General features: G+C 36.2%; 1 long non-coding RNA gene and 2 pseudogenes across 1 annotated transcript; 2 read left to right on the top strand and 1 right to left on the bottom strand.

The window, feature by feature from the left end:
• Nucleotides 1-13,117: 13,117 nt before the first annotated feature.
• Nucleotides 13,118-14,887, bottom strand: LOC100788835 (ankyrin repeat-containing protein BDA1-like; annotated as a pseudogene).
• Nucleotides 14,888-15,845: 958 nt separating this feature from the next.
• On the top strand, nt 15,846-18,118 carry LOC102659404 (uncharacterized). The gene is made up of 3 exons (XR_417191.4): nt 15,846-16,084; nt 17,624-17,698; nt 17,877-18,118. It is a non-coding gene; the product is annotated as an uncharacterized lncRNA (long non-coding RNA).
• A 26,584-nt stretch (nt 18,119-44,702) lies between these two features.
• On the top strand, nt 44,703-45,840 carry LOC100787240 (7-deoxyloganetin glucosyltransferase-like; annotated as a pseudogene).
• The last annotated feature ends 26,249 nt before the right edge of the window (nt 45,841-72,089 follow it).

The raw sequence follows: 72,089 nt of genomic DNA, 5'->3' as shown, positions 1-72,089 counted from the left end.
GAATATACAGTTGAAAAGATAATAATTGGCTGAACTTAAAGTATACTACCTCATTTGATACTAGTTTTACCAAAGGCAATGGCCATGCAATGAATGTGTTAACGGCATCTCTCACATACTTAACTTCTGATGTCGGTAATGGAACTTCAGCTTCACCATCAATTACTAGTTTGACGCTAACCCTTACGACATCATCCGCATACGCTACGCAATGTATGGTGGATGGTCCATCATGAATTTGCCAACGCCACGAGCTTTGTACAATTTTGACTTTGGACGTACAACCCCATAGGCGGTGTTACACGACCAACATGCACTTCCCCAGACGGGTTCACAGCAATTTCAGTATTGCTCTCCTTAGTGCTCACGCGTGCACCTAACACATTTAAGTCAAAATTATAAGGTGCTGAGTCCTTGTCTCCATTAAATATGTCAGTAATGATGGTATCCTTCAGCTCTTTTTTCCAAGCCTGTAGGCTTTGCTTCTTTTCTTCTTCAAGCTCTTTCATGACTTGTTCCCTAACGGTTACTACTATTTCAGCCAACTGTTCTTTGGTAAATGTTATAGATGAGCTACTCGAGGCACGTGATATCCTCCCATAGTATTGACTGATTGTGACCCCAGACCTAGCTGCACGAACACGACCTCTATGATCTGGTCTTCCTATGGCCGTGTTAAGTATATCATGACGACCCTGGGGGATAAACTCACCCTGTGTCAGTTGTTCTTCCAACAAGTCCTACATGTAGAACAAATTTCACATCGTTAGACTTCCCTGTCATTGTAAACAACATAACAAGTAGTAATTATATGTCAAACACCATGTCACATTTAATCCAAAATTGAAATTGTTGTAATCAAAATTGAAGTTGGAACTGACAATTTTATCAGCAATTTGTCTTGCGGTCTCAGATGTCATCTTCCCATATCGATTCGTGCGGGCCATCTTCCACTTGACATGTCTTTGAATGGGAGATGGGGGGGTCCTCAATGAGTGCTGGATTTTCAGTCATCAATGTGTCATGTTGCCTTTTCTTCATTTTCTCGTCTAACAGCTTCTTTTCTAGCAATTCATATCCCCCGCGAGAAAGCAAATAGGGACAGTCATTATTCTTTTGGATTTCCTGCATCTTCTTCCTAATTCCCTGTGGTTTAACATATAGTGTTAGAAGGACTTCAAATTATTTAGTCTTTACAATGATATAACTCAAATTTTTTTGTAGACATCACATCTAACCTGCCAACTAGGGGTTTTGCGGGTTGCCGCAAATTCCTCCCATATCTGTGCATCAAAGCCATATTTGACAGAAGGATCTTCTTTATGTTGGTCCTCAGAAATACTAAACACAAATTTACTTGTCAGGGATGATTTAAACTGCCTCCATCTAGTGGCCACAGTTGACATCACCTTTTTCTTTGCATCTAGGGCTTCTGAGATATCAAACTTGGCCTGCAAGACAAATTGTTTACTACTATATGCACCACAATAATCATTTAAAAAATTTTAAACTTTATACGTCACCAACACTGCACTTACCAAAATCTCATTCCATACTAGCTCCTTTAGTGTGTCCGGTACATCCTTCCAACTGTTATGTACAATTGGAACTTTTTCTCTAGCTACAACACCTAAATAACTGTGGAATTTCTCTTTATGGGGGCCCGATCCTCGCCCAGTTGCAGCATCAACGGTGACAATAGGTTGCGGCTGATCCAAGGTTCTTCTAGTCAACATCCTAAGCTGTGTCGATCGTCTAGTATTCCTAGACATCGCCTCTGACTGTTGATTGGACTGCGGAGGGGATGCTGGTGGTGTTGCCATGATTCTGTCCAAATAAAACAAATAACAGTTAACACTGACAAACAAATAGCATTTGTAATATAGATGGAAATATGAACATGTATAAATTACTTAAATTGAAGGGAAATAGGTATTTACATTAGTATCCTAGGGTACAGTTAACTGGCATTCATTTCCCATAGTCCTTCATCATGATCATTGCGATTTGCTTGCACCTCATCAACGTGTAATGAGTCATTGGTAGAAGGAATTTTAGTGGAAAAAGGTGTAGTTTCACAAATGTCAAGTGTGGAACCATCATGTGTGTCATTTAAACCACTTGGTCTGCCTTGAAGAACCACTGAATATCTTGAATCGCAAGGATCCTGGATGTAAAACACCTGTCTTGCTTGTTGTGCCATAATGAAAGGTTTGTCAATATAACCCACCTTATTTAGGTCTACTAAGGTAAATCCAAAGTCGTCTTTATGGACACCAGTATTGGCATTGACCCACTTACACTTAAACACAACAACTCTAAATTCAGTATAGTCAAGCTCCCATATTTCATGAATAACTCCAAAGTAAGGCATCGATGCTCGAATTGGATTGTTGTCTGATGCACTACAAAAGTGATCGGAGTCGGCATCAACAGTCACACCACTGTTTTGCATTGTGCTTTTGTCATCTGCTGACTTCGTGTAGAATGAATAATTGTTTATATCATACCCTTTCCAAGTAGGTACATTTAGATTTGGCCCAACAGCTAACAATCTTAAAGTCACCGAGGCACCGTCGTCAGCAAATATAGTTTCCCTGAACCAGTTAATGAAAGCTTTATTATGCTGTTGCAAAATCCTCCTCATGTTCATTTTTGGGTTCATTTCAGTGAGTTTTTTTTGTGAGCATCAATGTATGGAATCACCTCTGCTGTATTGTTTAATACACATAGATGCGCTTGTGAGACTTCATGTCGAGTCATTGTGATAACGTTGAATCCTCATGTACCCTTACCCCCCAGTGTCCGACCATGGCGACTTTCGGGAACCTCGACGGGTTGAGCACATTGAATGTACTGGGAGCAAAACTCAATACACTCTTCAGCAACATACCTTTCGACAATCGAAGCTTCGGGTCGGTGTAGATTCTTCGTGTACCCCTTTAACACTTTCATGTAGCGTTCAATTGGATACATCCAACGTAGGAAAACAGGCCCACACATTCTGATCTCCCCCACTAGATGAACAATTAAATGCATCATTATGTCAAAAAATGATGGAGGAAAATACATCTCCATTTGACAAAGGACAATGGCAGCCTCCTCCTCCAACTCATCCAATGTTGTTGGGTCAATTACTTTGCTACAAATAGCATTAAAAACAAAACACAACCGTGTTATGGCAACCCGAACTTTCACAGGCAAGATTCCTCGAATGGCTACAGGTAATAGATGTTGCATTAGTACATGACAATCATGAGATTTCAACCCAACCAATTTCAAATCATTCACCGAAACAAGGCTCTTTATATTTGAAGAGTATCCTTGTGGAACTTTAAGCATATGCAAACAATGACAAAAACTCATCTTCTCGTTTGTTGACATCGTGTGACATGCTGGGGGTAGATATGTTCGCGAACCTTGTGATATTGGGTGCAACTGTTCTCTTATACCCATTTCAACCAAGTCCTAACGACACTTCAAACCATCCTTTGTTTTTCCTTTAATGTTAAGAAGGGTTCCAATTAAACTGTCACAAACATTTTTCTCCACGTGCATCACGTCTATACAGTGTCTAACATGAAGATCAGACCAATATGGAAGATCAAAGAAAATGGATCTTTTCTTCCATATGTTTTTGTCAGTTGGAGGTTTTTTTTTTGTGTCTTGCCAAAGATATTTATGATGTCCTTCACGCGATCATAAACTTCTTTGCCCTGTAATGGTTGCGGCGCAGTTTCATGTTCTTGAGATCCATTAAAAGCTTTTTTCAAACGTCGATACGGATGATACTGTTTTAGAAATCTTCGATGCCTTGTGTATACAGTCTTCTTTCCATGTTGTAGTTGGACGAAGGCAGTACCTTTCTCACATACAGGACATGCGTAATGGCCTTTGACACTGTATCCACTTAAGTTGCCATATGCTGGATAGTCATTTATGGTGCAAAATACCATTGCACGCAACGTAAAAGTCTCCTGCAAATAACCATCCTAGACATCAACCCCATCTTCCCATAATATCCTCAGGTCTTCGATCAATGGAGCAAGATACACGTCAATATCATTCCCCGGCTGTCTTGGACCCGCTATCATCATGCTGAGCATTATGTATTTTCGCTTCATGCACAACCAAGGAGGGAGGTTGTAAATCATGAGCAAAATAGGCCATGAACTGTGATTGGTACTTAAGTTACCAAACGGATTCATTCCATCTGAAGCAAGAGCAACCCTTAGATTTCTAGGCTCATTCCCAAAATCAGGATACAAGGAATCAATCTGTTTCCATTGCGGACTATCAGCCGGATGTCGGAGCAATCCATCACTTTTCCTCCCGCCTGCATGCCACGTCAAGTTTTTAGCATCATCTCCATTAGCAAACAAGCGCTTAAACCTTGGTATTATTGGAAGATACCAACAAACCTTTGTTGGACGAGTGTTATTAGGGGAAATATCATCAACGAAGTTGTCAGTGTTGGCCTTGTAGCGTGATACACCACAAGTAGGGCAATTACGCATCTCTGCAAACTCATTTATGTACAAAATGCAATCATTTGGACATGCGTGGATTTTCTGGTACGACATTCCCACTGGACATAAAATCTTCTTTGCCTCATATTGACTCTTTGGCAACATGTTTTGTTCAGGAAGCAATTTTTTTAGCAAGACCAGCAATTCGGTGAAGCTTTTATCACTCCAGCCAAATCGTGCCTTCAAGTTTACCAGAGCTAATACCACTGACAACCTTGTGAAAGCTGCGCACCCTGGATACAAAGGCATCTTTGAATCATTTTCTATTTTGTCATACAAAGGAGCATGTGCTTGTTGAAATCCGTCTTGTCCCAAATCGCGAATCATGTCTTCTATACGGTTTCCCATGTCCACATCAACTGGGTTAGTCTGAGAGCTTGATGGGTTCTCTAGCAATTCACCATGCCATATCCACCTTGTGTAAGTTGGAGTGATCCCGTGACATATAAGATGTGTTCTTATCTCAGCTATTACGTGGTGTCTCCCATTCCCACATTTCACACATGGACAAAAATATTTACCCCGCAAACATGGTGCATTCAATTCAGTAAATTGGAGGAATTGTTCAACTCCATTCTCATATTCATCACTGATGCGTGATGCTTGCATCCAACTTCGATCCATGATTTCCCTTTGCTGTCATACATTATCATCTTATGTAACATGCATGTAAACCTCACTTGTTTCATTAGAGGTGTGGCCCTATCCCATTCAAGAAGACGTCTTTTATTAGTAGACTAATATGTATATGTTATTTGCCTTTTCTAAATTTGTTGAAATTTCGGCAGCATTTCAGCTATGTCTCCAAGTACACGAGATGAAAGCAGGTGCATGTATTCATCCAACGCATTCAAGTATGCACTCGGAGAACAAAGTGAAATGTAGTATACCAAAATTTCAACAAATTTAAGAAAAGGCAAACAACATATAAGTATTAATCTACTATAAAAGACTGTCCTCTCAAACTGTCCAAACGGACAATTCAAGATTCCATACAACGATTAATCCAAACTATCCGTATTAATCGTTGTATAAAATCTCAAACGGGAATCTAGGATCACTCAAAATGCATATAATTGTTTATGTAACACAAAATTTATATATAAATAACCATGAAATTATCATTGTTGAGTCAAACAAATACATACCACAGAAGTTCGGTCAACAACAACAAGTATGGGTGGGATCACAGCAGTGGCAAACCAAAAGACAACTCCAAAACTCCGATGCTCGTGAAACAATAATTAACTTCGTAACTTTTTGCTCGAACTTGGCCTACAACAAACGAAATTTGTAGCATATTCAAAGTCATTGTTAGTAATTGAAGTTGGATTGTAGTTGTTTTCAAAACCAACATAAAATGGGAACCACAACCAGCAAATTCATTGTTAGCTTTGACTAAAATTTATTGTTTCCAACTGTGTCTAAATCTTCAACGGGTTCAAAGTATAATTCACATGCTTATCAAGGGGCCACAACTAGCAAATTCATTTGTGTTACATAATAATAATATATTCATTTCAAAATGTAGCTCAAATGATGGGTTTTTCGGTCAAAATTGCAAATGAGAGAATTATAATATATTCATTTCTAGATATAAGACTCTTTTTATATTTATTTGTCTCATTTTTATAAGATTTTTTTAAAGTTATCTTTTATATTACTTAGCTTTTAATTAGAATACCCTTAATTACTTTACGATAATTAAATATTATGAATTGTTCTTTATTTTTCTTTTTACTTTTTAGTGTGTTTTTGATAAATATTAAAAGAAAAAAAGAAAATTCTTATGAACACGAAATAAGATATTGAGCCATTCAATATATAGAGACTCCCCTAATTAGTGTGCTTTTGCGCCTTAATTAGTCCTCTGAATCTTTTAGAGACTCCCCTACATAAACACCATTCATGAATCACACTCTCACTATCTGGCTTTGGTTTGATTTCTAGAAAATGGGTGCACTAGATTACCTCTCCAACTTTTGCACTGTAACCAGCACTAGGACCAAGCAGAAAGCAATGTAGGTAAGAATGAAGTATATATAGAGAGTGAGGCAATAGTGAATTCTATAATTAATTGTATGATTCCTTCAGATATATATTATGTTGCAGACAACAGAGATAAAAGTGAGAATGGACTGAGATGGTTGCGAAAGAAGAGTGAGAAATGCAGTGAGTTCAATAAAAGGAGTGAAATCTATGGAGGTGAACAGAAAGGAGAGCAGGGTGGTAGTGAGAGGATATGTGGATCCAAAGAAGGTGCTGAAGAGGGTAAGAAGAACAGCTAGTTTATTAAGATTACGTTAGTAGTGGGAAGGTTTGAATAGTTTAAATGGTATTTTTAATTCAAATCCTATCGGTCTGTAATCAAATTTTTTAGTTATGATTTATTTCTACAAGACTGACTCTGATTACAGAACATGCAATTATAAATGTGGGGTATATGCAATCCAGAAAATGGATCCATTTCAAAACACGAGTGGTTATAATAATGTAATTGACTATAGAGAACTGAAAGTGCTACTGTCCAAACTAAAATAAAGGAGATCATATCGAATGCAAAATGTAAAAACCGATTTAGCAAAGTTTAGGTAGGTGCAGATTTTTTGTCCAAAAAAAAGCTAGGTACAGATTTTATGTTACTGATCTACATAATTAACAGAATAAAAAGTATACACGTTTATGTTTATATATATATATGGTCACCGCATGAGAAATTAAACTCTAGACTAATATATTATAAATAATAATTACGAAATTCACACCCCATGCATTATGCATACAAAGTACAAAAATGATCATAGGACATTAATTGGACTGCATTTACCACTGTAAAAAGAGAGTAATTAATAACGAGAATGTGAGGGAGTAAATAATGCAATGGGAGTAACAGATAAATAAATTAGGGATAGCATGCATGTAAATATAAAAAAAAATATGGTGTATTATGTAGAAAAATATATGTGAGTATGCAGCTGGGGAATAGGAAAAGTACTTATATTATATTTTATTCTGTTACGTGAAGAAAGTCTCATGTTTTATCTCCCCTTGATGTTTACTTTTCGGCATTGGTCAAAAGATGAGAAATGCATAAATAAGAAGAAAGAAGAAATGTCACAACTCACGACAACTTGAATATAAAGACAGGCGCATGCATTGAATTTCTTTTATAAATGCCATTCCCCTTTGGTGGCAACCCTGTTTGCACTGCTGCAGGGTTGGCTAAATGACGAATTTCCTTCTCTTAAAAGTATGATGCAAAGACAGCTTGAAGCTGAAAATGAGAGCATTGGTTTTATTTATCAAGAACAAAACATAAGTGGAATCAGAATATAGAATCACATTCCGAAATCCCATCTCCCAAACCAGCTGAAGACCTTTGAAAATACCCATTAGTTTAGCTTGAACTACCTCATCTCCATGAAGATGAGGTACAATAGTATTTTGTGTCTAATTAATTATCTCCTCCCTATCTCATCTATACCTAACAAATTTATAATATTATTTTATTTCTATTCTATTTTTCACCCATTTCTCTTAAATCAAACAACAAAACATATCATTTTATTTAAACTTTATTCTGCCCTTTTCAAATTATATCTCCTATTTTTGCCTATTCTATTTTTCTCTTCTAAACCAAATACAACATTAAAGTGATGCAAATCAACTCATCACGCATAGGTGACCACTTTGAAGAAAAAATCAATTGAAAATGTTGGTAATTGGCAGCAAGTTAACCTAGCCGAATTTAGAGTTCTTTACTGCATAAAGGACTAAAAGCATTTTTCAAAATTGAAGACTAAAAATCATTTAAATTTGAGAGACCAAAAACAAAATGACCTAATTTAAAGGACAAAACATATTTAAGCCAAGGATTTATAATCACTTAAATTTTATGTTTGTTATGTCAGTCTGCAGAGTAACAAGTTCACATAACTGAATTACGCCTTTGACTGCAGAGTAACAAGGATGGTATATGCAACGCCATCCATTTCATCCACAAACAAGTTTACATCATTGTTTATCTCTGTGTTGAGTTACGCCTGCCCACCTTAATTTGTTTTATTAATTAATTAAGGTTAAATTAATTGGGAATGAAATGGACTTTGATGTTCAGCCTAAGGACATCGCAAATTCCCAATCATTGGCATGTGTGGCAAATGAACTTTGATGTTCAGCCTTTGACTGTACTAGAGGCATTCTGTTTAAATGTTTAAGAGTACACGTAGAAAAGCAAAAAGGATTGGTATGGGACAAAGAAAAAAAAAAGGATTTAAGAGTATACTTAAACTTGAAATTTTCAAAATCTAATAAAAGTTACTACTGTTGCTAAACAAGATAATCCTGTCCTAAAATGCGCCCGCCATGGTTACCAAATCACACAAGGTGGAAACTTCATACTCTTTTCTTAGCTGTCACTCCCCATCCTCTTTCTAAATCCCCTATTAATTGACCACTTCCTTCGTACTCTCTCCACATCCTCTAACACACACTCTTTCCCAAACCCAATTCAACAGCACCCACCACCTCCTCATATCTACTTAAACTGCATAAATTAAGCAACCACATTCGTATAGATGAAAAATGCTACACATATCTTGGATGAAAAATGCATAAATTATTGAATGCTAATATACACCAATTAAGATAGATATTAGTATTCATGAAATACTGGCAAGCAAACACCACTAAAAAGCATATTCCATAAGTAAGCATATATGGCCAATAAACAAAGCATACATTTACATAAATGTCCTAGAATTTTTCTCAAGGTGAATATTCTGTGGAAAAAATCATATCATCATTAAGCTCAATCTAGTATTGAAACTCCTCCGCATACCAAGATGCAATATTCTCAACTAAAACTGCATCAGAGACATGATAAGGCACCCACCTTGTTCCCAATGACAGGAGAATTGTCAGCAAACCATGTATCCTGCCTCTCAGATTGGCAGTGAGCAAAACATGAATTTATGAACAATCCATTTTGAGGTGATCTTGAGAAGCCTTTAATAGCATTCAGCATTTGATTCCTGAATCCTGCATTAGATACAGGGAAATGACTTGTTACAGTAATTTACTGAAGACATATTTGTACTTCTTGTGCTCCTATAGACTTGATAATTCTTGAAATCACCACATTTTCTTTTGCTTTATAAATGTTTGCTGACCAATACACTTTTCGGATCTTATTGTAGACTCACTTGTGACTTATTAAACGTGATTCACGTTAGGTGAAACCCTGTCTTACCTTACTCGCGAGTAATCCCTTGAAGTTAGTTGTTACACTCTCTTTACCTTTTAGCATATAGGCAGAGTCTATGATTTATATACTTTTTATACATGATAAGGAGAGGAAATGGTGCCTTAGTTTAGTATAGAATCCAAAAGAACACTAATAAAAAACTTACAATTACCTATTAAAGAATACGAGTGAGAAGTTGAAGATATACGACAGCAATAAGAAATTCCATAATTACATTAGTATAATGCCATGTTGGTAGTTTTATTCTCAATTTACAGAAGAAAAAAACAGTAGCGGGTGTATGTTTGTGTCAGCTGAGATTGTTCTGAGTTTCAGATCAAATGTATACTATATACATACATATATTACATGTTTATGCAAAGTAATTAATTGTTTTTGTTAGAAACTACAACTAATCATACTTGAGCCGGATAATGAACGACAAAGTCTCTATCTAAGAATGTAACTAACTGGACATACAGGTCTCAAATTCAAAACTACTTAAGCTAATTCGCACAGTTAGTAATTAATTAGCACCTTTGTTAAATGTAGCACACTAATTCTAAAAAAGAAAGTTGTGTGAGCAACAAAAACCCACTTGCGGCCTGAACGTGGGTTTGAAGTTTCTAAATTCTTATCCTCTTTGGGAAGTATGCCAGTACTAACCAATCCACTTGAGAGACTAAAAAAGAGCAAAAGTGACTCTGCAGCAACAGAAAGTTAAAAACATGACACAACTAGCTGTACTTTAGGAAACACCATCCAGAAGAAAGAAAACCACTTCATAAGATCTCTCTATGCATCACATTTTCCCACCAAAAGGAAACACACGAAGAGACAACAAAAAAATATGTCATCTTCACTCATCTTACCATTAACCATTTTGACAGTACTGTCTTTTCTCTCCTTGGCCATTGGCCACGGTGCTCAACCCTGCAGTGAAGAATTCCTCAAACTAGCCCAACAAAAGAACCTCTCAGACTGCAAGACACTGCGCACTCTGAGGGCAGAGTTTGCTTGGTCCTACCACAGTGTCACGAATAAATCCATAGAACTAGAAATTATGTTCCGTGCCACACTCCCCACCCCAATCAGTTCAAAGGACTAATTATGTTCCTTTCTCTTTCTTCATTCAAGTTCCCTAGCGTCATTAATCTCTTTTTTTTTTCCTTCATTTCAGAACATTAGGTTTAAATTTAACTTCAATCCTTTCTTTTTGACACCTATCTTACAGTGATGCATGTGAGACAGAGAGAGAAGAGATTGAGAGATTTTCGTAATCGCTAGAGAGCTTCATAATAAATTTAAGAACATTAGGTTAAAGCTATTTCTCATATGTCAAACCACCTTGCAAATGTTGGATTTGTCAAGAAGTACATTTACCATGATTTAAGCTTGTTTGGACCTGATGAATAGTGGGGTTCTAATACCGGCAATCAAATTCTGAGGGAAGAAGCACTGAAAGAGGGGTAAAAGATACATCACTAAAAGAAAAACTTAGAGCAAGTAACAACTATGGAGCATCAAATCTTCGCACAACCTTACCTTCAAAACACAACCGTGTTACGACCCCTCCAAAAAGGGGTACTCACTGGCTTCGGCGGTGCCGCCACAAGACGAGACACCGGACGAGGTGACGGGGGTGCGGGCAAACGCCACAGGTCACGGCGAGGTCACAGTACATAGAAATTTCAGACACACAGGGAAGCGGGAGCTCGAGCTGAGTGTTCACGAAATAGCGCGAATTACAACATTATATACATCAACCTTAACGATGGTGGCTTAAGAGCAACGTCTTCGAAATTCAAAATTTCAACGACGGTGTTTTGAAGTGCACCGTCTTAAGTTACCAGCGTGCCACCTACAAAGACGGGCACCCACGGCCAACGTCGTTGAATGTGTCACGCGGCATGCACGTGGCACATAAAATGCTCACTTATTTATGGAATTGCCACCACTACTCCTATTACGACGTTTTTGACAAAAACGATGTGGAACGCGCATCGTAAAATAGATTTTTTTTAGTAGTGTATTAGACACCCGTTTTGAAACTATTAATTTGTAATAGACCAGTTAGCATTGTGAATATAACAAAAGAAACCACTTAAATAAATGTGACTAATTATAAAATTTAATATTCTAAACTGTGGTTGGATGAAGTGAGCCTAGCACTAGAAAACCACTTTTCCTTTCATAATATTATATTTGGAAATTTCCAATGAAATCTGATTAGAAAAACTCTTGCCCTCCCAACCTAAGATTTGTTCGCCCAAATTTTATTGAAAACCTACTCTTTCTGAGATTTTAGACCAGCAATTTTGAATGCAACTAAAGTTTTCAACTGCAGTCTTTCATCACAATCTTTGGCATCGCAGACAAATGCAAGCGACAATAAAGGTCCCAATTGTTGTCGTGTTGCGGTAGCTAAGACTTTAAAAACCTTGACATTACCATTAACTTAAATGTTGTCTGTTTCGCTTTTTGCTGACTTAGAGGGAATTGAATGGTTCAGAATGTTGCGTGCCTGTTTAACTCTTTATTAACTGTATTATAAGCGTTTATGGTGAACTTGAATGCTTCTAGTTTCGCTCTTTATATTGCTTATTATTTTACTGTCTTTTAATAGCTTCTCCCTATTTGGTTGTTGGACTCAAAAAAATAGCTTATCTTTCAAGTATTTGGGAGAATATAGTTAGTAGCTTCACTGTGCTGTTGCATGGTCATTAACAGAACAAGTTTTGGAGTGACAATATGTATCTCATCATTATTGGAAAGTTGTTCTGATTCATAGCTGAAACTTATCAATCTTCTAACATAAAAGGATAAGGCACTGAAGAAATTCATGTCGTCAAGGACTAGGGAATCACACTCACCCGGTGCATGGTAGTTACTATTTGGCACAAAATCACACTCACCCTGAGCAATCCGTTACAAAATGGATTAGCATTTTTTACCCTTAAAAAGGAAACAGACAAGCTACATATGAAGAAAAACATCGATCCTAATAGAATATAAAGCTATTGCAAAGTAGTACCATTCCCACTATTAATTTTCTAAGGTCAAAGCCATCTTGAAAGTCAAACCCGTAGAGGTAGAATGCAAAAAGCCCTCTGATTCAGCTTTGACACATCATGTGGAGTAAACAATTTGCTTTTAAACCAGAATTCTTATTTCTTACCCAAAATTGCAATCAAACAACTTTTCTAAGATGGAAACATAACTATGATTGTAAATTAACAAGTGTACAAGAAAAATAATGTCCAATTGCTGACCTTGGACTGGCCCAGCTATCGTATCTTTTTATTCTACACAACAAACTAGCAAATTTGCAGCAATGCTATTCCTACCATCTATTTCCTGCTATACTATTCCACGTTTTCATTTCCCTATTCTTATCATGATGCTGAAGTCTCTTGTACACTTTGGCCATTGACCAAGATGCTGCCAAGTACAAGATGCTGAATAAGGATGCCGTAATATAATGACCAAATGAGGTAGCATTGTCAGGTGATATCACCTTCATAGAATGAAGATAGCAGGAGACAAACAAAAACATTGGCGCAGACAATATACTACCTACTGTCCCACTTGGAGTTAGAATAAACATTGTCATAATTGACACCAAAAGCGAAAGTGTATTAAAAATTGACAAGGTCAGAAAATCGCCAACAGTCATCACTGATTTCCCAGCATTACCGTGGGTTGCAGTTGTAGCAACTGTAGAATTGAGGGAAGGAGTAGAGTTGGTATTGTTATCGCCGGCGTTAGCCTGATAAACTCCACCAGGGGGGCTCAGTGCTGATTGATAAGTAGCGGTCGCAACAAGAGCAGCAACTATCAGAAACGCGTTGCGTTGGTCTTCTGTTATATCCCTTCTAATGCGAAGTATGAAGATAATTATTTTTTCCATCAATGTGATGTTGGATCTTAGTTTATCAGGAAAGGTGGGAGCATTAGTAATTGATGAACCATGCTTTGCACCAGCCTTAGCTAACACAATCTTTACCTCTGCATTGGCTGCTATGTCTAATGCTGTTAAGTTCTCCCAATTCTTGGCATTTAAATCCACCTTAGTCTTTACCAACAATCGAATTGCCTGTAATATCAAGAATTAACTAATAACATATTTAATGTCTAGACATTAAATGTGAGTTAGCCTGATATGGTAGCTATAAAAATCTAAGGGTGTTGTGACATTAAATAAATGAGTTTGAACACAACCAAAGGAGAGAAAGAGAGAGATATTTTCTTATTAGGTAGTCTGGACAACGATTGGTCCGATCAATCTTTATGTGATACCTATTTAAGTTTTTTAATTTAGAAAAAAACAATTATTAATAATCAGAATCATAGACTAGGTGGTAGTTTAGGATCACTTAATTTCTTGATATCTTAATACCATACCAAAACCATTAAATTTCCCATAATACAATAAAATTTCTTTAAATTTAAATGTAAAACTTGTTATTTAATTCCTATTAAGCTTCAGATACGGATAGAAGGGTACCTTTGAGTCATTCATGAGTGCTGAGACGTGCAAAATGGTGTTGCCTTCTTCATTCCTCCAGTTTAGTATTGTTTTTTCTAATGTAGTTGCACCTCTCTGGCGTGTTCTCTGGAGCCACCCGACTAAGACTCGAAAAGCCTCATACTGTTGAGATCTCAATGCAATATGAAGTGCAGTCTCACATCTAACAGTCACATCTTCAATGGAATCTGGACAAGCCAAGAGAAAGTTAGCTAAAAGGTCAATTTCTCCTTTTTGACTTGCAAAATGAAAAGGAGTTAGGCCCTCCCTTCCTTTGACTCGAACGAGGTCTTTGTTGATGTCTACAAAGCGAAGCACCATTCTCTTTTGGCCATGTTGCATATCGAGGTGAATGGGAGTGAATCCTTGCTGATTTAACTTCGAAGCAAATGATGGTTTCAACCTCATAATCTCAGTGGCAAACTGGAGATGTCCAACACATGCAACAATATGCAAAGGTGTTTCAGCAAATGGTGTCAAATCCATGTGGTCCAAAACGTGTAGATCCTCCTGAATTAGTGTGTAAAGAAGGCTTATGTCACCTTCTTGTGCTGCAACTTTTAACTTGTCATCACTTGTGTTCATTTTTTATGTTACGATTGTTCGGGATGAAGCGTGAAATGTGTTTATCGATCAGCAGCATTGGCTCTAGCTAATAATATAAGCATGTGCACACTGATTCATTATTCATACGTAAGTGATATCTTGTTTGACTTGGTGCATTACATATATATATATTTTTCTAAAATATCTATTCTTATAATATATAATTCCCTAGTTTAGTAAGGTTGGTAAAAGTTTAAAGAAATTTAAAATGAAAATAAATCATGATTAAGAGCTCGCGAACTAAATTTAATCCAATTCTATATAGTGGTCATGACTCATGAATAAGTTATATAAAGTCTGATTTTGTCAACTTTCCCTTTTTCACTCTATTAGTATTTGAAAGATAATATTTGAACGTCTCAAATGTCAATTAGCACCTAATAAAACCAAAACTAAAGAGAAAAACACAGGATATTATAAGTGATATGATGTAATAAGATGAGAAAAATAGAAAGAAACGATAGGTGTTTGAAAAAAATGTGTTCAAATATCATTATCATTTGTGCAAATTGACAATGACGGGAATTTTAACTCTTTTGATACTTAATTTTCCATAAAAGTTGACTTTCTTTTTTTAACTTGTAGTAGGGTGTATAATCTTTCAAAAACCATTATCCCTAGAAATAGTCATGTAGTTAAAAGTGTTATCACCACATGAGGAACTTGTACATTAATGACTAGATTAAATTTCAGTTTCAACATACAAGAAAAATAATAGAATTGAAAGTGACATCACCACATGAGGAACACATGCATTTCTTTAATAATTATTTTTTAAAGTCAAAACCATCCACAAACAACAATTTAGTTTTAGGATCTATTTGGTCGCTAGGATATGTTAGATAACTATCTATTAGTACAAGAAAATCTTAATTTTACAACAATTTTAGCTAGTATTTTAATTAGTAGCTAATTTCAAGCAATTTAACCACATATTTGCTACCATAATTTTTCCTAGCTAAATTTAAAATTATATACGTTAACATTTCATTTCATAATTTGATTAATTTCTCTCTTCACACCCTAAAAAGAAACCAACCCTATTCTCGTGATCCCTCTCTCACTCTGGCGATTCCTCTCATTTTCTTCTCCCATCCCAACCCTAGCGATTCTTCTCTCGTTGTGGCACTTCCACTCTCACGTTCCTCGATATGTCTACCAATTTTGCTTCGTGAGGTTCTCTCAACTTCTTACTCTCGATGATTCATCAACGCTTTTGATTTCACAAACTCTTTGCAATGTTCTAAGCATTGGCAATTTTTCTCAATTTCTCTATTGTTTTTATCAATTGTTCTTATTGTTGCGGTATTTGTTGTTGTGAGGGGATCCAATTGTGTGCACCATGTCGCTCCCTTATATTATAGGGAAACACGATTTCGATAATTGTTGAGTGGTATCTTAAATGCATACTCTGATTTGCACATTATTATGATTTGTTCTTGTTGTTAATTGGCATGAGAATGCTCTGTTAAATGAATAGAGTGGAATTTGTCACTTGCATCAAATTGATGATTGATCTGGTTTATATTGGTTGTGTTAGTGATATTGAAAAATATAGGTCCAAAATCTGGATTGATCAGCTACTAATATGTAGTGGTCATATTTTAGTTTATTTTTTTGTTGGTGACCCTACTTTTATGTGTATTAAGGAAGTTCCCTCACTTACATTTCTGCACAAAACAAGAGGTTTATGTGATTTGCATTTTTACTAAATTTATTATATCCTTCATGCAAATTGCAGGTTCATAATGTAGACAATTTTGTTATATTTTAATTTCGTAATATTTTCTACCATTTTTTTCATGCATGTCAGGCTGCTGCTACTCATTGTAAAGAGAAGGTAAAAAACATTTCAAAGTTAGCATTGCAGTACAACTTGTTAAATAAGGAAACACATAAGTGTTTGTGGGCATGAAATCTGTTGAACATGTTTGCTTTCATACTCTTCCTGAATTGCCATAATTAATTGTATATATCTTTATTGTGAAAATCTATAGAATTTTGTGGATAATGCAAGAAAGTTAATTGCTTTAGATTTTTCGTATGGTTTGGTCTATAAATTAGTCACCTCTCTCTTTGTTTTCATTGAAGCATAAGTGAGAATCTTCCTATGTAAAATATGTATGGCCTTTTTCATTTTCCCTTTTCATACCTACCATTCTACCAACTAAAAAAAAAAAAAAGAAACTAGTCATAAAGGTACATGCTATTGCAATGTTTTTTATCTGATACTGTAATTTAATGGACAAAACAATACCTTGGAAATTGATAATATATAATTATGTAAGTATGATGTGCAGAAGCTGTTGAGTGTTGAAGTTTAGTTACATGAATCAAAAGTTAAAATACAATAAAAATAAGTTTAGTTACATGAATCAAAAGTTAAAATACAATAAAAATAAGTTTAGTTACATGAATTAAAAGTTTTGCTTCGTTCCATTCAATGCTTCATTCTTAATGCTTGGGAAGAAAACTCAACTTTGCTATTATGTAACTGCCAAAGACCATTCTATTGAATGATTTTATATATAAATTATAGCTTTAGTATAACAAAATTGTGCATTGTCTACCAAGAATACATACATCTCAACTGCTGAATTTCATTCTTATTGGATAAATTAAAATGAGGTATTTTTTAACTTTTATCACTACATTATGTTCACGTGTTTACGTGGTTAACTAAGAGGTGTCTTCTTCCTATTGATTTATTTATAGAAACAGAAAACTATCCTAGGAGCCATTGATGGGAGTAGTAGCTGCAAGACACAAAGCAACCTTATAGCCTTCAAAGTACGTTATTCTCTACTTGCTTCTAGTCTCACTCTCACCAGTTAGTTTTGGATTTATCTCAAAGTAATGTTTTTAATTGAGAAGAAAATTAAACTAACGGTGGATTTGTTTAAGGGTATTTCATTGTTTATAGGCTACAATTTCTGGTTTTAATTATCTGATTCATTCCTCTAAGCAGGGGAATGAAGAAGCAGAGGAAAGCAAAGAAGCCAGTGCAAGGAAAATTTGATTCCGGAGCTCTTGCCAATCCATTTCTCTTCCATTTTATTCTCTTTCATCCCACTTTTATATTTGTAAGTCTCTCATGACAATGAGAGACTAAAACAACCAGTTATTGGGAGTTCTGTAAACTAAACTCTCTTTGATGTAATAATTTTAAACTATCTTTTAATATAATATTATTATTTATCTTTGTGCTTATTCACACACTCATGGTTTGATCATGATCATCCATCTTGATGTACTACTTTAGGATATAAACATTAAAAAATGTTTGTATGCTAAGAACTTGAGAAGAATATCTAAAGTGAGTCATATCTAGGGATAAAGTGGTGTTCTTTAGCCTGTTCATGCATATATGCTCTTAATGCAAATCATTTAGTAATCAATCACCAAGGCATATGGAGCAATATTAAGTGATTTTGGTTCTTTGATTTGACGGATCTTGGTTAGAATAGACTAGTAGATGCTGGTAATAATTATATTAATTTCAAAAGAGAAAAGTCTATTAAGATTACATCAAGAGTAATTTCAATTTTTTTAATGAAAACTCCATTAATTTGCTTATGAAAAATGAAAGTAATTTTTTTCTCAATATACATTCACCAAATAGCGCACCATTACATAACTAAATGAATATATATATATATATATATATATATATATATATGGTAACTCACTAGACATCATTCACATAATGGAAAATAAATTTGTGATTTACATCCTCAATTCAACAAAAGAATTTCCGATCACGCCAATGTGACCGGGGTTCAGTGAAGGTCACAAAAATAACATCAATGTTATAAAAAGATAACTTTTACAATGTCTCATTCTCTAGGATTTTTCAAAGGAAGTGTAAAAACACCCTATTTCAGTACCCAGTACACAAGAGACACTAAGAGGAAATCAAACTAACTAGGAGAAGGGCTTAGAAGTCAAGATTACCTCAGAGAAGCTATGAAATGGAGGATTGGGAGAATTTTCTCCACCAAATCCTTGAGGAGGATTCTGAGGATTCCGCTCTGATTAAAGTTTTCCTCTTGGTGTGGGGGTTTAGCAGCAAGCAACGGCGGCTTGCGGCGGCTACCAGTGGTAGTGGGTGGTGGAGAAGGAGGTGTTAGGGTTTGGGTGGCGTTTTGGAGAAGAGAAGAGTGAAAAATCGTATTTTTCACGTTGAGGAACGTATTTATAATCTGCAAATCTTGCTTAGCGAGCTCATCTTGCTAAGCAGGAGTCCACTTTTCTCGCTCAACGCACAAATTCTCATTCAGCGCAACTTCCTCTACACTATGGCTCGCTCAGCAGGCCAATTCTCGCTCAGCACAATTCCCTCTCGGGTTGGAATTGCGCTTAGCGCGCCCTTCGCACTTAACGAGACATCAAAAGTTGTTAGCTTCAAAATCCCAATGATCAGACTATGGAGAAATGTCTTAGGAAGCTCCAGACAAAATTTGAAGACGATCCAACAGTTAACGAATCTAGGATCGCGATTTTACTGGAATAGGTTTAGGTAAAATTTAAAATCTCATAATTTCAACTTAGCTCAACAAAACTCCACATAACTCAACATCCACATGAAGAAATTCACACATGACTAATTCAAGCCATACGTCCACTCATTCAAGTCAACCATATAGTCTAATAACACAATAAATACAATTAAACATCGATTTATAAATAGTAATATTTCAGGGTGTTACAAGTGGAGCCCCCACCACATTCCTTACCTCATCACAACACCATCTCACAACTTCGAGCATTTGTTTTCTTAACCTTCATGCTCCTTGCTTTGTAGTTAATTCCTTTTAGTTTATACTTGTAGCTAATCAATGAACAAGATTCGATTTGAGTCACTAATTTCTTAGTAACTAGATATATATAGCTCTGAGTACAAGCATAGTCTCTGTGGAGCCAACAAGTTTTGATGTCGCTGTTGGGGACTTTGTTCCTTGAACTCGATAGTTAAATATATATGATTTTAAGCAATGATTATTTATTCTTTGATTTTTTGTATTTAATATGTTAATACATATTAGATTCTTTGAATTGATAACCTGTTCTCAAGTTGTTTTCACCTTCTTGTATGCGAGGTAAGGCTTCTGAGGTAAACCTTGCTCCACTAAACTCCAAAATTGAGACAACCTGTAAGAAGAAAAATGCCTTAAGGAGGAGGAGAGAGCAACTAGAAAAGCAGGCTAACCACGTAGATAGAGGAATCTTATCTTCTACAACATCCTCACCATTTCCACTTTATTTGGACGAGCCAACTACATCCGCTCCTTTTTTCCATTTCTGCAGATAACTCAATGGCAGGAAATAAGCCACAGAGAGTTACCTTGGAGGACTATTCTAGCTCCTTAACACCATAGTACTTCATAAGTATTGTACTGCTAGAGGTACAAACGGCTAACATCTCATATCCACATTCTCTCATCACAAGATTTTTTTATGCAACGATCCACTATGCATGCATAGTTAGAAAAAGCCTCAATAAATGCTATTGATGTTCAACTAATGAAGAGGAGAAGGAGGACATTAGAGCTTGTGTGGAGGATTTAGACAAATTGAATGAAATTCCTTTTCAAGGAATTTTCCTTTGAAGATCATAAAAAAGATAATCTTGTAGAAAAATATAAAGTTGAGTTGAAGGTTATACCTCCTCACCTTAAGTATGTCGTCCTAGAATCAGATGATGTTAAACCTTTGATCATCAATAATGCCTTGTCTTCAGATGAGGAAGCGCAGTTGGTAGAGGTGCCTTAGAAGCGCAAGGCAGCAATAAGATGGCACAACTATGATCTTAAAGGGATTAGTCCATCCTATTGCAAGCATAGCATCATGATGAAAGTCGAATTCACACTTGTCAAACAGCCGCAAAGGAGACTCAACCCTTCTATGAAGGAGGAAGTGCGTAAAGAAGTCCTTAAGTTACTTGAAGCAGGACTTATCTATCCAATCTTCGACAATACTTGGGTGAGTGCAGTCTAAGTAGTGCCAAAGAAGGGTAGTATGACGGTGATCCATAACGAGAAGAATGACCTTGTCCCAACACGAACAGTAACCAGATGGAATATGCATATTGATTACCGTAAATTGAATGATGCCACCAGGAAGGACCATTTTCCTTTGCCATTCATGGATCAAATGTTGGAAAGGTTAGTTGGTCAAGATTACTATTGTTTTCTGGATGGTTATTATGGGTATAACCAAATAACGGTGGATCCTAAAGATCAAGAGAAGACCGCTTTCATATGTCCATTGCCCATTTGGTGTCTTCACCTACAAACGGATGTCATTCAGGTTGTGTGATGCCCTTGCCACCTTCCAGAGATGCATGTTGGCCATTTTTGCTGACCTTGTTGAGAAATACATAGAGGTATTCATGGATGATTTCTCTGTGTTTGGCTTTTCCTTTGATCACTACTTCTCCAATCTTGAATTAGTATTGCAGTTGTGTATGGAAACAAATATGGTGCTTAACGAGAAAAAATGTCACTTCATTGTCAAAGAAGGGATTGTCTTAGGCCACAAGATATCTTCCAGAGGAATAGAAGTGGATTAGGCAAAGATTGATGTCATTCAAAAGTTGCCTCCACCTCTGAATGTAAACGACATTCAAAGTTTTCTTGGACACGTTGGGTTTTATCAGAGGTTCGTTAAAGACTTCTCTAAGATTGCCAAACCTTTAAGCAACCTATCGAACAAAGATGTTGTGTTTAAGTTTGATGAAGAATGTATGCTAGCCTTTCACACCCTGAAAGGGAGGCTGGTGTCAGCCCCAGTGATTGTGGCCCCAAATTGGAGCCAAGAGTTTGAAATAATGTGTGGTGCTAGTGACTACGTTGTTGGTGCAGTGCTAGGACAGAGGCAAATAAGATGCTTCACTCAATTTACTATGCCAGTAAAGTCCAAAATGATGCACATATGAACTTTGCTACCACTAAACAAGAGTTACTAGCCATTGCTAACTTCAAGGTAGCTGAGATTATCCCTCATGACCTTAACTGGCATCAACAGAAGAAGTTTTTTCGTGATGCACATTCCTATGTTTAGGATAATCCTCATCTATTCAAGCTTGGAGCAGATAACTTATTGAGAAGATGTGCTACCAGGGAAGAGGTTAGGAGCATACTATGGCACTACCACAATTCTCCCTATGGAGGACATTATAACGGTGACCAGACAACTGCAAAGGTTCTATAATCCGAATTCTTATGGCCCTCAATTATCAAAGATACCCATGAGCATGTGGTGCATTGTGATCAATGTCAAAGAACTGGAGGTATTTCTCAGAGAAACGAGATGCCCCTGCAGAATATCATTGAAGTTGAAATATTTGATTGTCGAGGCATTGACTTTGTAGATCCATTGTCATCTTCATATGATAATGAATATATTCTGGTGGCTGTGGATTATGTTTCAAAATGGGTAAAAGTTGTCACTGCATAGAAGAATGATGCCAAAACTGTCATTAAATATCTCGAGAAGAACATCTTCTCCTAGTTTGGTGTTCGAAGAGTACTGATCAGTGATGGTGGGTCCCACTTCTACAATGTGCAGTTGCGGAAAGTCTTGGGACATTACTATGTCAGACATAAAGTTGCTTCTCCATACCATCCTTAGACAAATGGCCATGCCGAGGTATCAAACAGGGAACTAAAGAGGATCCTTGAGAAGATTGTTACGTCTTCAAGAAACGATTGAGCAATGAAAATGGATGCCCTGTGGGCCTACAGGACTGCTTTTAAGACCCCATTTTGTTTGTCTCCATTCCAGATGGTTTATAGGAAGGCTTATCACCTCCAAGTCGAGATGGAGCACAAGGCCTATTGGGCTGTCAAATTCCATAACTTTGATCAATCCTTATTAGGTGAGAAGCAAAAATTGTAGTTGTTGGAACTAGAAGAGATGAGGCTAAATGCATAGGAGTCTTCAAAAATTTACAAGTAAAAGGTAAAAGCTTATCACGATAGTAAACTTGTGAAAAAAGAAGTTCTAGCCTGGGCAGCAAGTCTTGTTGTTCAATTCCAGGCTCAAACTATTCCCTAGAAGGCTCAGATCCAAGTGGTCTAGCCCCTTTACAATCAAGGACGTAAAGCTCTATGGTGCAATGGAGCTGATGGACCCTTCCTCAGCCGACCTGAAACACAGTTGTATTGTAAATGGTCAAAGAGTAAAGGTTTACAATGGTGGTGATATTAAGAGATTGACCACCATCATAGAACTCCATGAGCCATGTGAGTCCTTTGCATCAAGCTAGTGACGTTAAAAAAGTGCTTACTAGGAGGCAACCCCAGATTTCTAACCTTTTCTTCTTTTCTATTGTTTAAATTATATTGTTTAGATAGTTGCATAGTTTTTGTGTAATATTTTTTTGTGATCTTGTGCTTGCTACGTTATACCCTGATTGTTTGAACTTGTTTCCTTAATAAATGTTATATTGATAATTTGATCAAGTTCAAATTCAAATTGTTGGTATGTTGGTTGTTGTTGAAATAGGCAATGTTGCAATTATGGTGCTGTGCGCTAAGCCCAAATATCTCTCTGTCAAAATTTTTTGCTAGCGCTAGATTACTCGCTAAGTGTGCACTTCTTGTTTTTGTATTCTCGCTAAGCGAGCATGTCTCTCTAAGACCAAAAAATTCTCTGTCTGAAAATATTTTTAAATTGGGCTTAGCAAGGACATGTCGGCTAAGCGCGACACGCCAAGCCTCACTAAGCGCATCCCTTGCACTAAGCCCAAAAACTTCTCTATTTGAAATTCACTCGAATTGGGCTTAGCGCACACACATTTACTCGCTAAGCGCATCATGCACGCTAAGCAGATCTTGTAAGCCATAATAACCTACAACTCACGCTAAGCTGGGTCAACCCGTGTCAAGCCTAAAACTCTCTCGGGTTTGCAATTATCCGAATTGGGCTTAGCACACATGCTCACATTTAGCGTGAGTTTTGTTAAATAATAATAATAATAATCAGTGAGTTAGTTGGGCAGGAATACCAAAGGTCACCATCATTACGTGCTAACTAGGAAAAGCTCTTGCTAAGCATGATAAACAATTACTGCCTGAAGGCGCTAAGCGCGATCATAATTAATGATGGAAGCTTGCTTGAGAAGCTTCTATGGATGCTATATCTTTGAACTTCAATAAGTTCCTTCAATGGTGATTTCCAGCCATGGAGTTGCAGCGAAAGATAAAGGAGAAGAGGTGGGAGGAGGCGTCATCCACTAGAGAATAAGCCAAGGAAGGAGAAGCTTCACCACCAAGAGAGTGTCTTAGATAAGAAGCTTAAAGAGGAAGCTTCAATGGAGGAAGAGAATGAGAGAGAGAGGGGCATGGGAATTGAAGGAGATTAAGGAGAGAAGTTGAACTTTGAAGTGTGTCTTACAAGTTTCTCATTCATCAAAGTTATGACAAGTGTTACACATGTTTCTATTTATAGCCTAGCACATGGGAAGTTTCCTTGAGAAGGAAGGAAGGTAGCTTCCTTGGGAAGCTAGAAGAAGAAAGCTTCGTTGAGAAGCTAGAGGGGGGCTACTCACACCCCTCCAATAGCTAAGCTCACTCCCATGCCAAAATACATGAAAATACAATGGGAAACTTTCTTCAAAAGCAAGGAAGGTGGTAGCTTCTTTGGGAAGCAAGGAAGAAAGCTTCCTTGAGAAGTTAGAGGGAGACTACTCACACCCGTCCAATAGCTAAGCTCACCCCATGCCAAAATACATGAAAATACAAAAAAGTCTCTGCTACAAGGACTACTCAAAATGCTTTGAAATACAAGGCTAAACCCTATACTACTAGGATACCCTTAACTTGTACCCTTAATTTTTAGGGTACCCTACAAACCTAAAATGACAAAAATATAAGGCCCAAAAGAAGGAAAACCTATTCTAATATTTACAAAGAAAAGTAGACCTAACCTTGGTCCATGGGCTCAAAAATCTACCCCAAGGTTCATGAGAACCTTTAGGCCTTCTTCAGTAGCTCTAGCCCAATCCTCTTGGAGCCTCTTGCTCATGGCTCTAGTGACTGGTCCTTTCCTAGGGAGGATTGCATCAATTAAGATGCATAAAATTGTCAGAGTTGTGCGCTAAGCGCGAAGCTTGCGCTAAGCATGCAACTCGTTAATGTTAAAGTCTTTTTCTTTTCCCCTTCTCATTTCTTCCTTCTCACGCATTCGACTCCTCTCATTCTCATTCACTTACCTTTTGAGCATTCAGGTTGCATTGGAATTCATCAAACATATTTCCCGCTTCCATATACATTTCTATAACCTTTATCACTTGAAATTTTAAAATTTGTAATTAGTTGGTTTATTTAGTTTCAGAAATGTTCATTTTTTTATGAATGCATGTTAAGGGATTTTGTTGATGCTTATTGTATATGATAGTTAATGCATGTATCTATCTATCTATCTATCTATCTATATATTGCTATAATGCATGTTGTTGACTAAATTTGTGATTAAATTCGTGAATTTTGTTTCTGGAAATCAAAGAGCTCCTAAGCCAGACCTCTGCGCTTAGCGAGTGTTGAGACTTTTGACAAGCGTACCAATTGTCGTTGTAGGCTTCACATTTATAAAAGAATTCGTCTCCACAAAGGCTTGAGTTTATTTAATTCACTCCAATAAAGGTTATCAGTTCAATAGTTATGTTCAAATTTAACTAAATGTCATTGGTTTTCATTTAATTAACTAAAGATAACTTAAAGTAAAAGAATAGTAAAAATAACAAAATAACGAAAATAACAAAAATAACGAAAATACAAAAATAACAGAATTCAGTGCGTAAGAAATACGTAAATTACAGAAACAACTTAAGTTAATTTAAGAAAACATAGAATTGGATTTCATCGTTCATACCCTTAGTATCCTAATAAGATTAACATATATCAATCATTTTCCAACATTACTGATGCACACATTAAGTTATCCCAAGTCGATCCCTCGCAGTTGGAACCTAAGAATATTTACTAAATATTGATCCCTCGCATATGCAGTAAATACCCCAACATTACAATTATATTCTCGTGTTTTTTGTAATCAAAATGTTACGCTCTATTCCTAGCAACGTAACGTAAATAGTAAAATCATTCAATTCAAAATCTAAGATTACTGTCCAGTCTCACTTAAAATTCAATTTCATGACACTAGTGATAAAATAGAATTAAGCATTACCAATAATGAGTAGAAAATACTCATACATATATAATATTAAAAGGTACATAAGGGTAGAAAGATTACATTCAATCTTTAAGAAAAACTAGCAGATCATTGCGCAGAGCACAAGACTAACAAGAGAAATGACGAAGGATCCACAGTCACAACTTTGCAGTGCCTCGACTCTACTTTTCCTCTTCTCCTTCTTCTTCCTGGCTTTCTCTACTTTTTTTCTCTGTATTTTGGTTCAGTTGGGATGCATTTCTCCTTCAACATGCATGGCTATTTATAGAAAACAGCCTAGGAGAGCAAACAAATTCGCCAGGCGAACTGTAGCTTGCGCAAGGGAATTTGTTGCTTATTCGTGATGGCATCCACTCACCCAGTCGAGCTGCTTGCTTAGGGATGAAGTTAGATCTTTAGCCAAGGCGAGCTGGATGCTAACTTGGGTGAATTTGGGGTCAGAAATTTTTGTGAAAAGATCATTTTGCCCTTTCTTTTGGCTTTGTTTCTTGATCTAACAAACAACCATCAAAACCTACAAAATCATGGATGAATCTTTCATATTTAAACAACAACATTAGTAAATGTACAATATATATAAACCACTATATTTAAGGGTAGTTTATAAGAAAAATTGTTACAATCAAAGGATAAGTGTTAACAATTTAATCCTAAAAATAACTGAAATTCAGTACTTGTCAGCGAGTTTATGCATTTCTTCATGTCTGAAACATGAACTTGCTACGTCAGCATGTTGTGCTAAGCGAGTTCATGAATTATGTATTTATATATGAATTTGTAGAAAATTTTAACGAACTTTCTAAACCAGCATGTCGCCCTAAGCAAGTTCATATGTTTGTTTTGTATGTAACTATTACATATGCATTTATGGGTTTGTGTTCTTGTTTTTGTTGAATGTTCATCAACATTCTTACGGATCTGGGCATACATAGGGAACAACTATTGGAACCCACAAACACTTTTGTAGTATTCCTGTGTACCAAAAAGACTCAAGGGCGAGCCACATAGGAGGTCCCTCCAACACCATAGCCAGTTCCTACTCCTCCTACCGCCACTCCTCCTTCTCAAACCTCCACCCTAGATGATCTTAGACTATAGAGCATCCATCAGGGCTAGCTTCTTATCATGTAGACCCTGCAACAGATAGGGATAACACTTCATCTGCCTATTATGATGCAGGAGAACTTCTTCCAACCAGTGGCATGGCTTGAAGACCGGCCTTCTTCTACTGAGGGCAATGAGCTTGCTGCTACTGCTAAGGTGGAGACTGTTGTTGCTACTACTGCTGAGGTGGAGCCTGTAGCTGATATTGCTACAGAGACTGAGGCAAGACCTTCTATTGCTGTTGATCCTCTTTATTTATTGTTTTCTTTTTGTGATATTACTTACACTACAATACTTTGGTTTACCGCTTAATTAAAATTTTGCATGATAGATAATTATTTGGTATATTTTGGATTCATTTATTTTGCAATTCGTTTTGGAAGCATGCGGAGTTGAACCAATTGCATGACCAAGATAAATTACGCCTGAGTAGTAATGCTTTGAAATTTCCCAATTGTGAGTGAGCATGCATTATTATTGAATGATGGTTTTGTGAATTTAATACGTGTGAGTGAGTTTGTTAGTTTGCATGATAGGAAATTGTGAATTACAAACTTAATGCTTCACAATACCATGTGAGTTGTGTGCACCTTAATGGTGAGAGAAACAACTGATTTTATTTTCTTGATTTTGCATGATTCTTGAATTGCTTGAGTATATGATCAAGGCCTTGTTGTTTTTAGATTTTAGTCACTTGGCCAAATAGCTAACCCTGTAGTAAATGAATAATTGAATCCCTTGCACCCTCTTGAGCCTAAAATGTGAATAATTTGTTAGAGATAAGGGGAGCACCATGAAGACAAAGTCTTGGAACTTGAAGAAGTTTTGTCTTTTTACATGCCCAACTTTCTTGAGTGGTATTTGTATTGCTTGTTGCATTTTAGTCTCTATATTTTCATATGTACGTCATGCATCATCATGTAGGAGTAAAAAGGGTGTTTCTAAAGTTAGAGACTTTCTTCAGTGCACAAAACTCTCAGTTTTAATCGATTACAAGACTAATTGTAATTGATTATGCAAGTATTTGTAGCTAGTAGAGAGATTGTCATATTGATTTAATGATTACAAGGTAATCGTAATCGATTACACAGTTCAATTGAGACAATGATTGGTTTCTCAGGAGTCTCTGCTTTAATTGATTACCAGATAATCGTAGTCGATTACTTTGTTCTTAAATGTGTTCCCAGAAGTGATCAAGAACACTTTAATTGATTACATCAAGAATCTTATCGATTACATTGTTCACTACTAGAAAAATGTAATTTAGCAACCGAAATTAGCGACAAAAAATTTTCAGTCTCTGTTAGCGACCGAAGTAGCGACCACACAGTTAACATTGCAATTCGCGACTGAATTTGCGACCGAAATTGATCATGATGTTTAACTTGGGTCAGCGACTGAATTAACGACCGAAATGAAAGGTCGCTGAAAACTTCGGTAGCTATTCCAGTTGCTGAATATGTTAAAAAACAAAATTACTTTAGCCACCGAAGTTCTGAATATGTTAAAGAACAAAATTACTTTAGCCACCAATGTAGCGACCAATATGTAGTTGAAGATAGCAACCAAAGATGTTGCAGTCACTATATGAAGATTATAGCAACCGAAAATAATTCGGTCGCTATGCGTATTTCTGTTTTGAGATTAGCGACTGAAATATCCTTATTGTATATAAGTGAAGTAAAAAAATGTTATTTATTATAAATTTTAATAAATATATAATATACTTAAATATATTTTACACTAGAAAAATATTGAAATTTGTATATTAGTAATATTTTTCAATTAAGAAAATAATATTTACATTATTTGATTAAGATAAATAAGCTATGCTTATCATTAGTCTTTTAATTTGTGTTTTTTACAAAATAAATATTTAAAAATGATAATAAATACCCTTTATATTCTGAAAATATATGATAATCAAAATTTATAAAATTAGGTAATTCAAAATATAAGGTATAAGTGTAACACAAGAATTATTCAATAAGTTTAAATATGACATAAGTAAAATTTATACATTGATGAAAACCCAATTTAACTTTAGTACAACATGTGCATTGAGCAAGGCCCAATAAGATGCAATGCGTAACATATCCATTCACTAAAATCCCAAATTTACTTTAATTTAAGGCTTAATTGCAAAATATGTCCCCCTATTTTATCTATAATTTCACCAAATTAGTCCTCCTATTTTTTAATTCCCTATTTGACTCATTGATTTTAACTAGGAGTGGGTAAACAGACTCGGGTTCAGGAATCAGATAGCAGGGCCTGTGGTTTGCGGAGGCCACAAACCATTTTTTTTATAAAATCTATGGCCATGCAAGATTTTGGATCCGTCCAACATAATCCGCAAGCAATGTGGGTTTGGACCATTTCAATTATTTTTTGCCCTTATTATGATATTGACCTTTTTTTTAAAAGTATTTATCCAAATCCTGATTTCATTGAATAAAATATATAAAATTGTTAACCATTTTTTACACTCCCTCAATATAAGGAAATTATCATTTGGTTGTATAATGTATCACAAAAAAAGGGCTAAACTTGAAACCAAGGATGATAAAGGCAATGGAACCAAAGTAGTTCCAATTCATGCCCTAATTAAGAAAGTTGTTAGAAAAAGATCTTCGTACATCAAGGCTAATGCAAAGTATGCTGTTGATTTTTTCAATAATTTAAAATTCTGACCTCTCTTTTTTCAATGCACTACATGTCCTTATCTTTGGTACATTTATTCACATTAACTGATTCTTTGGCTATAGTTCTTATGGTATGACACGGGATACTTTTCCACTTGTTAATTTTAGGAAAATCACTGGCTGGTCTTCGTCGACTCTTGGAGGAAGATCTTAAACTTGATAAATTTACTCTGGATCCTTATAAGAGGTTTGCAAGTCAACAGCTTGATGAGGTGAGTGGAAAATCTATCAAGTGTCATTGATGCCCATGAGAAGCACAAACACACACTATCTGATGCTTAGCTTGCCTCTTTTAAATGTGAAGGTATTAGCATCGTCTGAAGTTCCTGAACCTTCAAATAATGTTAAGAAAATTGTTAAGAAAAAACCTAATACCAAAGTAACTAAAAAGGTCAGCAATGAAGAGAACTCTGATACTTCAGATAAGGAGACTGATGAAGAAGAGAGTGAGGAAGATGAAGTTAAACCAAGGAAAAAAATTATTTATTAGTAGTCTGAAATTTTGCTGAGGATTCATGCAACAGTTTTGAAATTAGTGGAAAAATTAGGGGAATCAGTGTGATAGCTGATAGAAGTATGTAGAAGAGAGCTTCAGGATTGAAATCAAATACTTAACTTCTAAATATGTATTTGGAAATAGCAAGGTTTAAAAATATGTTATTGAACTTACAACATTTAGCATTGGTCTATTTACAAAACAAAAGTTGAAAGGAAAGATATTGAGCTGGTAGACGAGGAAGAAGCACAAATTGGTGTTGATCGTTCTAGTGCAACCTCTAATAAATGTGAGATTTATAAGGAAGAAGCACGGAATGCAGCACAGAAGCATAAAACAAAGAGGGTGGAGAGTGTCAATGCTGATGCAGAAGCCTTTGGTGATCACTGGAAAATTCAGATTGCTTTATGCATTCTGAAGTTGAAGCACTAGAACATATGAAGAAAAGAGATACGGGCCATCAAAGTGTGTCATTGGAGAATAAGACAGGAGATTCAACTGTGCTGAAGATAGGAGATTCGGCTAAAGTTCTGATAAAACAAGGCATGAAGGGAAAAAAGAATAAATATGGGTTTAACAAAAATAAGCGTGAGAAGACAGAGAAGAAAATGGTGGTGGATGATGAAACTGGCGACAAACATAAGCTGTATGAAGTCCTAAGGATGCCATGTAAAACAAAATACTGATGCCTCAATCAGAAAAAAATGTAGCTATCACTTACTTGGTTTGGTGACCTCTGTCTCTGCAGAAAATTTCATTAGACGATGTTAATCAATTCTCCTTCATCATGATCATTACGATTAGCATGAACGTCGTCAGCTTCTTCTTCCCCGACAACATTAGGAGTGATTTGAGCGGTCAAAGGACTAACATAGGTGTCCATGTATGAATCAACATCTTCTGCATTAACACCAATTGTTTTGCCCTGCAGAACCACGCACCACCTTTCATCACAAGGGTCTGGCACGTAAAATACTTGTCTAGCTTGTTCTGCCATGATGAAAGGGTCATTGTGGTAACCAAGTTTCTTTAGGTCTACCAACGTAAATCCTGTAGACAAAGGATCAAGCCGATGTTTTGATGATGCCAAAAGATCACATGCGTCTCAAAGCTTTATTCAAGACAAAGCAATTAAAGATATTCAAGATGGATGATCAAGACAGTCTATAGAGTCTTAGAAAGGGTATATTAAATAAGAAGGGAATTCCAATTGAAGTAGCAAAAGGTTTGGCCAAGAAAATTAAGTTAAAAAGTCTTTTTATGTGGTTCTTGAATGGCTATCAAAGGCCTATATATATGTGACTTGAGACACGAATTTGCTAAGAGTTTTTCAGAACAAAAAGGTCTTATCCTCTTATAAAGCAAAATCGTTTTATCCTCTTACAAATTCCTTGGCCAAATTACTTGTGATTCAATAAGGAATTATTTGAGTGCTCAAATTGTTCAATCTATATCTTTCAAGAGAGATTTCTTCTTTTCTTCTTCTTCATTCTGAAAAGGGATTAAGAGACCGAGGGTCTCTTGTTGCGAAAGAATTCTAAACACAAAGGAAGGGTTGTCCTTGTGTGTTTAGAACTTGTAAAAGGAATTTACAAGATAGTGGAACTCTCAAGCGGGTTGCTTGGGGACTGGACGTAGGCACAAGGGTGTGGCCGAACCAGTATAAATCTGAGTTTGCATTTTCTCTTCCCTTAAACTCCTTTATTTATTATTGTTTTAGATTCATATTCAAATTGTTCTATTTGAATCAATATTTAAGAAATTCATTATTAAGGGAATTTAAAACTTGAATAGAAAGTGAAATAGAATTTTAATTGGGGAAATAAGTTGTGATATCTTAATTTAGCCCCCCTCCCCTTCTTAAGATATCTGAGGCCACTTGTCCAACAAGTGGTATCAGAGCTTCATTCTTGTATAAAGTTTAGAAGCTTCAAGAATTATGGCCTTACCAAACTACTTGTTTCCCGAGGGAAATTCTATAAATAGACCTCCTATCTTTAATGGAGTGGGTTACCACTACTGGAAAACCCGCATGCAAATCTTTATAGAGGCAATAGATTTAAATATTTGGGAAGCCAAAGAACAAGGACCTTATGTTCCCTCTATAATAGCCGGAAGTGCAACAATAGAAAAACCTAGAGCAGACTGGACTGAGGAAGAAAGAAGATTAGTACAATATAATTTAAAGGCCAAAAATATTATTACATCTGCCCTAGGAATAGATGAATACTTTAGGGTTTCAAATTGTAAAAGTGCTAAGGATATGTGGGATACACTACAAGTAACACATGAAGGCACAACAGATGTTAAAAGATCTAGGATAAACAATTTAACTCGTGAATATGAACTTTTTAGGATGAATATAAATGAAAGTATACAAGACATGCAAAAGAGATTCACACACATAGTTAATCATCTTGCATCTCTAGGAAAAACTTATCAAAATGAAGATCTAGTAAATAAAGTTTTAAGATGTCTTAATAGAGAATGGCAACCAAAGGTAACAGCCATCACAGAATCTCAAGATTTGTCTAGTATGTCTCTTGCTACGTTATTTGGAAAATTGCAGGAGCATGAAATGGAATTATTGAGATTAAATCAACATGAAGAAACTAATAAGAAGAAGAAGGGAATCGCTCTTAAAGCCTCATCTGCAATCCAAGAAGACAGTGATAAAGAAGATTCAATTGACTTGGATAATGATGAAGATATTAGTCTTTTTGTAAAAAGATTCAACAAGTTCCTGAGAGTAAGAGGAAATCAAAAGCGACCCAATCTTAAACCTAAAAGAAGGACAGAAACTTCATCCTCTACTCTAAAATGCTTTGAGTGTAATCAACCTGGACATCTGAGGGCTGATTGTCCCATCTTCAAGAAAAAGATGGAGAAGTCTGAAAAGAAGAATATCAATGAAAAGAAATTGAAGAAAGCATACATTACATGGGATGAAAACGATATGGAATCTTTTGAAGATTCAGAAAATGAAGAAATAAACCTCTACTTTATGACTAAAAGTTATGAAAGTGATGAAGAGGTAACATCTTCAAACAACCTATCTATTTCTTTTGATGAATTGCAAGATGCATTTGCTGATCTGCATAAAGAGTCAATTAAACTTGCAAAGTTAGTTTCATCTTCAAAGAAAACAATTTCAAATTTAGAAAATGAAATTTCAAAATTAAACAAAGAATTAGATCATCTTAGAAATGAAGTCTCAATTTCTAAACCAAATGAAAAAATTCATATTTCTACTATTTCTGACAAGAAAATGTTAGATTCTTGTAGTTGTTGTGAAAAGTATGAAAAAGAAATCAAAGAGTTGAAAAACTCACTTGCAAAATTTTCTTATAGTAAAAATAATTTAGATGTCATACTAGGAAAACAAAGACATGTCTCTAATAAGGCTGGACTAGGATATAAATATGAAAAACAACAAAAATTTCATAAAAACTTCTCTACTACCACACAAAAATATAATTCTAGTTCTATCACATGTTTTTACTGTGGAAGAAAAGGGCATGGAACATCTACATGCTATTTTAGAAGAAATAGTAACAATATTAAAATGATTTGGGTCCCAAAAGGATCCTTTATTCATACTAACACACAAGGACCCAATAAAGTTTGGGTACCTAAGTCACAACCTTGATTTTGTAGGAACCCTTGAGGAAAAAGTGGTACATAGATAGCGGATGCTCAAAACATATGACGGGAGATACATCAAAATTCACACATATCTCTCCTAAGAAAAGCAGACATGTAACTTATGGTGACAACAACAAAGGTAGAATTCTTGGAGTTGGAAAAATAGGTACAAATTCTTCAACCTCCATTGAAAATGTTCTACTTGTTGAAGGTCTTAAACATAGTCTGCTTAGTGTGAGTCAATTATGTGACAAAGGCTATCTAGTATCATTTGATTCTCAAAAGTGTGTCATTGAACATAAACATGATACGAATATAAAGCATATAGGGTTTAGAGTCAACAATGTTTACATGATAGACTTAAGTCAAAAACTAGATAATAATCAATGTTTTCTTAGTAAAGATGATGATCCATGGTTGTGGCATAAACGGATTGCACATATAAACATGGAACACTTAAATAGATTAATATGAAAAGATTTAGTTGTTGGTTTGCCAAAACTAAGATTTGAAAAAGATAGGCTATGTGATGCATGCCAAAAAGGAAAACAAACTAGAGTTTCTTTCAAATCTAAAAACATTGTTTCAACTACTCAACCCTTACAATTACTTCATGTGGATTTGTTTGGTCCTTCCAGAATCATGAGTTTTGGAGGAAGTTACTATGCTCTTGTTATAGTTGATGATTATTCTAGATACACATGGACTCTTTTTATCACTCATAAGAATGATGCATTTCAAGCATTTAGAAAACTTGCAAAAATCATTCAAAATAAGAAAAATCTAATGATTATATCTATTATGAGTGATCATGGGGGTGAGTTTGAAAATAAAAAATTTGAATTATTTTGTGATAAGCATGGGATTGAGCATAACTTTTCTGCACCAAGAACCCCTCAACAAAATGGTGTTGTTGAAAGGAAAAATAGATCTTTGGAAGAGATTGCTAGAACTTTATTAAATGATACTCCTTTTCCAAAATACTTTTGGGCTGAAGCCATTAACACTGCATGCTACATTTTAAATAGGGCTTTAATAAGACCCATTTTAAAGAAAACTCCATATGAATTGTTCAATGGCAGAAAACCAAACATCTCACATCTTCATATCTTTGGTTGTAAATGTTTTGTATTGAATAATGGAAAAGATAACTTAGGAAAATTTGATGCTAAGTCAGATGAAGGTATTTTCCTTGGATATTCTCTGCATAGTAAAGCTTATAGAATATATAATAAAAGAACAATGACAATTGAAGAGTCTATACATGTTTCCTTTGATGAGTCTAATGCCATTCTTCCAAGGAAGGATTTTTTAGATGATATTTCAGATTCCTTAGAAGATACACATATTCATGGAAATAACTCTAAAGAAAAAGATGAAGGAAGCAATGAGGATTCTCAAGATAATGGGGCTAGAGGAAATAATGAACTTCCAAGAGAATGGAAAGCCTCAAGAGATCATCCCCTCGACAACCTTATTGGTGATATATCAAAAGGGGTAACAACTAGACATTCTCTTAAAGATTTATGCAATAATATGGCTTTTGTATCTATGATTGAACCTAAAAATATAAAAGAAGCCATAGTAGATGAGAACTGGATAATTGCCATGCAAGAAGAACTGAATCAATTTTAAAGAAATAATGTGTGGAAACTAGTAGAAAAACCTGAAAATTATCCTATCATAGGAACAAAATGGGTTTTTAGAAATAAATTAGATGAACATGGCATAATTATTAGAAATAAGGCTAGGTTAGTAGCAAAAGGGTATAATCAAGAAGAGGGAATAGACTATGAAGAAACATATGCTCCAGTTGCAAGAGTAGAAGCCATTAGAATGCTCTTAGCATATGCATCCATAATGAATTTTAAACTCTATCAAATGGATGTTAAAAGTGCTTTTCTAAATGGTTTAATTCAAGAAGAAGTATATGCTGAACAACCCCCAGGCTTTGAAATCCCGGATAAACCAAATCATGTTTATAAATTGCAAAAGGATCTTTATGGTTTGAAACAAGCTCCTAGGGCGTGGTATGAACATTTAAGTAATTTTCTCCTAGAAAAAGAATTTTCTAGAGGAAAAGTGGATACCACATTATTCATAAAGAGAAAGCATAATGATATTTTGTTGGTTCAAATATATGTTGATGATATAATTTTTGGATCCACTAATGATTCATTGTGCAAGGAGTTTTCCCTTGATATGCAAAGTGAATTTGAAATGTCAATGATGGGAGAACTAAAGTACTTCCTGGGATTACAAATCAAGCAAACTCAAGAAGGTATATTCATCAATCAATCCAAGTACTGCAAGGAATTGATCAAAAGATTTGGGATGGAAAGTTCAAAACACATGGCTACACCAATGAGCACTAGTTATTACTTAGATAAAGATGAATTTGGTCAATCTATAGACATGAAACAGTATCGAGGTATGATCGGATCTCTTCTCTATTTATCCGCTAGTAGACCTGATATTATGTTTAGTGTATGCATGTGTGCTAGGTTTCAATCCAACCCCAAACAATCACATTTGAGTGCAGTTAAGAGAATCATGAGATATCTATTAGGTACAATAAATTTAGGATTATGGTATCCTAAGAACTCAACATGTAACTTAATAGGATATTCTGATTCTGACTTTGCCGGATCTAAAACTGATAGAAAAAGCACAAGTGGAACTTGTCAATTCATTGGATCCGCTCTTGTCTCATGGCATAGTAAGAAACAAAACAGTGTTGCTTTATCCACTGCTGAAGCGGAATATATTTCTGCCGGCAGTTGTTGTGCACAGATTTTATGGATGAAGCAACAATTATCTGACTATGGTATCCTTCTTGATCGTATACCTATTAGGTGTGATAATACTAGTGCCATAAATCTATCCAAAAACCCTGTACAACATTTTAGAACAAAACATATAGAAATTAGGCACCATTTTCTAAGAGACCATGTTCTAAAGGGAGATTGTTTGCTAGAGTTTGTTGATACAAAGAATCAGCTTGCTGATATCTTTACAAAACCTCTCCCAAAGGATATTTTCTTTTCAATAAGAAGAGAATTAGGACTTTTAGATCTTAGTGATTTGGATAGGTAAAGTTTTATGATTGATTGATTAATTTACTCTTATGATTGATTGTTTATATGTTACTTTGATTGATTTTGTTTAATTCTTGTTATTATGATAGAATTTATGTATTCCTGTGTGTTTTATAGTTGAATAATTGATTTAAGTGCATTAGTAGTAATGATTAATCATATTAGATGTGTTTAGAATAGACATAGATATTTTTTTTAAGAAACTAGCCTAAGTTATGTTCTGGTAATCGATTACCATCCATTGTAATCGATTACACAAGAACTGACAGCATGTAATCGATTACAACATCCTGTAATCGATTACCAGAAGGCTCATTACTCCTATAATCGATTACCAAGCCTTGTAATCGATTACAATTCGTCCTCATCTATAAATATTCATGAAATCAGAGCTGCTGCGCAGCCACAGCCTCCTTTCACGTCTCCTCCATACCTAAAACTTCAAATCTTCGAATCTCACTCAATTCTTCACCAAATCACGTCCCGTAAAGCCCAATCTTCCTCTTTTTCACTCCTCTTTCACTTCCACCGATTAAAATCCACAAAAACTTCATCAAATGGCAGAGCCATCGAAGAAGAGAAAGGGATCATCCTCCACCGCTGTTGCCGCTGCCCATCGCCGCCACGGACCATCTGAAGCATCCACAACACCTATTCATCCATCTTTATCATCTCCAAGATCATGCACATTGTTTTCTTCCGATGATCAGCGTCTACGGTACCTCTCTCAATTTTCTTCTAGGATCATCTTAGACCCTAAGTACCTAGATGTAGATTTCTTTAATGATGAAACGTTTGATTGCTATCAAGTGTTTCAAAATTCTGGCCTTGTTGATTTCATGTCATTAAAACTGCCACATTATCCTGAACTTGTAAAGGTCTTCTACTGCAATTTGAAAATTCAGGATGGCATTATTTCCTCTGAGGTGCATGGTATTCCGATGATCATTGATCAGTCCTTATTTTTTTCTTTAACTCATTTACCCAGTCAAGGTGCACCTTTTGAGGGCACCATTGTTGATGACTGGAAATTTGATTATTCTAGTCATGATGCTCGCCACATGGTCTGCAATGATCAGGCTGAAATGACCGGTAGATTGCTGGCCGGATCATTAATTTTTGATAATCGCATCATGCACTATATAATTGTTAGAATTTTACTTCCCCAGTCTTCAAATTTAGCACAAGCCTCTGAGGAGGATTTGATTCTGATGTGGGCTTTTCTCACCGGTCATCAGATCGGCTGGGCCCATTTGGTTCGGTACCGCATGCATAAGGCATTACGGGCCAATGCACCTCTACCTTATCCACATTTGATAACTTTATTTCTGCGTCATTTTCAAATTCCGCTTGATGATGAGCCATTTGTTCAAGTCAAGCGTTCCTTTGCTATTGGTGCTGGTGCTTTGACTTCCTTTGGTTACCGTAAGGATCGGAATGGTCAATGGCTGAAGAAAGACGCACTCCCTCCTCACGATGAGCGTACTCCTTCACCTCCTCCTCAGCGTGAAGATTCAGCACTCCTGAATGAAGTCCTTACCGAATTACGAGTTCTTCGTTCTTATGTTGGTGAATTTTTCGACTCATTGGATACACGCTTTGCCGACATGAATATTCGCCTCACACAAGTTGAAGAAGATGTCTCCTTCATCCGTACTTGCTTTGATCCACCACCACCGCCTCCATCATCCTCTTAGATTAATTGTTATTATTATTATGACTGAGTCTTATTAGTAATTAAGTATTCTTAGTACTTTGTTTTATTGCCGTGTATTTGGCTTTTTGTTGCTCTAGTTATCGTACTCTTGCACTATTATTATATTTCAGGACTTTGCTTTGGTTGGTTATAACAATGTGTGGATTTATTTTGGTTTCATGTTTGGCTATGTTTGGATTTTGTTTGTATTGCTTAGTTCTTTTTGATGTTGCCAAAGGGGGAGAGAACTTAAGAGAGCTTGGGTTAGAAATCAATTAGAAATAGAAATTTTTCATTAAGTAAAATTAGGCATACATGCCAAAAGATAGGGGGAGTAAGGATTGTGTGAACGTGCTATCATCTTGTATATAGTTTGTCTTGATTTCAGGGATTGTCATCATCAAAAAGGGGGAGATTGTAGACAAAGGATCAAGCCGATGTTTTGATGATGCCAAAAGATCACATGCGTCTCAAAGCTTTATTCAAGACAAAGCAATTAAAGATATTCAAGATGGATGATCAAGATAGTCTATAGAGTCTTAGAAAGGGTATATTAACTAGGAAGGGAATTCCAATTGAAGTAGCAAAAGGTTTGGCCAAGAAAATTAAGTTAAAAAGTCTTTTACAAGAAATTTACTCTCTGGTAATCGATTACCAGAGGATGTAATCGATTACCAGTGGCCAAAACTGATTTACAACAGCTATTAAAATTTGAATTCAAAATTTGCCCTGTGTAATCGATTACACATAAAGCTTCTGAACATTTTAATTCAAATTTTAAAGCTTGTAATTGATTACACATATACTGTAATCGATTACCAGAGCAGATTTTCAGAAGATATTCTTAACAGTCACATCTTTTTATGTGGTTCTTGAATGGCTATCAAAGGCCTATATATATGTGACTTGAGACACGAATTTGCTAAGAGTTTTTCAGAACAAAAAGGTCTTATCCTCTTATAAAGCAAAATCGTTTTATCCTCTTACAAATTCCTTGGCCAAATTACTTGTGATTCAATAAGGAATTATTTGAGTGCTCAAATTGTTCAATCTATCTCTTTCAAGAGAGATTTCTTCTTTTCTTCTTCTTCATTCTGAAAAGGGATTAAGAGACCGAGGGTTTCTTGTTGTGAAAGAATTCTAAACACAAAGGAAGGGTTGTCCTTGTGTGTTTAGAACTTGTAAAAGGAATTTACAAGATAGTGGAACTCTCAAGCGGGTTGCTTGGGGACTGGACGTAGGCACAAGGGTGTGGCCGAACCAGTATAAATCTGAGTTTGCATTTTCTCTTCCCTTAAACTCCTTTATTTATTATTGTTTTATATTCATATTCAAATTGTTCTATTTGAATCAATATTTAAGAAATTCATTATTAAGGGAATTTATAACTTGAATAGAAAGTGAAATAGAATTTTAATTGGGGAAATAAGTTGTGATATCTTAATTCACCCCCCCCCTTCTTAAGATATCTGAGGCCACTTGTCCAACAAATCCTATATCATCGGTGCGCACACCGGTGTTGTTGTCAACCCATTTACATTTGAAAACACATACCGTAAATTTCACATAGTTAAGCTCCCAAATTTCATCAATGAACCCAAAGTAAGGGATGGAAGCTACACAGGGATTGGCGTCATTGACACTTGCAAAGTGTTGAGATTCAGCCCTTAGGGTAACCCCGCTGTTCTGCATTGTACATTTGTCATCTTGTGCTTTTGTGTAAAATGAATACTTGTTTATGTCGTATCCTTGCCAAGTTATAACATTTCTTTTAGGCCCATCTGCTAGCTTTCTTAATGTTTCTGAAGCATTCTCATCTGCAAAGATTGTATCTTTAAACCAATCACAGAAAGTCTTGTTATGCTTTTTCAACACCCAATTCTTTGACATTTTTGGATTATTCTGTTCAACTAAAGCTTCATGCTTAAGTATGTATGGCAAAACTTCGTTACTGTTGTTCAAGACATACAAGTGAGCTTGTAACAAATGTTCTACACTTGGAGTGATCACATGCAGTCCTCTTGAACCCTTACCACCCACTCTGTCATCATGCCGAGACTCAAGAAGGCCAACAAGTTTAGCCTTCTCTAAGTATTCTGAACAAAATTCAATGGCTTCTTCTGCAATGTACCTCTCAACAATAAATGCTTATAGACGATATACATTCTTTGTATACTCTTTTAAGATCTTCATGTATCGCTCAACCGGGTACATCCACCGTAGATAAACAGGACCACAACATTTGATTTCTCTGACCAGATGCACAATCAAGTGAATCATGATGTCAAAGAAAGCAGGGGGAAAATACATCTCCAACTGGCACAGTATAATTGCGGCCTCATTTTCCAACTCATCAAACTTGACAGGATCAATGACTTTGCTACATATAGCATGGAAGAAAAAGCACAGGCGAGTTATCGTTAACCTGACTTTGTTTAGCAAGATGTCTTGTATAGCCACGACTAACAATTGTTGCATGAGCACGTGACAATCGTGAGACTTTAACCCTACAAGCTTAAGCTCCTTCAACTGCACAAGGCTCTTAATATTTGAAGAGTACCCTTGTGGAACCTTCACCCAATGAAGACACTGACAAAAACTTATCTTCTCCTTCTTGGACAAAGTATGGCAGGCTGGGGGCAAGTAAATTTTCTTCCCATCAGACCTTGGATGCAACTGTGATCGTATGCCCATATCAGCTAGATCTTGACGGGTATTCAAGCCATCCTTCGTCTTCCCTTGAATGTTAAGGAGCGTCCCAATCACACTGTCACAAACATTTTTCTCCACATGCATAACATCAATACAATGTCTAACATCAAGATCAGACCAGTACGGAAGATCAAAGAAAATGGACGTCTTCTTCCATATGCAACTCTTACTTTTATCCTTCTTTTGGGTCTTCCCAAATACAGTATTCAAGTGTTGAACCTGCTGATATACCTGCTCACCAGTCAACGGTATCGGCGCAATATCATGCTCTTGACTTCCATTAAAAGCCTTTTTTAGTCGTCTGTAAGGATGATTGGGCGTTAGAAAGCGATGATGCCTACTGTAGACTATTTTTCTCCCATGTTTAAGTTGTATGTAGCTTGTGTTTTCTTCACAGATGGGACATCCATGATGACCCTTAACACTGTAACCGCTGAGATTCCCATATGCTGGAAAGTCATTAATGGTACAAATAAGCATTGCACACATTTCGAACGTCTCCTTGCGAAATGCATCAAACACTACAACCCTCTCATCCCACAACTTTCTCAAATCTTCAACCAACGGACTTAGATAAACATCAATGTCATTTCCTGGCTGTCTTGGGCCCGATATCATCATAGACAACATCATGTATTTTTGCTTCATGCACAACCAAGGAGGCAAATTGTAAATTACTAGCAGAACTGGCCATGAATTGTGTTGAGTGCTTAAGGTGCCATATGGATTCATTCCATCACTGGCTAGTCCAAGTCTAAGATTTCTTGGCTCTTTCCCGAAATCCGGATACAAACCATCAATCTTCTTTCACTGCGAGCAATCAGCCGGATGATGGACCATTCCATCAGAAATCCTTCCATTTGCATGCCATGTAAGGTCTTTTGCGTCGTCCTCATTTGAAAAAACACGCTTAAACCTTGGAATGATTGGAAGATACCACAAAACCTTCGCTGGGGGCCCTTGTTGGAGTTTTTATCAGAACTGCTTTCCTCTTCATCCTTCACTTTGTACCGTGATGTCCCACAGATAGGGCATTTTGACATTTCTTGGAATTCATGCCTGTACAGTATGCAATCATTGGGGCAAGCATGAATCTTCTGATACTCCATACCCATCGGACACAATATCTTTTTCGCCTTATTGTAACTTTTAGGCAACGTGTTATTGTCCTCTGGAAGCAGATTGTGCACTACCTCAAGTAGTGAGGTGAAACTTTTGTCACTCCACCCATACTTGGCCTTCACATTAACCAGACTTAACACAGCAGACAACAGGGTTAAGGAATTCTTGCACCCTTCATACAAAGGCTTCTTTGAATCACTCTGCAATCCTTCATACACAGGGGCGTGTTCTTGCTAGAAAGACTCTTGTCCAAGGTCACGAATCATGTCCTTTAACCGATCTCCTATTTCTACATCAAACGGTTCAGATTGGGACCCACTCTGCATGTCTGTTACTTCACCATGCCATATCCATGTCGTGTAATTCTTCTTAATCCCATCACACAATAGAGGGTCCCGTATGTCATCGAGTAGTTTTCGTCTTCCATTCAAACAGTTGATGCAAGGACAATAATATTTTCCTTCTTCATTCAGTTGACCTCTTTCTGAAGCAAATTGCAAGAACTGTTCGACGCCATCCTCATATTCTTGGCTCATGCGACTTTCATTCATCCAACTTCGATCCATCTAAGCAATTCCATGCATGAAAATATCAATTTTTTATTTATAGGTGTGGCCCTATCCCATTTAGGAAAACTGTCTTTTATGTTAGCTTCAAACGTCAGGGTTACCATTATTTTAAAAAATTTGACTAAATTTCAGCAACATTTCGCATTGGTCTCCAAGTACACGACATGACATCGGTGAAATGAATTTCCCGATAATCAAGTATGCACTCAGAGAACAACTTGAAATGCATTGAACCGAAATTTAATAAAATTAATGAAAATAATAATAACCTTAACGAATGAATCTAACATAAAAATACCAGTCTCCCCAAACTATCCAAACGGACAATTCAAGACTAAATACAATGACTAATGCAAACTGTCCGCAAGAGTCATTGCATTCAGTCTCAAACGGGAATCTAAGGTTCACTCAGCTTGAACAACAATTGTTTATATAGCAAATTACACTGATCACATACAACAACATACAAAAGGTAAAATTCAATTACAGACAAATATGGACATCAACAGTTGTTTATGTAACTAATTTCAAATGTTGGGTTTCAAGGGTGCTTATGCTTTATTATTGTATTTGGGTATATGTGTGTGTGTGTGTGTGTGTGTGTGTCATGAGGGTCTGTGTGTATCATGAGGATGTGTGTAGTTGTCATGCTAGAATTTGAGGGCAAACTAGTGATCAATGTTGTTTTCTGTGATTACAGATGATGGAAATCTATCCACTATTGCTTTAAGTCTGAAGGACCCTATTACTGTGAAGGAGAGGAGGGAAAGTTTTCTGCAGGGTTTGGGCTTAGCTGATTCTACAAACCAACTATCTTGTGCCTAAAAGCAAGGATGAAATGGATTGATGTGATTGGGAGGACAAATGGATTGATGTGTACTTCGACATAAGTTCAAAGTTGCTAGACATTTGCAATGCATTTAGCTCTGAGCTTTCACGTCTAAACCAGGGAAACCTTTCTCTTAACTGTGCACCGCACAATTTAGACTGCTTTTTTTTGTTTTGCTCAGTGAAAATAGATAATATATGTGGGAGAACCAAAGGGCGGGAAGATGAAGACAATCTCTGGACATTGTGTTCTGGTAAAAGACATATTAGTTTCGAAAGCAGCTCAAATTCTCACAAAGTTTGTCTCTGCTGACAATGGTACTTTTGATGTCATCAATGCATATCTCCACCGAGCTTCTGCATCTTTCAACGAGCTCAAGCACCTCCACAAGGAGCTTGGATCATCTTACTCTCATAAGAAACACAAAAGGCATAGAACAGAGAATGGTAATGACAGTGGGAAGGTAGTGGGAAATTATGTTCAAAGTGTTGATATTAACAAGGAGCTCAGCCTTCGGCATGTGAAATTTGATCAGTTCAAAAGGCAACAAAGTGGCAGTGGGAATGCTGATGGTGATAATTTTAATCAATAAGAAGAAGAAGAAAATGTGGATGGGGGTGAAATGCATAAGAAGAAGAAAAAGAAGAAGCAGGAAGTTGAGTCCTTGCATGACATAGATAGCACTGTTAAATTTGGAGTGAAGGAAGCTGATGGAAAGCATGTTAGTTCTAGAAACCCTAGAATTGAGAAATGTAGTTCTATGTTAGATAATCCTGTGGGCTCACTAGATCTTCCTAAGGTTAATAATTCTGCCAAAGGAAAGGTTTTGATGGGCTCTAGGTTTTAGAAGGTTGTAGAATCTTGTAAATGAGGAAATTAGAGTAAGATTTTCTGGTGGTTAAGTTTTCGCCTGAAAGATCTGCCTAGCTTTATAAGGACAATAGATCCAAATGATTTCATGCTAGAATATTTAATTGAAGTTGCGGCTAGAGTTCCCAGTGCCTCTGCTATTGTGTTTAATACTTTTGATGAACTTGAGAGAGATGCAATGAATGGTCTCTCCTATATGCTCCCTTTTCTTTGTACCATTGGTCCTTTCCCTTTACTTTTAAATCAAAGTCCACAAAACAACTTTGCATCTTTAGGTTCCAATCTTTGGAAGGAAGATCCAAAGTGTCTTCAATGGCTAGAATCCAAGGAATCGGGATCCGTTGTTTATGTGAATTTTGGCAGCATCACAGTTATGTCAGCAGAACAACTCTTGGAGTTTGCTTGGGGTTTGGCCAACAACAAGAAACCCTTTTTGTAAATCATTAGGCTTGACCTTGTCATTGGAGGTTCGGTGATTTTGTCATCTGAGTTTGTGAATGAAACTAAAGATAGAAGCCTAATAGCAAGTTGGTGTCCACAGGAGCAAGTGTTGAACCATCCTTGGTGGATTCTTGACTCATTGTGGATGGAACTCAACCACTGAAAGTGTTTGTGCTGGAGTACCAATGTTGTGTTGGACATTCTTTGCAGATCAGCTAACAAACTGCAGATATATCTGCAATGAATGGGAAATTGGGATTTAAATTTATACCAATGTGAAGAGAGAAGAGGTGGAGAAGCTGGTGAATGACTTGATGGAGGGAGAGAAAGGAAAGAAAATGAGACAAAAGATCGTGGAGTTGAAGAAGAAGGCAGAGGAAGCCACTACACCCAGTGGTTGTTCATTCATGAACTTGGACAAATTCATTAAGGAGGTGTTTCTTAATTAGATAAACATTAGATTAATCGAAGGTTTTGGGGGGCTGTTCCTTTGTAGGATTAGTAGTATTTTCGGTCTGCTAGTATTTTCTGTGTGTGGTTGTGTGTGTGTGTGTGTGTGTGTGTGTGGCTGTGTGTGTGTGTCAACAGCACAAGCTGGATTTCAAAGATAGCTTTAGGGGAGGACTATTGACAGATAGTCATTAGATGTTAGATAAGTTAGTCAAACAAATACAACAATTTATCTACCAAACAAATACAGCAGTATATGTGTATATAAATGCTAGGACAAATGTCAAAACAGTAGTCTATCATAATACATATAAAGATAGTAGACCGTACATACGTATCTGGAGTTGCTATAATCAAAGAGCTTCCACAGCAACGCCAATTAGCAGTAGTAAATGATAACCCTAAAAAAAACCATACAGAAATTAGCCACAGTGTATTTAAAGCCTTTTATCAACAATATGACTCTCACTTCATGGTCATACATTGACTCTCAGAAGACATTATACTGAGAGTGTATTTAAAGCCTTTTTCAGCAATGTGCACCTTTTGCCACAAAATGAGGAACTTTTATACTGAGCAAGGAGAGATTGAACAGTGAATTGAGATAACGACGGAGCAGAAGCTACGACAGCACTTTAGTGGTGAACCAAGGTAAAAAATGGAAGGGTTTCTTTATGGGTTTGGAAAAAGACCCCTCACAATTCACAATGCTGGCTATGGTGAAGTAGTTAAAGTCTGATGCACAGGTGAGGCACCACTGATGACCTGTTATAGGAGGTAACAGCCGGTTACATGAAAATTATAAAATTTGCAAATGAGGATCTCCTATGTTCATCCTATACTGTTCATTTGTCTTCTTCCAAAGACATTACCTCTGAATCCTTTCTATCACATTCAACACACACTACACTGATTTCAAAGTACCAAGTTTGATTTGTAAGAAAAATAAGTTCAGAATACAACTTTCCAAGAAAATTTCAATTCATTCTCAGTCATTCTATGAAACAGTTCATGGACAATTTTTAATTTGGTATATTTAACGCATGTATGAACCACTGAAGCTATCACAATGAAATCAAAAGACATTAATTTATGCTTGTACACAAAACCATTCACATGGTTCCCAAATTGAATACAACATTTGTCCCCGGAACCTTACTATACAAATCAAGAAAATGAAGAAATTAACAATGCTATAAAGCCGATCGATGAACAAGGGGAAATTCCACCCAATTGCAAAATTTTCTATTATCTCCATTTCAATTAAAATACAACATCCATAATCAACTTAAACCAGCAGAAAAAGAAAATTTCACTGCAACAATAAAGAAATTCTGGCCAATAAAACCCAAATCTGTAAAGAAAAAAACTTGAATCTATGAATGTCCATCACCTCTCTGTCACAAAATCTCAGATCTATGAATTTTCTTATGGTTTCTGCTGCCTTTGTTGAGGCACAAGACCTTTGAAGAGCAAATCTTCAAAACCCATATATACAAAAACCCAGATTTGAAGAAAACAAAGCCAACATCTGAAGAAAAAAGATAACATATTTGAAGAAGAAAAACCCACTTCAGAGAATCGGTTCAGGCAATGGTGGGAGAAACTCTTTGTGCTTGAGAGCTATGGTTGTGTCGATTATACTCTCAGAAATACAGCCTTTTTCCATAAATCTATAAACTTCAGAAAACATTATAATGCAATTCAAGGAATATTCATTGAAGATATATGGGTCCAGCAACCGAAATTGGTTAAGGATAAAGCTGTAAAATTTTTTGCTAGCAGATTCACTGAGGAAAAGCTAACCAGACCTACCTTGGATGGGGTTCAATTCAATATGATTACTCACACACAAAGGGAGGAGCTGACTGCCCCATTTACAGATCTTGAACTCAAGGATGCTGTGTGGAGTTGTGAAGGAGATAAATGTCCTGGGCCGGATGGATTCAATTTTAATTTTATAAAGGAGTTTTGGGCGGTCCTAAAATCAGATTTCAGGAGATTTGTGGATGAATTTCATGTTAATGGAAGCTTTCCTAAGGGGCAGCAATGCATCCTTTCTGGCCCTAATTCCTAAAACAAACCATCCTCAGTCATTTAATGACTATAGACCCATCTCCCTCATTGGCTGTATGTATAAAATAATAGCCAAATTATTGGCAAACAGACTAAGGAAAGTGATGCCTGGCCTCATTGATGAAAGACAATCAGCTTCCATAAAGGATAGACACATCCTTCATGGAACTATGATCCTCAATAAGGTAGTAGAGGAAGCTAAAAGGTGTAAGAAGCCAGCACTGGTGTTCAAGGTGGATTTCGGAAAGGCCTATGATTCTGTTTCATGGTAATTTTTGGAATATATGCTGGATAGGATGGGTTTCTGCCTTAAATGGAGAAAATGGATCAATGCATGTCTACAATTAGCTACTATATCAATCCTAATAAATGGAAGCCCTACATAGGAATTTGCCCCCACTAGAGGATTGAGGCAAGGGGACCCTTTAGCCCCTTTGCTTTTTAATATTGTGGCAGAAGGCTTGACTGGTATGATGAGGACAACAATAACCAAAGATCTGCACTGAAGCTATCTAGTAGGGAAGTAGAAAGAGCCTATAAACATTCTGCAATATGCAGATGATACAGTGTTTGTGGGAGAAGCCTCATGGGATAATGTCATTGTGTTGAAGGCCATGCTTAGGGGTTTTGAAATGACATCTGGTTTGAAGATTAACTTTTCAAAAAGCCTTTGATTAACGCAGTCCTAACAGCGCTTCCCATTTACTTCTTTTCTTTTTTCAGGGCACCCAGCAAAGTAATACAGCAGCTAGTTAATATCCAGCGCAAATTCCTTTGGGGCGGTGGTTCGGAGCAAAGGAGGATCGCGTAGGTCAAGTGGGAAAAATGTGCGTCTCCCTAAAGAGAAAGAAGGATTAGGTGTTAAAGACTTAAGGAAGTTTAATACAGCATTGCTTGGAAAGTGGAGATGAGACTTGTTTCAACAAAATGGACAGTTATGGACTAGAATACTGAATTCAAAGTATGGTGGCTGGAGAAATTTACATGATCAAAGAAGAAGCACACTACACTCTCATTCATAGAAGGGCCTTAGGCATCTCAATCAACAAGAGGAGTCAGCAGTATTGAAAGAGCAAATAGAATGGAAAGTGGGCTGCGGAGACAAGATCAGATTTTGGGAAGACAAGTGGACAGCCGGGGATAGACCATTAACGAAAAGATTTCCCTCTTTATACCAAATTTCCAACCAAAAACAGCAAACTATCAGCCTCTTAGGAAGTCACAAAGATGAAGGTTGGGAATGGTGCTTCAATTGGAGGAGAAATTTATTTGACAGTGAAGTTTCAATGGCTACAGATTTTCTAGAGGAAATTAGATCGTCATCAGTCCAATAACAAGGAGCAGACTCATGGACTTGGAAAGCAGATCCGAGTGGAATCTATTCTACAAAATCTGCATATGGGATTCTGCTGGAGGCAATAAAGGGGGATGATGAGGATGGGGTTTTCGGGAAATTGTGGAAACTAAAGTTACCACCTAAGGCATTGGTGTTCTCATGGAGGCTCATCAAAGATCGCCTACCAACGAAGGTGAATTTGAGGAGGAGACAAGTGGAAATAAGCGATTCGTTGTGTCCACTGTGTAACAATATGGAGGAGGATGCAACACACCTATTTTTCAGCTGCAACAAGACCCTACCCTTTTGGTGGGAGTCTCTGTCGTGGATGAAGTCACTGTGTGCTCTTCCAAAAAATCCGAGGGCACACTTTCTACAACACAACAGTGGGAATGCAGTTGGGGCCAAAGCTGTAAGGTGGACATGTTGGTGGATAGCCCTTATCGGACCATATGGCACCATAGAAATAAGTTGGTGTTTGAAAATCAGACATTTAATGCAACCAAAGTGATGGATGATGCACTTCTTCTACTCTGGTCATGGCTTAAAGCTACGGAGAAGGATTTTGTGTTTCATTTTAATCACTGGTCTTCTAATTTAAAAGAAGCTTTTGTGTAATTAGGAAAGTAGGGCAGTTGCTGGGGTTAAGTTTTTAATTATGTAAAGTAGATATTGGGTGTAGCTGGTCCATAATGTAAATTCCACATTGTGAACCAGCTATGTCCCCAATCCCTCTATGTATCTATAGTACCAGTATTATTAATATATTTATCTATTTTTGCTGAGCAAAAAAAAAAACTTTTCAAAAAGCCATGTCGGAATTTTTGGAGATGACACTAATTGGGTACATGATGCAGCTCATTTTCTGAACTGTAGACATATGGAGACCCCTTTCTACTATTTGGGGATTCCTATCAGGGCTAAGCCTTCTAGCTGCTTAGTGTGGGAACCACTGATCAAAAAATATGAAGCTAAACTATCTAAATGGAACCAGAAAATCCTATCAATGGCAGGGAAGGTTACTTTGATAAACTCAGTCTTAAATGCTCTACCCATATATCTCCTATCTTTTTTTAAGATTCCATAAAGATTAGTTCTGAAATTGATATCCTTGCAAAGGAATTTTCTGTGGGGGGGTTCTCAAGAGCTCAAGAAAATTGCGTGGGTGTAGTGGGATGTCATTTGCCTTCCCAATGAGGTTGGGGGACTTAGGATCAAGGATATTTCCAGATTTAATGCAGCTTTGATGGGAAGATGGATATAGGCTTTATCCTCTAATCAAAATCAATTATGGGTCAGAATTTTCACATCCAAATATGGTGGCTGGGCAGATCTTAGTAATGGCAGAGATAAAGTTTGGCACTCCCAATGGTGGAGGGATCTTTGAAAATTATTTCAGCAACCTGAGTTCAGCTCTATTCATCAGCACATGGTATGGAAGGTAGGGGGTGGGGACAAAGTCAAATTCTGGAAAGATAAATGGTTGGGGGCTGACTCTAACCTTGAACAACAATATAATCAATTGTTCCTCATCAGTGGACAGCAGAACAACACTATTTCAAATATGGGCAGCATATCTCAGGGTCAATTGTACATAGGTTTGATCACACATAACACACTATAGAATATTATTCGTCATAATTACCAAACAATTCTAAAAGCTATAGCGTCATGGTACTTTAAGATGACATATAGAGTTTTAGATTTATCAAAGAATTTCCCATAACAAATCCAGGACTATATCCCAACAATGCAAATAGTACAAGAGCAAGCAATCAATATACTTTAGCATCTCACACCCATACTCCATTTCAAGCATTATACTTTTTCATATTTAGACATAACTTGGCTTAGGTTCTAGGCCAATATTGGACTTTATTTTAAACCAACTTATTGGACTTTAAGAATACATCCCGCAACATCAAATGACTCAAATCCATTACTTCAAAATACAAATACCCAAAGGAACTACAACATAGCATATTTTAATTATTAGCAACAAGCATATTCTCATCTTGGTAAGAAGCACAAATACAGATGCTTATACTCACCGATTGTCAATTGTCGTCAGTGGCAGAGATATTCCTAATCAGCATTGATCACTTAGCAGCACATAGAACACAAGCAACAACGAACCTTGACAGCGACTAATGAACACGAAGAAATCACTTGAGCAGCAAAGCAGACATGATATATACAAAGTTAAGCAATTGGTTTCGAAACATGACAGCAGAGACATACCTTCGATGGCTTCCCTGGGAGTCTTAAAGCCAACCACAATGGACTTCCAAAATCGATTCCCACCCTTTCCGGGACTCTTTCCTTTCCTAGTTTTCTTTGAGCTGCGAAAGTGAGAAAATGTTAAAACGAGGAATGCTTAATGTTAAAACGAAAGGACGTACCTCAATTGATAAGTGGCAGACACGAACTCCACAAAGACGAACTCCACAATGTGGTTGTAGTCACGGAAGCGCAACCCAGTTTGCGACAAAGACGAACTCAGGCAGAAGGAGAAAGAAGAAGAACGCCCTGGGAGTCTTAAGGCAAACCACAATGGACTTCCAAAATCGACTCCCACCCTTTCCGGGACACTTTTCTTTCCTTGTTTTCTTCGACCTACGAAAATGAGCAGATGTTAAAACGAGGAATGCCTAATGTTAAAATGAAAGGACGTACCTCAATCGATAAGTGACAGAGACGAACTCCACAATGTGGTTGCAGTCACGGAAGCACAGGCCTGTTTGCAACAAAGACGAACTCAGGCAGAAGGAGAAAGAAGAAGAACGACAGGGTTCAAGCGCGTGGGTTGTGCAATTTCATATTTTTAATATATAATGATAACAACATCGGTTTTTTAAGAATAACCGATGTTAACATCAACTAGGTAACATTGGTTTTCTTAAAACCTATGTTAACATCAATTCGATAACATCGGTTTTTCCAAAACCGATGTTAACAACAAGATACTAACATCGGTTTTTCCAAAACCGATGTTAACTACTCCATAGTTGATGGAAGCTTGCTTGTGGGGCTTCTGTGGAGGCTGGATCTTTGAGCTTCATTGAGGTCCTTTAATGGTGATTTTCCACCATGGAGATGCAGCGGAAGACAAAGGAGAAGAGGTGAGAGGAGGCGCCATCCACTAGGGAATAAGCCATGGAAGAAGGAGCTTCACCACCAAGATGAGCCTTGGATAAGAAGCTTGGAGAGGATGCTTCAATGTAGGAAAAGAAAGAGGGATAGAAAGAGAGAGGGGGGAACACGAAATTGAAGGAAGAAAAAGGGAGAGAAGTTGAACTTTGAGTTGTGTCTCACAAGACTCTCATTCATCAAAGTTACAACAAGTGTTACACATGCTTCTATTTATAGACTAGGTAGCTTCCTTGAGAAGCTTTCTTAAGAAAACTTCCTTGAGAAGCTTCTTTGAAAAAACTTCCTTGAGAAGCTAGAGCTTAGCTATACACACCCATCTAAAAACTAAGCTCACCTCCTTGAGAGGCTTCCTTGAAAAGCTAGAGCTTAGCTACACACCCATCTAAAAACTAAGCTCACCTCCTTGAAAAAATGCATGAAAATACAAAAAAAAGTCCCTACTACAAAGACTACTCAAAATGCCCTAAAATACAAGGCTAAAACCCTATACTACTAGAATGGCCAAAATACAAGGCCCAAAAGAAGGAAAAAACCTATTCTAATATTTACAAAGAAGAGTGGATCCAACCTTGACCCATGGGCTCAAAAATCTACCCTATGGTTCATGAGAACCCTAGGGCCTTCTTTAGTAGCTCTAGCCCAAGCCTTTTAGAGTCTTCTATCCAATACCCTTGGGGGGTAGGATTGCATCATCCCCTCCACCTTAGAAAGGATTTGACCTCAAATCTCGAGGTTTTTCATACTCTGGGTTCCTTCCCTCGACACCTGTAAAAAGAATAAAAATATATGTATTAGTGGTGTTGGGTATGTTAGAGTAGGGTAAGGTCTGAAAATCCATTTCCTAGGCATCTTCCCATGAAGGAACACGGTTCCTCACCAACTCAATGAGTGGTTCTACAAGTATAGAAAAATATGGGACAAACCTTTTGTAAAAGTTTGTTAAGTCATGGAAGCCCCAAATTTTTCTTATACTTGATGGAGTGGGCCATTTAGGAATGACCTTTATTCTCTTAGGGTTCATGAAAACCCCTTGATCACTATTTGAAAAATTAAGAAAAGTAACGCAATAAAACATACCTTTTTCTGTATTTTCATATTGATTATTCCTACAAAAAAATATGACAAACCTAAGGTGTCCCATATGAGTACCTAAGTTTGTATTGAAACTAAAAATAAGAACAAACCTACCTAATGGGTCCCTGTGTACACACACCATGAAGATGTTGGGTGCACGAGTGATTTTACAAAAGAGGGTTGCACCATTCAAAACATTCATCATACCACCTATTTTATGGACTTGGTGTCTAATAATACCTATTTTGGGCCGCAACAAAGCACAAGGATTTAAGCTCTTGCAAACCAAACCCTCATCCAACAACTTCTTTACTTGAGGAATAAACTCAAGCCCAAGAGGTTTGGCAATGCTAGCAAGTGTCTTTTTAGCAAGTGTCTTTATTGTAAAATGAGTTTCATTCTTAGCTAAACTCTTGGAGGAGACACTTACCTCCTTACACTTCTCTTTAACCACTAATGGTTGTCCTTCTTCTTGGGGGTAGATTTCTTCACTAGATTCTTCCCCTTTTGCTTCTTCACTTTCACTAGAGGAAGGTGAAGTAGTAGCCTTATCTTGGCTACTATAAATGTCTTGGTCCCTCATAATCATGGTTTTTGTGGTGGGGCATTGAGAAGCAATGTGTCCTCTTCCAAGACATTTAAAGCACTTTATAGAGCTTGTTTTCTCTTGCATACTAGCCTTAGGGGCTTGCTTTTCTATTGTCTTCCCCTTATCATCTTTGGGCTTAGAAGGTGTCACCCCTAAGATGCCTTGACCTTGGTCTTTCTTTGGATAAGAGTGAGAGCCATAAGATTTTGAAGTAGACATTTTTTTAAGTTGTTGCTCTACCCTTATTTCCTAATCTAAGTTAGCCTCTACATTGTCCTTCCCATGGAAGTATGAGAGGTTAATGTTAGCCTCTTGAGGCTTTCTTTCCTTTTCTCTTCTATGGGAGTGAGGTCTAAGATGTGACCTATGCCTTCCTTCGTAATAGTCACGAAGTTCTTCACTTAGGCTCTTGCAAGAGTTATGACTACTATAGGAGGCATGTTTTCATCTTTTCATTTCTTTCATTATTTTTCTTCTTTCTTCCTCTCTTATTTTCTTTCTTTCATCTTGACTTATTTCTTCCACTCTTTTTTTTTTCCTTTTTCTTTTCTCTTTTGTTTTTCTTTCCATAACTTGAGGGAACTCAACTCATCTAAGATTCTAGATAAAGGGTCTTTATGACTAGTACCCTTGCCATTAACACTAGTTGAATAATGACTCATGTTGGTTCCTAAGTTGTGGTTCTTTCTTGTTGGAGGTTTGAAAACAAAAGGTAAATGAAACTATGGCTAAAACTAGCCAAAATAAACACTAAAAAAGGTGTGAAAGATAAGGTAAAAAAACTAATTGGTAAAAGGAAAGCTATCTAGGCGGTTTGACAATGGAAGGTAAAGGAAATAAGCTATGAAAGTAAGCAAGAAATGTAAACTAGGTGAATCCTAAGAGTGTTTGGATGACCACATTCAAGGTTCCCAACAAAACACTCACTATCCTAAGGAAAAATTGCCTAAAATTATTACACACAAATAGAATTTTGGTAACCTATTGGAGGCTCCCAACACACTTCCAATGAAAGGCCTTTTTGTTACAAAACTTGAAAGCAATAAAGGTAAGTAAATTGCAAATTACAAAATTACAAAACGGTCCTCATTTTGGTGGTTGTTCTTTCTTTGGTGATTCACTTAATTTGGAGTGCTTCTTAGTCCGATAGCTCTTAAGGTGGTTGGCCCCTTTCTTCTTAACTCAAATTCTTCAAGGGATGGCACCAATCCTCCTTCCAATTCCCTATATGGAAACCCACAAACAAGGAAACAAAGAGACAAGCAATAACCAAAGACCAAAAAAAATGAAATGAAAGCTAAACCAATGGAGTTTTAACAAGACAATTTTTCAATGATTACTCAACAATTAAAGCAATGAAAAGGACATAGAAGCAAGCTAGGACTCAAAGAGAAACTTAGAATGGTTCTAGAGTAGAGTGAAAAAACTATAAAAAAAAAAGACTCAACAAACCTCTAGCTTTGGCACTTGTTTTCACAGTAATTTTTAATTGAAATTTCGGAACTGAGATTGGTATAACATAGGCACCAATTATAGAATAAATTTTGAGCCAAAACAACAAGCACACTTCCCTTTCACTTTTTTTCCTGGATACTGATTTTGCTGCCAACTTGTGTGATTTTTAGTATTTTTTCTTTTATCCAAATCACTTGGTTCTTTTTTATAACTTTTTTCCGGATGCCTAGAAAATTCATTAAAAATTTCAGCTCAAAATGCAAAGCAACCAATTCTCAGTAAGTTTTACAACTTTGTATGTCCAAGATGCCAGCACCAGCGATTTTTTTTTAAGCTTGGTATATTGATTGCATTGGGCTTACTTTCAACCTTCCTATGTATGTTGAACTCACTAGGATTGTTTACCACAGTTTTAGGAGTTCAATATTCACTTAGGATCAACATTTCAGCCAGCAATTCAATCACCAAAACTCAAATTCACAATAGACACAATCATAAGGAAACCTAAAAGTTCAAGAAAAGGTTCACAATCAAAGACTCTCTAAGAATTTTGCATGAACATGTTAAGGACTAATTAACATGAAATATTTGACTCAAATCAAATAATAGACTAAAAGAATTTCATACACTCATGAACAAATGAGTTAGACAAAGAAACAAGAAAATAAAATTCAGCACAACATAAGAAATCTTATGTGACAAGTTTCATGACTAGACATGACTTCTATGACAAAACTACAATAGGTGAACAAGTCACTCTAGATTTTTGAGGTTTTCTTCTACCTTAATATTTTTGTAAGAATTTTATGGTTTAGGTTTCAGTCACAAAAAATAACAAGACAAAACTCAAAGGAACCTAAACTCAACACAATTCATGGTTCAAGAACAAGAACAAGAAATTTGAACCATAGAAAATAAAATCTAGCTTCTATAGCAAGTTTAATCGGTGAAAACTCTAAAGAATCATGTTAACAACATTTACCACAAGACATTTGAGGAGATACATGGAAAAAAATGAAGAAAAAACAATGGAAGAGAAGGTAAAGCAAAAAATTAATGGAGGTTTAAGGAGCACCTACTTGAAGCTCTTGTGCTCTGATTACCACTTGATGGAAGCTTGCTTGTGGGGCTTCTATGGAGGCTGGATCTTTGAGCTTCAATGAGGTCCTTTAATGGTGATTTTCCACCATGGAGATATAGCGGAAGACAAAGGAGAAGAGGTGAGAGGAGGCGCCATCCACTAGGGAATAAGCCATGGAAGAAGGAGCTTCACCACCAAGATGAGCCTTGGATAAGAAGCTTGGAGTGGATGCTTCAATGGAGGAAAAGAAAGAGGGAGAGAAAGAGAGAGGGGGGAGCACGAAATTGAAGGAAGAAAAAGGGAGAGAAGTTGAACTGAGTTGTGTCTCACAAGTCTCATTCATCAAAGTTACAACAAGTGTTACACATGCTTCTATTTATAGACTAGGTAGCTTCCCTGAGAAGCTTTCTTAAGAAAACTTGCTTGAGAAGCTTCTTTGAGAAAACTTCCTTGAGAAGCTAGAGCTTAGCTACAGACACCCATCTAAAAACTAACCTCACCTCCTTGAGAAGCTAGAGCTTAGCTACACACCCATCTAAAAACTAAGCTCACCTCCTTGACAAAATGCATGAAAATACAAAAAAAAAAAGTCCCTACTACAAAGACTACTCAAAATGTCCTGAAATACAAGGCTAAAACCCTATACTACTAGAATGGCCAAAATACAAGGTCCAAAAGAAGGAAAAAAACCTATTCTAATATTTACAAAGAAGAGTGGATCCAACCTTGACCCATGGGCTAAAAAATCTACCCTATGGTTCATGAGAACCCTAGGGCCTTCTTTAGTAGCTCTAGCCAAAGCCTCTTGGAGTCTTCTATCCAATACCCTTGGGGGGTAAGATTGCATCAATAGTAACATCGGTTATTTAAATAACCGATATTAATATCAAGTAGTTAACATCAGTTTCGGAAAAACCGATGTTAACTAAGTCTACTTATTTACAAAAATGCCACTGCGCTTTTGTGAACATCGATTTTGTGAATAACCGATGTTAACCTTGCGATGTTAAATTTAAACATTGTAGTAGTGATGTTTAAAAAACTTAATTATCTATCAACTATGCTATGCTGGACATCAACTGTTTCTTTCCCTTGGTACTTGCATCCTTCATAGGATCTCATCTGGTGAGTATACGAGGACCTTCCCAAAAATAGTATGACAACTAACATGTATCAACGAGGTTTCCCAAAATTAGTAGAATATATTTGACCCTATATTAATATGCAATTAAAAGTTTATATAAAAAGAGTATGCAAGTCATGTGAGAAGTGATATATTGCTAGTTTGGTATGCTTTTTAATTTATAGTGGTAGTTTGGCATGCTAATTTCTTTTCATTTTCATTTATGTGCAGCCATGCTCACACTGGTATACAATTTACTAGCAGCTAAATTGATTCTATAAATTAGTTAGTTAATAATTTGTTTAATTTGATATAAAAACTTTTGTGAATTTGATGTTTACTTGACATGAATACTTCGGCCTGTTCGCTATTCTGACATTTGTTTGAACATTATGTTTCTATATTAAAGTTTGATATATCTTCAGATACCACAAGCTAGGTGCAGCCTTTTGAGGCTGAAAGAGTATTTGTAGCTGTTATTGACTAGTTCGATGCAATTTGTTAAAAAGGCAATGTTTATGCAAGAGTCACTGTTACTATGTCTATTTTCTTTAATACCAGATTATAGGGAAAGCTTTTTTTTGTTAACAGTGGATCAAAAGCCAATGACACTCAGGTTTGATAAACTAATATTCCCTTGTTACAGTCATATATTTTCTTTGGAATTTTTCATTTAACTATATTTATTATCTAATGATTCTAATTAACTATATTTATCTAATGATGCTAATTAACTATATTTATTTCTCTCTACGTGTTTTTTTAGTAGATGAATTAATTTGAACTTTGAAAATAAGAAAATATAAGTAAGAGTAAATGAGTAATTGATATTAATTAAAAATTTAAATAGTTAAATAAATATTTTAATTAAAAAAATTCCAAATTAATGAATGATTAATTGATATTAATTAAATAGTTAAATAAATAAAATACAATTCCCTACCTCTTAATCTGTGTTTTTTTTTTTTTTTTACTTATCCAGAGGGTGCTGTTTGAGAGGATCCTACATATCATCATTTTGGAGGAAAGTTATCTTATTGTCTGTGAGAATTGAACAAGAGAGAATAATGGCCTTATGGAAAGAGGAAGCAAAGAAGCAACTATGGCAGGCAGGGCCAATGGTATTTGTTAGTGTGTTTCAGTATAGTTTACAAGGAATGATTTATTGCACTAGGGAATTTATCTGCTGATTGATGGAATTGTTATTGCTTCTTGATTTATTGTACAACTCAAAGTCATGATTTTATTTGGTTTGCACAATTAACAAATCAAGATAAAAAAAATACGTGATTATATAAAAAAATATAAGAACATCCTCTGGTGTTAAGGGCACAGGATAGATAGAGGATATAATATAATATTTTCAAATAATTAAAATAGAAAAAATAGAATGATAAAGAGTGTTATTGTAATATTTTAAAACCATTAAAATATAAAAAATAGGAGTTTTAACTTTTATGTAATCTTATGAAACTTGAAAGAGCTACAAGGATATACATAGACTAGAATAATTAAGAAAGTCACTCGATCTAGTTTGCTAAATGATATAAATTTTGCAGATCGAGTTTTTCAGTTGCAAGCTTGCAGCTCACATACATATAATTGCCCAATGATGAGTTGCATTTAATGGTAAATCCCCATTGGGCCAGTTATCAAGGGAAATTAATATTTCCAAGAAAATTTCTACCAACAAAGCATAACAAATCAAACTCCTTTCAAAGAAGCTTTGGCAAAAACAATAACTAAAGCTTTCAAAGAACATTTTTGGTTGCTTTAAACTATCAGTTTTTTTTTTCCATTTAATTATTTGTTAAGTGAGAAATTTTGTTGCATTCAGCACTTGAACTTTCCTATGCCTGATCCGGTATCTCTTCTTCAGATGATTGTAAGATGTCAGGTGATGCACAAAATCCTCAGGCAACACTATCACTGCATCACTGGCTGAGCCCCACAATCATTTTGAGATAGGGGTTAATCTGCCTATGGTAAAACTTCTCACAAAACTACCCCTTTGTCGTTTTAGTATTTTATTTCTGTTTGATTTGGGCATAATTTAAAATGTATGTCCTACTTTCCTTCCAAGATCTGTGCAAAATATCCTTATATGGATCAATTTTATGGACTCTTCTCAGCATATGAATAAGGTGATGAGAGACTATCATATAAATAATTTTAGAATTTGATTTTTATGCAATAAAAGATTGATTGATATTTACACTTCTTAGTACACTAATTATAAAATTTGAGGACCCACAAATAAATTGTTCTCAAACTTGGGCGGGCAATTTCAAGTAACCAATTGGGTTTTACACTTTTACTGACCTTAATTTCTTTCTTGCTTCAGGTTTATCTTTGGGAGTTCTCAATCTTGCAATTGTGGTACCATAGGTTAGAACCCACTTACTTATATATTAACAGTTTGAAAGTTGGGACTGGCCTATTGTGACGTTATCGATCTCCAGAATATTAACAGCTTGAAAGTACAAGACCAAGAGTTTTAATTGTGAATTAAGAGGCATTTTTGCCTATTATTGTTGTTTGGTTGAGAAATAAAATTGATCATTTTTAAGATGTGCACTGCACAACTCATCATATAACTATAGGCTTTCCAATTTTCCCTTGTTCCTATTAGATCTCTAAGCACGTGCTAGTCCTTCATAAGGTTTTTGGAAGCCATTATAAGAATTTTATAAACCTATCATATCATTACTAATGGGCTTAGCTGATGATAGATTCCATTTTTTGCTGGGTTTAATTAAAATACATTTAAACCAGTGTATTTTTCCTTTCCTCTTGTACTATCCATAGTAATGCCTAAAATTAAATAAATTCATTATGAAATATAAAAATGAAGTTGAGACACCATCTAATGCTTTCTGCCTCATTCCTTATTATTTTATATCATAATGAATTTTAGTTTTTTTGCAAGGACCTTCTAAATTTAGTTTAGCAACATATCGAGTGAATTAGTGCCAATACATATTCCCTTCTAGCATTTAACTTGTTCATGTTAGATTGTGATATAGCAACATGTGCTACAATGTATCCAATAGCCAGTATTATATACTAGGAAGAAAGTTTATAGGACTGGCTTAATTGTTTGGCAAAGACAGATAAGGAGAGGACACTTGAGGAAAAGATTTTGCGACTAATAGAGAATCATGATTGCATAGTCAAGAGATGTGGATGAAACCGAGCACCATGTTGACGATGCTCAAGTTGATCATTGACTCTTGGCTATTGTTTTAGTTTGATTATGTCATGTTAGTTATGAATTTAAACTATATTAAACTTTCACATTGCATTTTGTTAAACTTTTAGTTTGCACTTTATCAATATTTAATTAGAACATTGTTATTAGATGTATTTACGGATTATGAATGTTCACTTTTATATATAAGTTTGATTATATAGTTTAATTAAAAATTATATTTACAATTGGTAATTATTAAACAGGTTAAAATCTAATAAATGAAAAAATAAAAATAACGGCATATTTTCTTTGAACAATTGAGTTGTTTTTTAATTTATTTTAAATTTAAATTAAATATTAAACTAGACCAATAATATTTAAAATACATTTTAAAATGTAAAATTAGCGACCGAATTAGCAACCAAAATTATTTTTTTTAAAATTTTATTATTTAGTAGCCCTCGACCATTATTTTAATTTATTTTACAATTAAAATTTAATTTTTTATTAGCGACCGAATTAGCAACCGTGTCTTATTTTAATTTATTTTATATTTAAAATTTAATTACTTGTTAGCGACCGAATTAGCTACCCCACACTTCGGTTGCTGATTTGGTCCCAAGCAAAATAGCAACCAAATATCTAGCGACCGAATTTTGTGTGCTTGCGACTCAGTAGTTCGGTGGCAAAATAGCAACCGAATGGAAATTCGGTCGCTGAGGGTTTAGTGACTTGGGTTTTTGCAACGTACATGATTCGGTCACTATTTCGGTGGCTAAGAGTTTTAGTGACCGAATATGTCAGTCGCTAAATCATGCTTTTTTGTAGTGGTTCTTGAAAGTTTTCCAAATTTTGGAAGAACACTTTAATCGATTGAAATGATAATATAATCGCTTACTTCTTTAAAATTAATTACATTGAACATTTAATCAATTGCAGGAAGTTATAATTATTTTCTCTATAAATAATCACATTGTGTTCTCACTTCTATGTGCGAAAAAGAGTGAGCGGAAATAAGTGCAAGAAAGAGAGAAGATTAAGTGCTTAGAAAAAGTGCAACTCACAAGTTCTAAACTTGATTTTTGAAGATCTCATGGTGAAAATTGATGAGCACTAGCTGTTACTTAGATAAAGATGAATCTGGTCAGTCTATAGACATGAAACAGTATCGAGGTATGATCGGATCTCTTCTTTATTTATCTGCTAGTAGACCTGATATTATGTTTAGTGTATGCATGTGTGCTAGGTTTCAATCCAACCCCAAACAATCACATTTGAGTGCAGTAAAGAGAATCATGAGATATCTATTAGGTACAATCAATTTAGGATTATGGTATCCTAAGAACTTAACATGTAACTTAATAGGATATTCTGATTCTGACTTTGACGGGTCTAAAACTGATAGAAAAAGCACAAGCAGAACTTGTCAATTCATTGGATCTGCTCTTGTCTCATGGCATAGTAAGAAACAAAACAGTGTTGTTTTATCCACTGCTGAAGCGGAATATATCTCTGCCGGTAGTTGTTGTGCACAGATTTTATGGATGAAGCAACAATTATCTGACTATGGTATCCTTCTTGATCGCATACCTATTAGGTGTGATAATACTAGTGCCATAAATCTATCCAAAAACCCTGTTCAACATTCTAGAACGAAACATATAGAAATTAGGCACCATTTTCTAAGAGACCATGTTCTAAAGGGAGATTGTTTGCTAGAGTTTGTTGATACAAAGAATCAACTTGCTGATATCTTTACAAAACCTCTCCCAAAGGATATATTCTTTTCAATAAGAAGAGAATTAGGCCTTTTAGACCTTAGTGATTTGGATAGGTAAAGTTTATGATTGATTGATTGTGTTTTGATTAAGTATGACGCTTGTTTCTGTTTAATTTATTTTACTTTTCTTGTCGATATAATTAACTCTTAAGATAGTATAAGTTTTTAGACTTAGAAATAATTTTTCTTTTAGGAAAAGGCTATTGTTTTGTTCTGGTAATCGATTACATGAATACTGTAATCGATTACACTAGAACAGATGGCCTGTAATTGATTACAGTATTCATGTAATCGATTACCAGTAGGCTGCCTCTACCTGTAATCGATTACCAGTACTTGTAATCGATTACAATGCGTCCTGGTCTATAAATACCACGTTTTTCAGAAACCCCTGCGCAGCCTCTTCCTCCTTGCGACGTCTCTCCATTCCCAAACCTTCAAACCTTCCTATCTTACTCATTTCTTCATCAAATCGACTCCCGTAACTTGCAATCTTCTTCTTTTTCATTTTTCTTTTGATTTCACCGATTGCAATCTGCAAAAACTCCATCATATGGCAGAATCATCAAAGAAACGTAAGGGTTCATCCGCCTCCGCTTCGGCTTCAAGAGCTCATCGTTTCGAAGCCACCAGCGCCTCCACAACACCAATTCCACCCTCCTTATCCTCTTCCACACTGTTTTCTTCCGAAGAACAGCAGAAACGGTACTCAAATCTTTTCTCATCTCATTCCATTATCGACCCTAAGTTCATTGATATGGAATTCTTTTCTGTTGAAAGTTTTTATTGCATTCAAGCATTTCAAAACTTAGGTCTCATACCTTTCATGTCATTACAATTGCCTGTTTATCCTAAATTGATTAAAGCTTTTTATTGTAACCTTGAAATTCAGGACAACACTTTGATTTCTGAGGTTTTTGGGATAAAAATGGTCATTGACCAATCCCTTTTCCATGACTTAACCCAATTGTCCAGTGACGGTGTACCATTTGAAGGTACACTGAATGACGATTGGAAATTTGATTTCTCTGCACATGATGCCCGCCAGTTGGTTTGCACCAACCATGCGGATATGATCGGACGCCTTCTTGCCGGTTCATTGGCTTTTGAAAGCTGCATCCTTCATTATCTGATTGTGCGTATTTTGCTTCCACGATCTTCCAACCTTGCCCAGGTTTCTGAGGAAGATCTTGTTATCATGTGGGCCTTTCATACCGGGCGTCAACTTGACTGGGCACACTTAGTCAGATATCATATGCATAAGGCATTGCGATTAAATGCTCAATTGCCATATCCACACCTTGTCACTCTCTTTTTTCGCCATTTTCAAATTCCTCTTGATTCTGAACCTTATGTTCCAATCAAGAGATCTTTTTTAATTGGTACTGCTGTGATTGCTTCTTTTGGTTACCGCAAAGAGCATGATGGCTCTTGGGTCAAAAAGGGTGCTCAACCCATTGATGATGAAGGCAACCTACCAATTGAAGATAATTCGTCTCTTCTTCGAAGGCTTTTGGACAAGTTCGATGGTCTTCAGACTTTTGTTGGTGACAAGTTTGATGCTATGGAATTGCAAGTGGACATGCGGTTCGATGCCATGGAATCAAGGATCACCAAGGTTGAAGAAGATGTCTCCTTCATCCGTACTTGCTTTGATCCACCACCACCGCCTCCATCATCATCTTAGCTTATTTTCTTTTATTTACTATGATTAAGTATTATTAGTACTTTGTTTTATCGCCGTGTATTTGGCTTTGTGTTGCTCTAGTTATCGTAATCTTGTACTTCTATTATATTTCTCGACTTTGCTTTGGTTGGTTATGACAATGTCTGGACTTATTTTGGTTTAATGTTTGGCTCTTTTTGGATATTGATTGTTTTGCTTAGTTCTTTTTGATGTTGCCAAAGGGGGAGAGAACTTGGGAGAGAACTTGGGTTAGAAATCAATTACAAATTTATCATTAAGAAAAGTTAGGCATGCATGCCAAAAGATAGGGGGAGTAAGGGTTGTGTGAACGTGCTATCATCTTGTATATAGCTTGTCCTGATTTCAGGGATTGTCATCATCAAAAAAGGGGAGATTGCAGACAAAGGATCAAGCTGAATGTTTTGATGATGCCAAAGGATCACATGCTTCTCAAAGCTTTATTCAAGACAAAGAAATTAAAGATATTCAAGATGAATGATCAAGACAGTCTCTAGAGTCTTAGGAAGGGTATATTAAATAAGAAGGGAATTCCAATTGAAGTAGTAAAAGGTTTGGCCAAGAAATTTAAGTTAAAAAGTCTTTTTCAAGAGATTTACTCTCTGGTAATCGATTACCAGAGGATGTAATCGATTACCAATGGCCAAAAATGATTTACAACAGCTATTAAAATTTGAATTCAAAATTTGCACTGTGTAATCGATTACACATATATGGTAATCGATTACCAGCAGTTATTGAACGTTTTAATTCAAATTTTAAAGCTAGTAATTGATTACACATATGCTGTAATTGATTACCAGAGGAGATTTTCAGAAAATATTCTCAACTGTCACATCTTTTCATTTGGTTCTTGAATGGCTATCAGAGGCCTATATATATGTGACTTGAGACACGAATTTGCTAAGAGTTTTTCAGAACAAAAAGGTCTTATCCTCTTAAAAAGAAAAATTGTTTTATCCTCTTACAAATTCCTTGGCCAAAACACTTGTGATTCAATAAGGAATTATTTGAGTGCTCAAATTGTTCAATCTATCTCTTTCAAGAGAGATTTCTTCTTCTCTTCTTCTTTATTCTGAAAAGGGATTAAGAGACCGAGGGTCTCTTGTTGTAAAAGAATTCTAAACACAAAGGAAGGATTGTCCTTGTGTGTTTAGAACTTGTAAAAGGAATTTACAAGATAGTGAAACTCTCAAGCGGGTTGCTTGGGGACTGGACGTAGGCACAAGGGTGTGGCCGAACCAGTATAAATCTGAGTTTGCACTTTCTCTTCCCTTAAACTCCTTTATTTATTATTGTTTTATATTCATATTCAAATTGTTCTATTTGGATCAATATTTAAGAAATTCATTATTAAGGGAATTTATAACTTGAATAGAAAGTTAAATAGAATTTTAATTGGGGAAATAGTTTGTAATATCTTAATTCAACCCCCCTTCTTAAGATATCTGAGGCCACTTGTCTAACATAGGTTTACATACTTTTTGTGGGTGGGTGTATCTAGTACAGACTGCTAGGTTTACTCTTTTGATTTTTGGATGGGTAGATCTGTTGTATAGAAATTTTGATGATTGTATATATATGGCGGAAGCCACCACAGTGGATACTTTTTGCTCTGGATGTCACTATGTATTTTGCAAACTCCCATATTTTGGACAGTTTTAGATGATGAATGTAATTATGTTTAATCTTGTTATTTGAAAAGAAAGTTTTAGCAAATTTTATTGAAAAGAGTTCATCGACCGCATTTTATTATTTTTCACGTGACGACTTAAAATAATGGCTGGCATATTTTTTTCTTTTTGAAAGAGCAAAATAGTTTAGAGGTTATGAGTGATCAGAAAGAAAGGACTCCGAATAGAGTTGTGAACTGACCATTCAGGACTCTATAGTGATAATTTTCCTTCTGAATTTAATTACTGTGAAAAAGAGAGAGAAACGAAAAAGAAAAAAAAAATTCCCATGGTTTTTGCTATTTAAATTATTACTATTAAACCAGTCATTATTTAGGGATGCCACAATACGTTCCTCCACCAATCCAGCAGCAACAACAGCAACAGCCTCAGAAACAACAAACAGTTGAGGCTCCTCCGCAACCTTCCCTTGAAGAACTTGTGAGGCAAATGACTATGCAAAACATGCAGTTTCAACAAGAGACCAGAGCCTCCATTCAGAGCTTAACTAATCAGATGGGACAATTGGCTACATAGTTAAATCAACAACAGTCTTAGAATTTTGACAGCTTGCCTTCTCAATCTGTCCAGAATCCAAAAAATGTGACAGCTATTTCATTGAGGTCGGGAAAGCAGTGTCAAGGACCTCAAATAGTAGCAGCTTCCTCGTTCGCAAATGAACCTGCCCAACCTTACTCTACTCCAGAAAAAGATGATGACAAAAATTTAAAAAGTAAGTTACCTAACAATTTCTATGCAGGTGAATCTTCCACTGGTAATTCTGATTTATAGAAGCAACATATCCCTCTTCCATTCCCTCCAAGAGCAATTTCCAACAAAAAAAATGGAAGAGGCAGAGAAGGAGATCTTGGAAACATTTAGAAAAGTAGAGGTAAACATACCTCTGCTGGATGCAATAAAGCAAATTCTAAGATATGCTAAATTCTTGAAGGAGCTGTGCACTAATAAGCGGAAGCTTAAAGGAAGTGAAAGAATTAGTATGGGCAGAAATGTCTCCGCATTGATTGGTAAATTTGTTCCCCAAATCCCTGAAAAATGTAAAGATCTAGGTACATTCAACATACCTTGTATTATATGGAACAATAAGTTTGACAATGCCATGCTAGATTTTGGAGCTTCTATTAGTGTTATGCCTCTGTCTATTTTTAATTCTCTATCTCTAGGTCCTTTGCAGTCAACTAATGTGGTAATTCATTTAGCTAATAGAAGTGTTGCCTATCCTGCGGGTTTCATAGAGGATGTCTTAGTTAGAGTTGTTGAACTGATTTTCCCTGTTGATTTTTATATTTTGAATATGGAGGAAGGATTTTCTAAAGGATCAGTTCCCATCATTCTAGGCAGACCTTTTATGAAAACTGCTAGAACTAAGATAGATGTATATGCAGGCACACTATCTATGTAGTTTGGTGATATAACTGTTCATTTTAATATTCTTGATGTTATGAAACACCCATCTGAAGATCTTTCTGTATTTCGTGTTGAAATAATTGACCATATTGTTGATGAATACATGACTGATCTTCATTCTAATCTGCATGCCTGTCACTCTTCATGCATTGAATTTGAATTTGTACTTGATCATATGTCTGAATTTGATGCTGAGAATGAATCTGAAATTGATATTAATTACATGTCTGGTGATGTTTTACCTCTTGAGATTGATTTTCTAGAGTCAGATAGAACTAACCATGTTTTAGGAAGTACACATACCTCTGACTTTCTTTATGAGGTACAGGCTGAGAAACCATCTCTTTCTACCATTATCCAGTTGCCCACACCAGAATTGAAGCCTCTGCCATCAAATTTGAAATATGCTTACTTAGATGAGAGCAAAATTTTTCCAGTAATTATATCTACCTCCCTTGCTGATGAGCAAGAGGAGAAGTTGTTATCAGTTCTCAAGAAGCATAAGAAGGCTATAGGCTGGACCCTGGCGGACATTCCTGGTATTAGCCCGTCCACATGTATGCATCGAATAAATTTAGAGGATGGGGCTAAACCAGTAAGACAGCCAAAAGAAGACTCAACCCGGTGATTCTTGATGTAGTAAAGAAGGAGGTAACCAAGCTTTTGCAAGTTGGAATCATTTATCCTATCTCCGACAGCCAATGGGTGAGTCCCGTCTAGGTAGTCCCGAAGAAAACCGGCCTCACCGTGATAAAAAATGAGAAGGAGGAGCTGATTCCTACTCAGGTGCAGAATAGTTGGAGAGTCTGCATCGACTATAGGAGGCTGAACCAGGTTACCAAAAAGGACCATTTTCCACTGCCATTCATTGACCAGATGCTTGAACGCCTGGCAAGTAAATCTCACTACTGTTTCCTTGATGGTTTTTCTGGTTATATGCAAATCACTATTGCTCCTGAGGATCAGGAAAAGACCACATTCACCTGCCCCTTCGACATTTTTGCCTATAGGAGGATGCCTTTCGGCCTGTGCAATGCCCCTGGTACCTTCCAGTGGTGCATGATTAGTATTTTTAGTGATTTTTTAGAAAATTGCATAGAGGTGTTTATGGATGATTTCACTGTATATGGATCATGTTTTGATGTCCAACAAGGTCACTGCACCCTCTATGTACATACACAACATACAACGTATGAAACATGGCCACCATCAATGCATTGACCGGGATAATTAAAGATTCAAAGCCTTCTCCCACCTGAGATGCTTAAAACTCTTTAACCACTCTATTTGCCCCACCAGGGATATCTAACAAGGTCACTGCACCCCCCATGTACATACACAACATACATCATCATAATGACATTTTCAACATCATCAACATCTCACCTCAATATCATTATCTACGTCAACATTGCCTCATCTCATTTCAATGACATTATCCACAACAACAACATCATATCATATGAACATAATCATCAATAACACCATTAACTCATATCAACATAATCATCAATGACAACATCATCCCACATCAATTAATATCCATAATAATAGTATCATTAGTAAGTTGAATTCCGCATATACATACATATATAGTTCATGCATGAGATTCACACTCCCCAAGTCTTCAGACCACACAAGTCTAATAAAAACAATAATGTTATTCATCAATAATAGATATATCGCATCCCATTAGTCAAAAACATTGTTTTCTTGAAAACCAGTATGCAACATGGATAGGCATATGTCCCCATAGTTAGGTTCGCTAACCCCAACTATGGTATTAAAAAATGTAAATGATTATAAAGTCCCCTCACCTATCGTGAGCTGTACGTCAGTTCCTCATTGCGTCGCTCAGAGATCTCTCTCGTTCAAGTTCGTTAATCCAAACGCAAGGTTATATATACCAAATTGAAGGAGATTTAGTATAGATTTCAGAAACAAGGTTAATGACAACATTCAGAGTCAAATACCCCTGTCAAAACATAAAGGGCTAAGGGGTGTTTCAGATTCTACTAAAAGGAGACATCATTTTGAAATTTCACTCACGCCAATGTGATCGAGATTCAGTGAAGGTCACAAAAATAACATCAATGTTATAAAGATATGACTTTTACAATGTCTCATTCTTAAGGGTTTTTCAAAGGAAGTGTAAAAATACCCTATTACAGTACCCAAAACACAAGAGAGACTAATAGAAACTCAAACTAACAAGGAGAAAGGCTTGGAAGTCAATATTACCTCAGAGGAGCTACAAAACGAAGGATTGGGGGAATTTTCTCCACTAAATCCTTGAGGAGGATTCTGAGGATTTTGCTTTGATTACAAAATTCTTCTTGGTGTGGAGGTTCGATGGCAAGCAATGGTGCCTCGTGGTGGCCACCGGTGGTCGTGGGTGGTGGAGAAGGAGGTGTTAGGGTTTGGGTGGCGTTTGGAGAGGAGAAGAAGGGGAAAATCATGTTTTCATGCTGAAGAACGTATTTATAATTTGCTGATCTCGCTTTGTGACCTCGTCTAGCTAACCAGGATTCTACTTTTCGCGCTTAGCGCGACAATTCGCGCTAACCACAACTCTCTCTGCACTAATTATCGCTTAGCGCACTAATTCTCGCTCGGCGCAATTTCTTCTTGGGTTAGAATTTTCCTTAGCTCACTCCTCACGCTTAGAAAGACATAAAAAGTAGAGATTTTCAAAATCCCAATGGTCAGAATGTGGAGGATTGTCTTAGGAACCTCCAGACAAAGTTTGAAGACGATCCAACGGTTAACGAATCCAAGATCATGATTTTATTGAAATAGGTTTAGATAAAATTTGAAATCTCATAATTTCAACTTAACTCAACAAAAATGTACATAACTCAACATTCACATCAAGAAATTCACACATAACTAATTCAAGCCATACCTCAACTTATTCAAGTCTACCATATAGTCAAATAACACAATGAATACACTTAAACATCGATTTATAATTATTAATATTTCAGGATGTTACAATTGTCACATCATATAGTCACACTTTATGCATGTCATTCGTGCCTTACATGCCTCATGACACCTAAGCACACTTAGTGGAGAATCTTGGATTTGATCTTCGGTTAGTGGGCTGAACCATAGCAATTCATTAATCATAATTAGTGAAATTTTGGCTCCAAAATTTTCCTCCAATTTTGTGTGACACTTAGGCTATAAATAGAGATCTTGTGTGTGCATTTTGGAACATTGATCATTTGAGAAATTAGACTTCAAAGTTCAGACCTCATTTCCCCTCTCTCCCTCTCCCTCCATTCATCTTATCCTACCTTCAAGCTCTTATCCATGGCTTCCAATAGTGGTGAGCTTGTTTTTGACTCATCTTCTCCTTGAAGTGACGTCTCCAATTACCTTTCCTCCTTCTCCATTTTGCTGTCATTGCTCTTCAAGAAGCAAAGGACTCCATTGATGAAGAAGATCCAAGGCCTACAAGCTCTACATGGAGCTACATTAGGACATAAAACAAAACAAAAAACCTACATAGCTTGGGAAGACAATGCATCCATATCCTCCAACTCTTCTAGTGAAGAAGATGTTGCAAATATATGCTTAATGGCAGACTCAATGGATGACTCCTAAACCATTGAAGAAATTGAGATAAATCCTGAATTTGAAGAAGTTTTGGAAGCATTTAATGAAATGCATGATGAAGCGCAAAGGCTTGTTGTTTCAAACAATAAGATAAGAAGCAATCTGAAAATGCATATCACTAAATTGGCTTCAACACAAAGTGAGCTGGATAAATTGAGACCAGAAATGAAAAACTTGTTTCAAGCTATAAAGCCATTGGTTGTGCTTGTGCATCTACCTCTCTTAATATGGATGATTACAAATCTTTGCAAATTGAGTTTGAAATGTTCAAAAAGGATCACTATGCAAAGCGTATGAAGTTGCAAACTAAGCTTTCATATCTTAAAGATCTATTTAGAAAAATGAACAAAGGAAAAAGTGATCTTAGTCACTTGCTCAATGTGCAAAAGCACACTACCGATAAGAATGGTTTGGGGTATAACAAGCAAACTACCTTATCTAAGAAAACCAAGTTTGCTTCCTTCAAAAAAGCGAACCCAAAAAATGTCTCCAAAAAGAAAAACATAATGCATTCTAAGCTTAAAGCAAAGACTTGTCATTATTGCATGAAAAGAGGACACGCATCTTATAAATGCTATGTTAGAAGATTTGTAGTTCCTAGAGAAAATGTGTTGGGATTCCTAAAGATTTAATTATGGAAATTAACCTCATTGGACCCAACCTCAATTTCGTACCACCTCTCTCTAATTGATTTTTTCTTGTAGGTTTGCCTAAAAGCAAGGGACTCACTATGGTACTTGGATAGTGGCGGCTTTAGGCACATGAGGAAAGATATGCCACTTTTGGAGACAACAATGAGGAAAGAATTATGGGAGAAGGAAATATAGGATATCAACACAAGACACAAATAAAAAAGTCCTATATGTTAACCGATTTAAGCACAATCTATTGAGCATTCGACAACTATACAACAAAGGCTTCAAAATTGAATTCAACAAGAGTTGATGTCTCATTTGTG

The sequence above is a fragment of the Glycine max genome, chromosome 12 (genome assembly GCF_000004515.6).
Source record: "Glycine max cultivar Williams 82 chromosome 12, Glycine_max_v4.0, whole genome shotgun sequence".
In the NCBI taxonomy this organism is placed as follows: Eukaryota; Viridiplantae; Streptophyta; class Magnoliopsida; order Fabales; family Fabaceae; genus Glycine; species Glycine max.
The sequence above is the reverse complement of the archived record's forward strand: the minus strand, read 5'-3'. Positions and strand labels throughout refer to the sequence as shown.